Source organism: Ruditapes philippinarum, unplaced genomic scaffold, assembly GCF_026571515.1.
Source record: "Ruditapes philippinarum isolate M1 unplaced genomic scaffold, ASM2657151v2 ctg4370_1_1_1_1, whole genome shotgun sequence".
In the NCBI taxonomy this organism is placed as follows: Eukaryota; Metazoa; Mollusca; class Bivalvia; order Venerida; family Veneridae; genus Ruditapes; species Ruditapes philippinarum.
In genome coordinates, this window is record NW_026852791.1 from 4,298 (window position 1) to 76,386 (window position 72,089).

The 72,089-nt window shown below is 32.2% G+C and overlaps 5 protein-coding genes across 6 annotated transcripts in view; 4 read left to right on the plus strand and 1 right to left on the minus strand.

The window, feature by feature from the left end:
- Nucleotides 1-5,050: 5,050 nt before the first annotated feature.
- On the minus strand, nucleotides 5,051-6,770 carry LOC132724367 (oncoprotein-induced transcript 3 protein-like). Its single transcript, XM_060709219.1, has 3 exons — nucleotides 6,429-6,770; nucleotides 5,664-5,879; nucleotides 5,051-5,226 (listed from the first exon to the last, which is right to left on the minus strand). Exons 1-3 carry the CDS (start codon nucleotides 6,490-6,492, stop codon nucleotides 5,051-5,053), a joined length of 456 nt encoding a protein of 151 aa, XP_060565202.1. The 5' UTR covers nucleotides 6,493-6,770.
- A 2,287-nt stretch (nucleotides 6,771-9,057) lies between these two features.
- On the plus strand, nucleotides 9,058-17,652 carry LOC132724335 (cartilage intermediate layer protein 1-like). The gene is made up of 10 exons (XM_060709178.1): nucleotides 9,058-9,202; nucleotides 9,717-10,256; nucleotides 10,686-10,865; nucleotides 11,008-11,178; nucleotides 12,231-12,545; nucleotides 13,291-13,399; nucleotides 13,764-13,915; nucleotides 14,260-16,007; nucleotides 16,551-16,798; nucleotides 17,095-17,652. Exons 1-10 carry the CDS (start codon nucleotides 9,133-9,135, stop codon nucleotides 17,330-17,332), a joined length of 3,771 nt encoding a protein of 1,256 aa, XP_060565161.1. The 5' UTR covers nucleotides 9,058-9,132; the 3' UTR covers nucleotides 17,333-17,652.
- Nucleotides 17,653-20,599: 2,947 nt separating this feature from the next.
- LOC132724323 (uncharacterized) lies at nucleotides 20,600-23,539 on the plus strand. The gene is made up of 4 exons (XM_060709167.1): nucleotides 20,600-20,708; nucleotides 21,412-22,076; nucleotides 22,637-22,872; nucleotides 23,269-23,539. Exons 1-4 carry the CDS (start codon nucleotides 20,660-20,662, stop codon nucleotides 23,522-23,524), a joined length of 1,206 nt encoding a protein of 401 aa, XP_060565150.1. The 5' UTR covers nucleotides 20,600-20,659; the 3' UTR covers nucleotides 23,525-23,539.
- Nucleotides 23,540-27,050: 3,511 nt separating this feature from the next.
- Nucleotides 27,051-52,897, plus strand: LOC132724345 (uncharacterized). The gene is made up of 8 exons (XM_060709185.1): nucleotides 27,051-27,159; nucleotides 45,506-45,596; nucleotides 46,055-46,158; nucleotides 46,421-46,617; nucleotides 47,315-47,443; nucleotides 49,459-49,540; nucleotides 50,055-50,193; nucleotides 51,145-52,897. Exons 1-8 carry the CDS (start codon nucleotides 27,076-27,078, stop codon nucleotides 51,993-51,995), a joined length of 1,677 nt encoding a protein of 558 aa, XP_060565168.1. The 5' UTR covers nucleotides 27,051-27,075; the 3' UTR covers nucleotides 51,996-52,897.
- A 6,040-nt stretch (nucleotides 52,898-58,937) lies between these two features.
- LOC132724358 (transmembrane protein 180-like) overlaps nucleotides 58,938-72,089 on the plus strand; it is a 20,200-nt gene continuing 7,048 nt past the window's right edge. Inside the window, exons 1-2 of one of the 2 annotated variants that reach the window (XM_060709205.1) lie at nucleotides 58,938-59,027; nucleotides 67,572-68,438. In XM_060709205.1, coding sequence (XP_060565188.1) covers nucleotides 67,756-68,438 — 683 coding nt within the window. In that variant the 5' untranslated portion in view covers nucleotides 58,938-59,027; nucleotides 67,572-67,755. Of the gene's footprint in view, nucleotides 59,028-67,043; nucleotides 67,141-67,571; nucleotides 68,439-72,089 lie in introns of those variants that run through there. The other variant, XM_060709196.1, reaches the window with a different exon arrangement.

Here is a 72,089-nt window from a genome sequence, read left to right on the forward strand (position 1 = left end):
AAAATTATTTTTGGCTCATCTTAAGACATGCATTTCTAAAAGCAAAACCTAATCATAGTATGAATGAAACATTTTCTTAGAACAATAAAACACCGAATACTGATTTTAAACCTTTTTCTGCATGCCCCCGAGACTTTTAAGCGTGTACCTAAGCCTTTTCTTGAGGATTGATTAGGCCGTCGTTCCTTGTCAGTAAAAATAAGTCATTCTGTGATCTTGTGTGATGAAAATTTACAAGAATTATAAAAAAGGAATTACATTTATCATTTTAAAACTATAACTTAATATTTAAAACACTAATCTATACAAATGCTTAAAAGGTCTGATCGAATTTTTAAGGTGGTAAGTAGTCAATAGTAAAACGTCCTGTAACATAGAGAAAATCTGAATCAGCAAAATAAAGCCGAAAACGTCAAAAAATTGAAAATTAATGCAGACTCGAGTTTGATTGCGCCTTTTGAAGCCGGTAGTGGTGATTTTGCCCAAGCTACGTCCACGGACGCTCAAAAGCCCTTATTCAACATTTTGTCATGAAAATAATTAACAAGCCGCAGATGTCTTTTATAACGGCGTTAAAAAACATTTTAAGCTAATTAATGAACACATTCTGTTTTTTTCTGAAAATCGGCGTAAAGTCCCCGGATATTGGCGTTTTTCCTCTTAAGAGAAAATAAAATTGCCAATCACTATATAAAATGGAATTTTTTTTAAATGGGGGATCAGAGGTAAAGAAGCCCATATCACGAACAAACCTCAAAAGACAAAATTAAAAAGTAAAGGCAACAATCCTAAAGAGAAATTTTAATAGTATTTTTAAGTAGGAAATTCTGGAATGCCGCCCAATAAAAATATATATCAAACAACGAGAACTAAAATTACCATAAAAAACCCAACATTAATGTCGTGCAGCCGATTTTTCCCAGGATCCCGGAAATATAAACTTGGTTAGTGAACGTTGGGACCATTTTACGGATCCCACAACGACACCAACTATTGGTGTGACAATAAATATGGAAAAAAAAAACCGAAATCGCCCAAAGTGATAAATTGAAAATATTCAAGGCTCGTTTGATGGAGCCTGTTTAAAAAGACAGTAGGTGGTAATTTCAAATTTACCGTCTACGACCCGTTGCATCGTCAAGAATATTCAAACATTGGCCCTTTGGGATAAAAAATAATTATTTTGGTAATAATAAAAACCGAAACCTATGACAAAACCATGCTTTGTTTGATAGAAAGAAATTTAACACATACAATTATTTGTGCAAAGAAAAGCATACCTGATTTTGAAAGTACAAATCCATTTTTTTAATCGCTATTTCTTCCGCGTCCCTAATGACATTTCAGCTTTCATTTAAGCCCACTCATTACTGTATTTTGAGAACACTTTGCAATTTAAAAACTGATTCAGTAAAACTACGGTAAATGAACACATTAAGACAATTATTTTTGGATCCGGGTTGTTCAAATTTCACCATATTAAAAAAACTCTGATATCGTAAAGTGATAAAAGGAATGGATATATTTACCTAAATATGGATAAATAAAAAAAAGCATAAGCAATAATTTTAAATATATTTGAGAGGTTAGTCCATGGTTAACTGCAGCCCCTAATCTATGCCATTAAAAACACTAAACCATGAAAGGTAATAAAAATCATTGCGTTTGAACAAGGGTTTTCTGGGTAAAATATGATGAAACAAGATTAACAAGGAAAAAGGCGGCGTTTTCAAATTCTTATTATTGAATATCAATACATATGATAAAATAACAATCAAAAACGTAATAGAACTGAGTATTCGAATATGATACGTGATTGGTCAAAAGGAGATAATAAACCTTTATACCTACTTTTTAAGGCACAACAAAAAAGCTTTCGAAGTCGGAATAAGGACCCATCATGTACCTTAAAAGAGTTAATTTTGAAAGTAATTTACCTACATACAATGTTTCCACTAGCCCAAAATATTTAAATTTTTGAGCCCAAAATTAATGTACAGTAATTGAGACAATAATTTAAAAGAAGGTAAAGCCCTTAAAAGGCTAGATTGGGCCCCCCTCTAGCAAAGGGCTGCTTACAAGACGTTTTCGTACTAGCGGGCTCACGCAACAATAGTACACCATCCTTTTCGAACGCCCTTACTTTGGTAGGGCCACCTCCCCTCGGCTTTTAGTCAGGAACCCAACGGAGTTTAACTTCATGCAAGCTAAGTCGTGGCGCCGCCTTAATACGTAATTCCGCAGCTGTAGAAAACATGAGTCACAACTTCACTAATAGACTACTTACTTCAAACACAATACATATATTGATATAATCTCTTTCATATTCCATAACTTGAAATCCATTTTTAAAATCATTTAACATAAATTGCATTCTTTAATTGTGGGTGTCAACCTCCTTATGAAAAGATCAGTTTCTGACATTTACATGAGGATACTAATTAAAGCCCTTTTCATATTAATTCATTATTTTCAATTGAGATCATCTGTTCTAGGAATAAGAACGTTTTTCAATATTTATAAGCTCAATTGCTGACTTCTAAATTTTCTGACGTTCACCACAAACAGAAAAATTTTTAAAAGCCTGTTATATTAATCAGTATCATATTGATGTGTGACTTAAATGTTTAATTACAATTATTACTGCACATAGCAAATTTTTACATCCTGATTACTTTTACACTATGGGAATAATATATGTTTGCGTTAATTATTTTATTTTCAAAAAAATGTCATTCCCGTTTTTCCTGTTGTGGAGAAATCCCTTCTTCCGGCTCAACGTTTTTGGTCCTGCAAGAAATAACCGAAGTAACCATATATTTCGGATAATCAATGATATATACTATCTTTAACGTTTTACCTATTATCCAATTTAAAACAATTAAAACGTTAGCCGTTTCTATAAATAATTAAATAGTAAATAATAATAAATTAATAATAAAATTATAATAAAACTAATAAATATAAAGACAATTTTCCATCGACAATAATTATTAAATTATACTCACAGAAATTTGGAAACATATATAATTTATTATAAATCACTAATAACAAATAATAAATAATTATTATTAATTATAATATAAGTAATTTCTTAGAAAACCCTCTGGCAAATAGGTGATCAATAAAACAATAACCCTCTGGCAGCGAAAGGGTAATACTTTATTGTTTAGGGCGCTAATAAGCCTGCCTGTTATTCACACACCCCCACCTTATTTTCCATAAAAATCTTAACTTCCGCTCCGCGTTCCCGGCTTATTTATATGTTTTTCGCGAACGTGTTAAACAGCGGAGGCGCGGAGCGAAAACACTCTTTTTAAGCAGAGGTGCGATACGAGTTTTACTGTAATGTATTAAAACGGCGGGGGCGCGGAGAGATACATGCTAATTAGCGGAACGCAAAGGACGAAAAGTCGAGATTTTAAACTAACTAAACCGGTGGCGTGATGTGCGAAAATTAGGCTTTTTCGGCTGGGCCGTGGGACAGATTTTAATAAAAATAAAACAATCGCCCTGCGTGGGCGTGGAGCGAAATTTTGAAACATACAACGGCGAACCCGAAGCAAATGCCAATATTGCCCCGCGGGGCGCGGAGCGAGATGTAAGAAATAAAATGACAGCGACACGGAAGCAAAAACACGCTTACTTAGCTTAGTTTAAAATGAATATAGTAAACGGGCGGGGGCCCTTCATTTTACTTGTTAATTTCTCGACTATTTGCTTGGCGGTCGTGGGCCGAGAGAAAAAATAATGAATATGGATACACTCCGAAAGAAAGACGGCACATTTATGCCGATAAGAAATTTGAAAAAAGTTTTTGGGGGAAAAGAATAACATACCACATTTGCTTCTTTTATTTTAAAGGATATATAGTATATTTAGAAATAAGAAATGTATAATATATATACCATTCCTTACCTAAACTTTGCTTTGTACAATAATTACAACATTTACTGTTTCCTAATACTGTATTCGTGTTCATTTTTAAGTAAAAACTTCCAAAAATTAAGGGATGACCGCGAACCAAAAATTATTTTAAAACTATTTTATTCAATGATATATGCTGTCAGTAATGTCCTTAAACTAAAATCTTGATATACAATAACAAGGAGAACAAAGGTCCATTTAACATTTTTAAAATGCCATAAATTATCTCAAAGGGGTTTCAAAATTTACAAACTACTACTTAAATTGGTTTGGCTTTGTATCATTATCATTAAGAGATACCAAATTAATTCAACTCAGTCAAGTGAGTTGTATTGTACGACAGAGAAAATATCAATTTAACGAAATTAATAAAGCTTGTTTTTATATTTAGTGGTTAAATTTCACACCTTGTATATATGAGTATTCGTATGATTGTGGTGCTTGCGCGTGACCACGTGTGGTATGGGGTCAAATAAAGTGTTTGCAAAAAGGCAATAATGCAAAAAATTATTTTTGTTTAAAAGTAACCCTTTTGGTTTGGAAAATGAAAGTTAATAAAATTTCTTTCAAAGACGGGTACAAACGGCCCGAATTTAAAAATTCCTGGGGAATTTTACCCCCCACTAAAAACCACCCTTTCCCCTTGGGCAGAAATTTTTGATATGGTTGTAAAAAACGTTGGGTGTTTGGGTTTTTTTAAAAACAGTTGAGTGGGGGAAACTGTAAAAGTATCTTTCAGGACTGTCTAAAAATAAGTGATTTGGGAAATTGGGAAAAAAATCAAGGGATGATAATTTGAAAAAGTATTTTAAAAACATAGTTTTTTCGGTTTTCCTAATTTTTAAAAAGGGGTAGCATAAAATGCAAAACAGTTAAAAAAGGGGTTTTTTTTGTTAGTTTAAAGGGGGTTTAAGTTATTTTCCCCCAAAAAAAGGGGGGGGAAAACATTTCAATCAATTTTATTTAAAATTTAAATTGGGGTGGTTTTTAGAGTTCCACCTTTAAATTTTTTATGGAAATTTATACCTATATTAATTTGTTCTAAAAAATCCCTTTTAAAAATTTCAACGTATTTTAAAAAGCCCAAATTTTTAAAAAAAACAACTTAAATTTAAAGCAGTTATCATGTGGCGGGAAAGGGTGGCTGAGGTAGTTGGCGGACAAAGGTTGTTAAGTTATAAACAACATAACCGTTGCAATTTTTTACTTGCAATCTATTCAGTCTATCACAGCAATCATCATTACCCCGTATACATATATCTACCTCCGTTGTTCCGTTGTAATAGCTTGGAATTAAACCTTAAAGTACACAGCATTTTAGCACATAAATAAATTGATGTATAAAATTGATGTATGACAAAGATTCCGAAACATAAAAGGTTTCTTAATATTCGTTTGATCCTTTTGAAAATATTATACTGTTTAGTGAAACTGTTAAGGGTTGAGGCGGGTGTTTATGTATTATTTTCGTAATTTCTGATGTACAAACCTAAGAATAACGAGCATACAATTTTTACCATAAAATATTTTTTATTGTTCTTACGTGGTCCTCGTTATACTATAAACTTTATCTTTTGGTCACATTCTTTATGAACTTAACTTTAAAGTCTAAAATGATTTATTACTTTGACATTGAGAAGATATTCTAGAAACCTTTGATGACACTGAATAACTTATTAGATTTAAGTTTCATTATATATTTGTCTTTTCTATGACACGTGATTTTAAATTTATACCTTGCATCCAGGCCTGTTGATCAGTTCCACATTCTCTACCAGACGGACATCTAGTTGCCATTAGACCTTCGTCAGACCCGGTAAATCTTGTCCATCCTGGATTAATTACGTCACAGATAGTGCTATCTGCAGGTTTAAGTACATGCCCCAATGTCATTGAGGTATCGTTTATCGATTGGTAGAAATAGCATGGGTCTTGCAGACTCCCTACTCTGTCTGTTTATTATAAAGACATGGACTTAATTGTTTTGCAACCATTATGAGTTTTACTGCATTACAAGTGATTCCGATTTCTGGATTGAATTGTAATTTGTCTTGGATAAATTGATATTTTTGTTGGTGTTTAGAAAATGTTCAATAATAATAATAATAATGATAATGATAATAATAATAATAATTATTATTATTATTATTATAATTATATTAATAATGATAAAACAAAAATAAAAAAAACATCTAGACCCCACTGTTTATACTAACAAATAAGTGCAGGTGTTAACTTCTTCATTTATTAGACCTCCATTATTGTGCCTTATATTTCTAGACGTAAGTAGTAATAATGGATCTACTGATGCCATACCACTTTCATTAAATTATTATATCAAAATATCTTTTCGTTTTTTTATTATGGTGAAAAAATACAATTTCATGCAGTTAGATCATCAAAATGTCAATGCGTTTTCCGTTCGAATCATCATCTTCAGTAAAGTAAAGCTTTCAATTCAATTTATTTTAAACATGTATTTCAAAAGATAAAGCACTTACTATTCACCAGTATCCAATCAACAATCATTGTGAACACTACGCCATTCAATCGAAGTACGCTCATTTCCGAAACAAACAATATTCAAGTCATAAGAAAATAAGATAGTGAAATGAGAGATGGTTGTTATAATTATTACTAATATATGAACATCATCATTAGCAACCAAACAGTTGATGAATTTCTAAATAAAAAAATATTGTCTTAAGTTGTGAAGTTTGTTGATTAGTAAAGTATTAAAGATCTATATTTGAAATAACACTATAAACAATCTTATAGACCATATATTTTTAATTCAAGATCATTCTAGAGATCGAAGAAGAAATAATTTTCCTTATCTTATAAATAATGTTTGATTTACTTCATGGGACAATATTTTAAGCGGTATGGCGTTTATTTGCTTATCCCTACATTCTCAAGTAAAACTTAGGACTGCATTTTACATGATCGTAATTCATACCCTAAATAAATCATGACTAAATATATAGGCCTACTCAAAGAACAGTCTTAATAGTTTATGCTTATCATGTGTCAGTCATTGTATTGTAATAATAATAATAATAATAATAATAATAGTAATAATAATAATAATAACTGAAATAATAATTATGACACTGAATAAACTGTAGTCACTTGCAGTCTTGCACACATATTTTTTTTTAAGTTTAAATGACATTATTAAACTAAATCAGCAAAGCTTAACATTGATGATTTATAAACTCAAGTCAATACATGATCCTCAGAAATTCCAAAAATGTATAAATAATAATAATAACAACGACAACAACAAAGACTTTATTTAACGAGATAACTCATTTGAACAACATATGAGCCGCGCCATGACAAAACCAACATAATGGATTTGCGACCAGCATGGATCCAGACCAGCCTGCGCATCCGCGCAGTCTGATCAGGATCCATGCTGTTCGCTTACAAACCCTTTAACAAGTAGAGAAACTGATAGCGAACAGCATGGATCCTGATCAGACTGCGCGGAAGCGCAGGCTGGTCTGGATCCATGCTGGTCGTCAATCCACTATGTTGGTTTTGTCATGACACGGCTCATATCAATCTTCAACGAGGCTCCAACAAGGAACAATATAAATTTAACATATTCAAACTATTAAAATAAATGCTTATGCATACATGAGATAGTCAATATGTATACATCGATGTGTGATACTATCTCAAGTTTAAGGAGGACTTAGCAGACTTGGTATAATCAGGAAGGCCTTTCCAAATACAATATCCAGAATAAACAAAAGACTAACGAAATTGTTCAGTATTCGGTCTAGGTGTGTAAAGACTAAAATCAGATGATGAACGCAAATTGCGAGTATGAACATCTGACTATAAAATGATATTATTCAATAAATAGGAAAGTGTCTGATTATAAACTAGTATTATCTTAAATATATTACACATGCTAATAGCTATTTGAAAAACAACCCTCTACTAAAAAGTCATCCAGCGGAGTTTAGAAAATAGTTCAGCAGATGGAGTGTCATAATCTTCAATGTAAGGAATCTATTCAACTACCTTATGTTAGGTGGATGGTTCTGATCTGGTACCTTGCTCATGGCTGAAATAAAGGCCGGTTGCAACCGATGTTTCCCACACTTTATGCTTGAAAGTCGCTATGCGACCTTTACACTTGCCTTGTTTAGTATGCATTTTAGTAAGAATTACACGCAACATAACTGATCGCGTCTGCCAACTGTATCCATTGTTCTCAAAAGTGCTCAAATTCTTATGCAACCGGATTTTTATGTAAAACTGTGTTCGCCATATCCAAAATACATTTTAAACGTTTGCTGCATATGAAGAGATAGACAATAAACAAAGCAGGAGCACGCTTAACACGCTACATAATGACAATGATATATTTTTATGTTAATTTATTTAATTTCAAATAGGCTAATAAACTCACAAGGACAACATATATCACATGACAGAGTAATGTATGATATTGATAATGATACGTCTCGTTTTCAATCATAAATATATATACAATGAAGTTTTAAAACCTCATTTCAGTAAGAAGACCGTTTCAACGTTTCATTCATATAGGGGTTATATACATGTATATGATGGACCGATCATCGTGTGGAATGAAGTCAGCATTAATATGTTGATTCTATCAAGATTTATACCGACTTGAAAATATCAGCTTTACTTAAGTGAACAAGGAATTAATCCACAACGGATTTATAACGTAATAAAACACTTTTGAAATAAGGTAGGAACTCTTATGATAAATTTAAGCTATGAGGGATTTAAAATGAAAATATGTGATTTATATACTAGGATTAAACTGACTGTCAATGAGTAAGCAATAATTCATTTGCCGAAATGGCGCATTTGCAAACAGAAGGATATGTACTTAGACTGACAAATTGCTACTATTGAGAGAGCATAAGAAACAAAACGTAAGCACAAGTACAATGAATCATCGAGAAAACCCCATTGAATGTGTCATCATTCTTTTAAGATTTACTTGAATAATTTATATTTCAGTTTTATGGGACCTTATAAGTCCGAAATGGAAAGTGAAGATGCGACATAATGTGTAGATTTATAGCGCAAACAAACATAAATCTAAACACTTGAAGAAAATTTGACACGCAGAAAAAAACTGAATATGTTTCATTGTATGCTATATAAACATTGTAGCTGAACCTGTTCTGCATTATCATCTACGATACAATGGCTATCAAATACGTGATATACATAGTTTTGGCTATTTGCATTACATTGGAAATTTCCAGTTCGAGCGGTGATTATACAGTGTTATATCAGTTTTTACATTCAGTTATTTATCTATTTCTTTTGTTGCGTTTAAGAACAGAACATATTTTATTTTTATTTTTTATCTTTTTATCTTGTTTATTTATACATCGTAATACAAAATATAAACAATTGTTCAATATTATACTAATATAAACCACAAGATCGTTTCTGACAGAACAGACATATCCCTTTCAAATTAATATAGAGGATGAATTACTAATATATAAAGTTGTATCTATTATATCTAAAGTATTTCTATGAGACATCACATTTCTTACTCACGGTGTAGAAAGACGACCTTCCGTTAGCCAGCTTGATGGCTTCTTTACATGGACGACTCTTAATTTCGATCAAATTTGATCTGAACACAAAGTTCCGATGGGAAGGTAATTGAAATTAGTGACTCTTTAATAACTATTTCGCAAAGGTCGGAATAATATTCAATTTTTCTAAGATTTTTAAATCATGTTATGATAGAATCTCCTTTGCTTTGCTTTTAGTTTCAAGAGACGTCGTGCTTTTGTTAGACTCATCTGATGATTACAGATCTAAATACTTTGAACTTGAAAAGCAATTTGCAATAGATGTTATCGAAGGAATCTACAACCAAGATACCAGAATTGGCGTTTATACTTTTGGACGAAAATCTCATGCCCAATTCAATTTAGATCTTTACAGTGACATTGATCAAATGCGATATGCAATAAATCACATGTGGTACAGTACCGGCAATGGTAATCTTGAAGATGCCATTGACTATACAATAGATAATGCATTCAACGAGCTGTCAGGCAATCGAGGATGTGTTCCAAACGTACTTGTTATTTTAACCCATAAAGCTGTTACTGATCCTGGGCGGTTAGCGATAATCGATGAGAAGCTTAGACTTAACATCATTCGAGCATTTGTACTGCAGTTTACAAGCAATGCGAGTGCAGATTTCATACCAATTACAGGCGAATCCTCTCGTATTATCAATGTTCAAGGTTTAGCTCATCTTAACAAAGAATCGTCGACGATCATTCAGAAAATTGGTTCAGGTATGTTCATAAGGCAAATAATACAATATACTGTTAGACATTTGAATAGCTTTCACTGTTAGCAATTAAAGAAAAACGTCAGATTATCGCTAGTTTTTTTAAATGGTAAACTTAGCAAATCGTTAGTCAAGTGTATACAAACATAATTAAAGCTAGTATTAAATACTTACTTATCATCATCTAAATCACCTATATTTGCAGAAACAGACCAAACTGAACTTAGTAATTAGGAAGAAAAGATATATCGAAACTTAAATATTTCAATCATACTTTTGTATTAAAATTAAACTATTAGTTTTTTTTACTAATGTTTCCAAACTTTGAACTTTTGAAAACGTGAAGCTTTCAAAATATTGTTGTTTTTTAAATTTTAGTGATTCTAAAACTTTATTACAGAACTGAATATATATATATTTCTTTTTAAACTAGATTTGCCTCGATCAGGCTGTGGACAATTGACCACTTGGACTGCTTGGTCAGATTGCAGTTCAACCTGCAATTTCGGTCAAAAATTTCGAACCAGGGAATGTGTAAAGGATCACGATAATGATACAGACTGTATCGGACTTCTGTCTGACGAAAATACATGTACTGTAACCACATGCTCAGGTATCTTTATATTTAAGAATGTGAATGGCAATTCGAGAATATTTGATTAATCTACTATAATTTTTATAATAAATGTTTAATCGATTTAATGTATGATTATCATAATAAAATAAAATGCATTGTTATTGTCATTTTCTCATAGTTGATGGTGCGTGGAGCTACTGGGGAAGTTGGGCAGGTTGCTCTAAATCATGCGATACGGGAGTTCAAACCCGATTTAGGACATGTACTATGCCTGAACCATACAGTGGCGGAAAGGTTTGCGAAGGTGTTTCGACAGAATCCAGAAATTGCAATGATTGGCCTTGTCCTGGTTAGATAAACTTATCATATCAACGATTATGATCAAAACGTCTTAAGACAAGAAAAATCATAACAAAAACTTAAACATGGCGTCGATGTTTGTCAATCTTTTCGTTATGGTCCATTTTCTTAGAATCAATGAAAAGATTTTCACTTTAAACACTTAGTATACTGTATACTTGTTAATTGTCTTTAAGATTATTTTGTGTTCTAAATTTTTTTTATGGAAAGTTATTCCCCCTTTTCAACTTATATTGTAAGCCATGTTAAACTTTTTTGTTAAAGTCTATTTACTCAGAAACTACAAAAAATATTTATCACTTCAGTCTTTATATACGTGTTTACTATCAAAATATGAACACATTCAAAAAGGTTACATAATCCTTGAAATCTTGCATAGTTTGCCCCCCTTTTTACATCATTTTTCTTCCACGGTCTATATCTCAAAAACTGTCCAAGATAATAACTTCAAACGTGAAATACTGGTTACATTTTTAAATTGGAATGCATTTTTATAGGGCAAATAAACTTGACGTACTTGTTTACAAGGAAATTTGAAATGCATTTGTTAGGGACAGATAATAATGAAAGCCATATTTACTTAATTATTTTCTCTTCTTTTTGTTTTGGCTTAAACTATCAGCCATTTTCTCACAACAATATCAACATCAAACTTGAAATATTTGTAATCTATTAAGGGCGGGTGAGTCTGCAAAGCACATGATTTACAGAAATATTCCCCATTTTCTATGTTGATTTTTTTAAACTATCCAGCACTGAGAAAAGTGGAGAACGCTGTCCACAGACAAGTTTTGCAATTCCTTTGTTTTATTTCTATTATAATGTTATTTAACTGAATTAATAGATCTTTAAGGGTTTGAGCATGTTAGGCAATGCATTTGCTTAAGGTTAATCGATCCAAATGTTAACTTTTCTTCGTCTTCATATGCATAATATACGCAGAGTCAGGAAATACACCTGTAATACAAAATGATACAATGAAAGTAATGAATTATTTTTGCACACTGAACTGTAGAATACTGTAGTTTTCTGTCATTTCAGATTGTTCTAAGACATGTCCTTCGGGGGGACAATTATCATCTGATTGCCAACTTTGTTTGTGTGCTACTATAACACTATTTGGCCGTATAACAGATGATAACAATTCAACTGTAGAAGGCGCAAATATTTATCTCGGGTCCAGGAGAAACGAACCGATTGCTTCAACAGATAGCTTTGGAAAATATCGTGTCGATGGTGTTTGTATCATGAATGAAGATATCATAATTCAAGGAAAACGTTATGTTGAGCTAAGAGTCCTTCCATTCGAAGTAAATGTAACACATTGGAGAATGGACGCTATCATCGAAAAGAAAGGTAAACGTTATCTAGATGCATGTTTCGAAAATAACAAAAAATAAAATAAAAGAAGAACAAAAACTTATTGTTCTCATTAGATTTTTTATAATTTTTATCATTACTTAAAACATAATTATTTAGATAATAAACTAAAAATATTTGCTAAGCTGCGTTGAAAAGTAGCAAAAATTTCACATTTGATCGAAAAAGAAAGTATTCCTAACCATTAAAAAACTTAATGATGACAATCATAACCAAACTGACGCTCCAATACTTTTCGTTTTGTAGCGTTAAGTAACGGGCGAACACGATTTCACGATAAGACATTTTATACTGTTGCTTATATGATAATATATGTACCCTTGTCTTATTTAAAAAAAGTTGTTTGAAACACAAACAGACATATAAATATCTATCAAGACAGTCAAATCATAATTATACTGTGCCTATAGGCGATTGTCTTGGCTGACCTGTCTTGAAACTTTTTCTTCAACATCATTGAATACATTAATTTGTGCTGATGCTAGCAATAACCTACCGATTAGATAATTGCGAATTGCAAGTATTTCCACTACATGTCATTTTGAATTAAATCTATTATTCATGAAACAGAACTGACGTACATGTTTTGAAAGAATTCAAAACAAAAGCAGATATTTATAAGTGTTCAGAATAGCTAATATCATTTGTTTCAAAAATGTTTCATATTCTTTCACTAATTTATGATTATTAAAATAGTATACGTGTTTTTTTTTTAAATCAGTTACACCTGTTTTCAATTTGCAACCAAAGAACAAGATACGTATGGTCGGTCAAAGTTTTAGCCTTTGCTGTTCTGCGATTGGATATCCACCTCCAACTTCTTATATATGGTAGTAAATTCCAACTTATTCTACTTTTTAACCATACGGATTTTAATGATACCCAATTTTACTGCAGAAAGTAAATTATCGTAATTTTCTGTTATTTGCAGGGTACTTTAAATAATCTCTACTAGGATTAAACATTTACTTTGTAATAAAATATATCCTTATAACACCCGTGTACATTGATTGTATAATGGGAGTAAAATACGAATGAATTCACTCTTTCCGGAGTCATATTTCATATGTAATGTACGTTTGATCAGATTTCTCATTCGGACTAAACGATAACATACTTTTGACGCCCACAATAATATCAGTTTTTTAATATTTTCAATATCACAGCAATAAATTGCTACTTCACAATATATAGGTACAAAAATAGAGCGGAATTGCTAAATCAAGGAAAGAGTGGCTCGCTTATTTTCCAGTCAGCATCTAAAGAGGACTCGGCTGTATACAAATGTTCAACAGAAACGGATGCGGGTGTCTCACAATCGTCAGAAGCCATCGTAGAAGTAAAAGGTCTTATACGTTTAAACACAAAATTATATCAAATAGTTTGTTAATAATGACTGATTATACAAGCATATTGTAGAAACACCTGCGGTTGTTTAAATTCAAAATTTTATGTAAGCTCTTTTTGATCAAAAACTAGAAGAATGGGAGGTAGCTTGTACTTACCACGTCTGACCATGAACAGGTTCAAAGAAACTTAGCCTGCGATATTACATTTTATTTAACATTTAGACGAGTTTTAAAATTTCTTTCTTTTTCCTATTTTAGCGAGCTTTATGTTTTATCACGTTAAGACTTTTTTCATTTGACGTGACAGTTGAAAATATTCGATAACAGCATTTTTATTGTAGCTTTTTCGGCTGACACTTGTGGTCCTCCTTCGTCAAAACTGCTACAACTACCAGCCGGATGTTACGTATCAGGTGACAATAGTCAGAACGATACCCTAGATGTTGGTACGTGCGAAAAATCCGCATGCATGCTGTCATCTCTAAGGGATAATGGTACTTGTTCAGACTGGTGGTTTTATCATTGTTGCGATGTAAAAGACATTGAAATGGTTTCGATAACTTGCGACGGTTTCACATACCAAACCTCCCGTGTAACGTCCTGTGAATGTAACTTATGCGTGCATAAAACAACTGTTTACGGTCGCGTTACAGGAAGAGAAAATAAGACATTTATTCCTCTACAGCTTGGAAACATATATGTCGGTAATGTAGAAATCGGAAGAACAAATATGGCCGGATTTTTTAATTTCGAAGCTCCAAGCGATCAAACAAGATTAGTTGTGACATTTCGTGATACGGTTTTTAAAAAATTCTTAGATGTAACAAAGATTATCGAAATTATCGAAGGAAAAGAAAACCACGTTACAATAGTAGCTCCAATCAAACCGGATCCGGTGCAATTTAACTCTAACATAGGAATGGAATTTCAAGTGGGTGCGTCTGATGACGGCTCTCCAGCATTAGGAAGCATTGGAATTCCAGAAAATGCTCTCATTGATCTAAATGGTGAACCGTTTACCGGAACTGCTAATGCAGTTATGTACTTTGTTGATCCGCGTGATAGGAATAGTCTCGATACTGCCAATGGAGAATTTGTTTCCGAAACCGAAGACGGATCATCTTCACCACTTAATACGTACGGTCTTTTTAATTTAGGTGTTTTTGATGGCTCTGGAAATGAGTTGAGAATAAACAAGAAATTAGGGATTTCATTTGACACATCCGTACTAAATGTTACCCTAGATGAAAACGGTGATCCTGATCTTGCAATATGGGACTACGATACAAACAAAGGTGTTTGGGTTGAAAATGCAAAGTTTTACTTTGAACAGGTTGTGAAAAACGGTAGAAAACTTTTATCTAATTATATACATGCAGACATTGATCTAGATAAAATAAAAACAATTGAGATAACGGAGGAAGTAGTTACTGGAGAGGAACGCGTACAGACGGGATGGACTAATTGGTACAGAAATATTGATGAACGAAGGCCAATATTTGATTATGTTCCTATAAAGGATGAGCAGGTAAAACAAGGGGTCTGTTATGTAAGTGTGTCAGTATATGAAGACCTGTCGTTGAAAGAGCCTTATCCAGGCAGTGCAGAAATAACATTATATACAAGAGAACGTGACCTGTCAAAATACCTCGGGAAATCAAATGCACGTGTCATTAATGGCCACGCCTGTATAGTTACATTCTGCGATAAATTAGTGTATTTGAGTGTAAAAGACGGTCAAGATGTTAATTTATATCCAGGACAGCATGTTTTGCCCTTTGGATATCGTGTAACTGAAAGAGATCGTGAGATAAACTTTGAGTCTATCGACCGGGGCGTTTCATACAGATGTCCTGATCCTTCAATGGATTGCAAAGGGCCAATGTATCAGTACAGGGATCATTCTGATTGTAGAAAAGTAACTTCCAAAAGTAAAACACATCAGTTTAAGTTTGCACCTTTTACGAGATCTCCCAGCATGTCATACACGGTTGGTTCTGATAATATTTATGACAAAATGTTGTCATGGTACCCTGTATCACCTGAAACAATCACATTTCGAGCATGTTTCATGAAGGTATTGGTTAAGGTAAATATAAATCATTATTTCATAAAATGTTTGAAAACAAAATTGTCAGCGTTAACAGTTGTATAAAGATGGAACGCCTTGAATCGAGTGTAACAATAGCAATATTGAAATAGCGCATCTTTTAAATTTCACATTTAAACACAATTCCTTACAAGGCTCATAATGAATCAATACTGTAAAAAGTAAAATGAAAATATTACAATTAAAATGTAAATCAAAGTTAAGGAACATAAAATTTAAAACAAAAGTTTTCGGGGCATTTCAGTCTTTTTCCAAATTGTGTAAACAAAATTAATTTATAATATTTTACATATTTATATCTTTTATTGTTTGCCAAAAACTTTTGGAATAAATAATGAACAACTCCAGTTAAGCTAAACCTGTAACATTTTCAATCATGCCGTGCTTGGCAACCTTTAAGAGCTCCATATGATGTTTGTGGCAATTTGATAATTTTTAATTTAATTAACTTCATTTGATTCCTAAAATTTATAAAATGAATAATTCGGTAATGTAATTTGTTTCATATTGTTTATTAAATAGATCAAGGGAGCATATGATCTTCGTTTGTTAGCCAAAAGTTTGTTACATACGTTTGATGGACAGGAGTTCGGAACACATGATGTTGGTCCAATCACTTCACCAAACGCTAGAAATGATGAAATAAGAGCAGCATGTTTTGAATTTAGATGCCCTGGATTTATTAGAAATGGCAGTCAAGAGATTTTTGATTTGTCGACAGCGATCGAAGTCCATTTAACTACAAAGGAACAAAAGAAATGTTCATTTCGGTATGTTGTTTCTTATCTGTTTTTTTTTTAAATGAAAATAATGAAAATATTAAATTATGTCAGGTTAATCAGAAGAAATATTTGACATATTTGATATTTGACATGCTTAATAATTGTTAGACGTTTTGTTATAGCAAGTCAGCTATAAGTTAAATTCATATAGGTAATGAAAGGGATACTGGATACTAATTATTTAAAAATATTGTAGTGACAGGATCGTCTAATTTTATGATGTATTGGTGTGTGTTTTTGTTTTGGTCTAATTTTTACTTTTTCCTAAAAAATCGTCTTTGCAGGGGTTTAAACAGTAACTTGCAAGGTTTCACTCCAATAAGAAATAGTAAAGGAGACATGGGATTTCGATTCACTGCAGCGCCTGGAAACAACTTTGGTCCATTTTATGGGATATATGTTTATGACAAGTCCTCTGGTGATGTTGAGAAAATTTGTAATTCTGGAACAGATTCCGGCGTGCTTTTGTCAGGATTAATGGACCCAGAAAGAAATGCAGCTGTTGAATTCGACTGTCTATAATTTTGCTATAACTTCGATGTTTGTGTCCTTTAAATCGGGCTTAACAAAGACATTTCTTGATTAAGCTTTTAAAAGAATGTGTGTGTTTTTATTCAATATGATGTGTTTGATAATAATTTGATGCTGAAAGTTGTTTTTTGATTACACAATTCAAAAACAGTATTGATGATCATTTCATGTGACTTAACATTGCAAGTATGATTAATTTAGTTTGATATTGAAAATTATTTTAGTGTACTTCAAATCCCATATGATGGTGTGTATCAGTATATATTAATCAGATGGAATAAACATGAATATATTTAGCCAATTTGACTTATATTTGAACTATATTTATAATCTGACTTGTAGTTTTAAATAATATTGCTTACAAAATGAATAATTCCAAGACTGCTATCTCAGCGTAAACCTATACTAAGGTGTTATTATTATAAATGAAAATATTCTGTAAAAAGTGATATGTTACATTTAAGGTTAATTATGCTGCAAAAACATATATAATGGCTTTCAGGGTGCAACAGTTGCACTTAATAAGACAGAACAGCAGGAAATATAGAGTTTAAACGACCAACAGTGAGAAAAAAAGTAGTACGTGTAATTTCAAACAAGAAACATTCATAAAAAATACTGTTATTCGTACACAGTATTTCTCTAAATGTGACTAAAATTCAAAATATTAATTTCTACATGAAAAGAAATATTGCATAGTGACGTGTCCTATTTGATTGAACAAAGTAGGATTGCAGATTTAACTAATGCCTTATGTCGCCATTTTGAATTTAATCGATAAAGTAGCGATATTAAACATTCTGGCGGGGAAAAACTATGGCGGCATATAACTTCAAATCGTAGGTCGAATGTCTAAGTTTGACACTCAGAAGAATAAAATGTTTAATATAATCAAACATCGATTGCATGTAAGGGGAAACTTTATCAGTCGCAACACGGCACAAACAACACAGAAGTAGTGACGGCTGTAAAAAGTTCATACTTTCATCCTCAAGGGATTGGGCGTTCAGTGTTGGTGTCCCCCTCCGTGTCCAGTCTTCATACATACTGTTTTGGTGACACTTTTGTTTGTGTCCCTTGTTGTTTTCTCGTCTACGGTAAGTATATTCCCTTTTGCCCCTAGTTTTACCTTTTTACCCCCCCCCCCCTTCCCCGAATCTCCTTTCCCCTTTCTTCTGTGCCCCTTTACTTTGTGGGCCTATTAATCAATCATTTATTTCTTTTCTTTTATTTCCGTATCAGTTACTATTAATTATTTTAACAGTCATTTTAGTGATTAGCATGTCCGTGCTCTGCCTTGCGACCTGTCCTGTTTTTGTTTGCGGTCACCCTGGGCGTCTTGCCACTGGTTCTTGTTGCTAGGTCATGTGGGGGATGCGTTCACTGAACGCCGCCTTTTACTGTTGACCTTGCTTATCATATTGTGTCACGTCGGCGTTTGGTTCTTGGGTGTTTTGAGCACTCACCAGCATGCACTGGTGGCAATTCATCTACTTCAAGTATGAACAACTGCAAAACAAATTGTAACACAAAGACCAACTTTTAAAAAAATGTAAATTTTCAACAATATGTTTTTATAAAGCTTATTAAACATATTTATCACCGAAAACACCTTTTCCATCGCAGTTATTTCATGCATGGTTCGGCAACAGTTCAAAATGTCATTCCTGAATCCTGATACAGAGGGACAACAGTTTACTGTTCCACAAACACCCATAAAATAATTATTTATAACCTAATACTTTGCAATCAAACTACAATATAAATTGCATCAACATAGTTCTTAATAACATTTACAACTGTTTTAAATGTTCACAAATGAATCCTTCAGACGAACAAATACCGTACATTTAGCTGACCGAGAAGTGGCGGATGGCGTTAACGGAAATACCTGATGACTTCGACAGGGGTGTAACAGTTAAAAATGTTGACCGGTCAACAGTTCATATCATCATTGCGCATGCACATGATTTCAGCAGTTTAATTAAACAGTTGTAAATAAGGAATAAGTATTTATAGAGAGCATTAGGTAATAATATATTTTGTTGTGGTTAAATCAGCAAAAATACTTAAGATAGTAACATTGCCAATTAAAAATATTTCCAGATTCTAACAATAGCCAAAAATTAGCCGATTTCCAAAATGGTAACACACATACACGACTGGCCCTATCAATGTTTATTTTTCGTAGCACACTACAAATCAAATGATTCTCAGTCGGGTTTCTAAACAAGCTCTATGTAAATGAATCAACTCCTAAACGTTGGAAACTACATTGTATGTATTATGACTTGATGCAAATTAGTAAATGTCCATGTTCCCATCTACTTATAAAAATATTCCATACATTGTCATTCATTTGAATTTCCCTCATCATCCACATATATATCTTTAAACAAATAATAGGCTGTTTCAAGTGCCTTAGAATTCATTTAATCTTGAAATCAATGAAATTTTGCAAGCAAAATGAAGAAATCGTGATTGCAATACTTTGCAACTCTGTTTTGATATAATAAATATATAATTTATTAGCTATGCAGAGCAAACAGTCTGACAATTTGATAAACACTTGATATTACTCGAAGTTTAAGTATAAATTCTGGGTTCTCTCCAGTTACAAGACTCCTTTGATTCTGCTACAAATCAAATCACACATTGTGTGATTTCCCATTTAAAGTTTTTACTTCAAAACTATAAAACGCAGTACTGCTGGTATCACTACACACTTTTTTGACAAATTCTAATTCTGTACCTAAATTTCATTAATAGTAAACTAAATATTACATCGGACATCAGAAATTATTTTAAAGGATCTACATTGAAGTCAAGAAGCGTAAAAGCCTAAAAACATAAAGTTTGAACATCTTATATAGATCAAGTGAAGCACATAAAATGGAGAGAGAAAAAATACACATTTCAAAACAATTCCTATAATTCCCTTTAATGCACCGCAAGTTATTTACCTATCAATTCTTTACATTATTTGCAATAAGTATAAAACTATTTAATTAAGTTTCATTTACTGTCGTCTCTACTGAGTATATTTTGAACTTCATAATTATTCTTGTTTGTTCACTACAGCCAGTACGCAAAAAATGTCATCGCATAGTTCAAACTAAACTTATATTATGAATATACATTCACATTATAGAATCTATGAGACTTTGTCCTGTCATACAGTATATCTTTCTTTTCCAAGGTCATACCGTAAGAAAAATTGCTTTAAAGACATGATCACCTTTTCACCTGACCAGCGATAAGACTGTTGAGTGTTAAAATTATAAGACAGAAATAAACTTCGTAACACACCTCCAAATAATGTTTGCCCAAGTAGTTATATATTTGCAAATGGTTGTACTTTTTGATGGTAAGATAACATTTAATTGTTTGTCTTTATGAAATAAGTTGTGTAAATTTAAGTTATTTTTGGTGAAAATGATGCTTGACTCTGCATTTAAGTAATAATAACACTCAAACAGACATCAAAATACTGTGAAATTACAATAAATTGACCTTTAATGTACTCCAAAATCCTTACAGTGTAATGTAGTTTAATGTAGCGAAGCAAGGGAGGACCACTCCGTAGGAGTTTGGACGTACTCTTTCAAGAGAAAATGCAAGAATGTTGATCCATTATTTAGTGATTGTTTAAAACATTTAGTTAGTGATATAAACTCAGTTGTGTGAGATATAAAGTTTATTCAACGTTTCTATTTTTAAGTTAACGATTAATAGTTATTGCTAGGTAAATGTCTGTAATTTGTTATATAAAGGGTGTTCACAGTATTGATCCGATGTACGTGATGGTGTTGCAGCATTTTAAAACAAAAACCCTTACTTCTATATGCCTTCATTACTTATTTATTTTACTAGTTTACAGAGTGTATCCAAATCAAAGAACATGATTGCCTTGATATTTAACTAATTTAAAATTATCTCGAAGATGAAATATTTACAGAAAGCAACAGCAATAGAATAGTGAAGTGCAAATAGCAGACTTGGTTCCATCATGAAAATAGTTATTAAACTACATGTTTATTCTAGTTATATTTATTTACTTTTACTTTTAGGTGTTTCAGCAGCCATCAATCCACTCTATAGGCAACAACGGGAAACGAGGAATTTCACAATAGGAATTGAAGAAGTTTCTGTCAAAAAGATCATACCAATTGAAAACGATTATGACCAATGCTACATCCATATAACTGTTCATAACTCTTCCTCATTTCGATACGGCCTCCAAGGTGCTGTGGTAACAGTTGTGTCAAGGAGACAAGATTCAGTTGACAACTTCAACTACACCGGATATTCAACTGGTCTGACCGATTCTAATGGCCGGGCCTGTATATTAGTCCATTGTCGAGCAGAAGCAGTGATCTTTGTTGAGAAAAATAATATTAGAGTATTTGCCCTTAACGAAACACTGCAAAAGTCACGGTTGCCAATGTACTTTGCCTTTGATTTGAAATTCAACAATGAATTTATTTTTACTTATACATATCCGTGGGGAATAGTCGATGGACGCAATGGGCCTGTGTTTTACTCAAATGAAAAGAACGAATGCATCAATACACATTCTAATAATTACCACTTTGTGTTCTCCTACTTATCTATTCCGGATTTCCTTAACGACACAGTTGCTCCTATCACCTCAAATGACTTCTTCAATGGACATGTATGGTACTATGGAACAGAGAACGACAGGAAAACATGTTATCTGAAAGTGAAGACAAAGGTAAATTATAGAGTAAAGGCGAAATACACTTTGAATCTTTCATTCTCCCTTCATGGGTTTACACAACTGTCTTAAATCATATTGTGTAGATAAATTATAGCTGAAATTGACAATTATGACAATGAACATAATATCTAAAGTGAATAAAGCTTTAAAGTTATTTTTTCTAATTCCATGATACATGGATGAAAGAAATATATTTGTATATTTTCTGAGGAATGGCGCATACACGACATCATTGCTAAGCGATTAAAATCCTAGTTAAAATAGCAACATATTACTTTGTTCCGGAACATTTTATTCTGTTTATGTACAATATTCACATGTGTTAAATAACACAGACAGTCTGAGTCACAATTCTTTCGAGAGTCATCCATATGATTATGAAAACAACATAATTTCACTGTTTATAAATTTCATAGAAATATTTTATAAGATATAGCTTGATACCGTTTAAATTTTATTGTCGTGTATTTACCGCTATAGTTTCTTAAACAAGGTTTGGAGCATCTTCTTCAGAACTAATAGGTTTAATATGCAGTTTGTATTTCAATTTGCAGACATTTTCATCCGCTTTGAGTATAGTCACATCAAGTTATTTGAACACAGAAAATGGACAACGCCTGGGGACGTTCTATACAGGTCCGCAATACGACATCAACAAAGCTGAAACTAGTGAACGGGCTGCATGTATTGAATTCCGATGTCCTGCTGTATTTTATATTAATTTCACAGACATGGACACATTTATCAGAGGTGAAATTAAAAGCGGTCCGCAAAATGGATGCTGTTTAAGGTACAGAGGCATTTTCATTTTTTTATCATGGGATCATATAATGAATGTAATCTATAAAAAAAAAGTTAAGACATCATTAGATTTCAACACTTTGTTTTCTAATAACTTGAAAGCAACGCCAGCGTTACGATAATTTGTGCAAACAGTGAAATGTAAAGAGAACCGTTTTACACAGTAGGGACAGCATCGGGTTTGTAATCCAGGGGTCCTTAGGCAAGGCGATCTTTCTCTGTGTTCATTGAACTCAGTCAGTGGAGAAGTCATCAGACCTCTTATCATGACAGATTTATAATAACTAATTAATTATCCAGAGAGGTTGTTAGGTGGACTTTTCTCCTTTCTCACGAGGAATTCAATCCTTCAAAATATCATTGTTGTTACTTTTTTATTTTGAAGGTCACAGAACACAAACTTGTTTCAAACTACACCATTTGGGTTTTCCTCTGCTATCCCGTTAAACCCTCATCAAAGCTATGGTCCTAATGAAGGAATCTATATGTCGGTTGACAGCCGAAGTGCAAGGGCAAGATGCTTTACTGGACACGACTTCCTTGGCTCCGAATACGTGATGGACATTAACAAAGGTTTTGCCTTTGAGTATGATTGTATCCCAAATGCAATTTGCGAACCATTACATGTCCTCGGAAAATAAAACCAGAGATTTTGAGTGCATTTTTTTTTCTTCTCAGAAATTGTCAAGCAAAATGTTCTTGTGTTGTGAAAGTATTACACGTTTGCGGCAACTCATCCTATAACAATTTACAATTTACAATGTACTCTTCAGAAAGCATCAAAAAATGATACTCGATGGAAGTGGGTCAGCTCAAATTGACAGGGTAACTATATGTATCACAAAACAGCGCCGTTTCTATACATTATGAACGAATCTCATGCAGCCCTCGACTTCGTTTCTTTCACTGTCTGTTGACTGACTTATCCATCTGAATAATTTTAGAAGGTCTGAAGTAATGAGTACTATTTCTGAACAGGTTAGTTAACACAAGAAACAAGGGATGTCTTGTGGAAAAAAATGTTCTTACTCGTACAATGTGGTTATACATATTGATCAATTATTCATAATTACTGTTACTAACTGTTCTGCTTATGACTCTACCATTAGTGCTAAATTTCAGATAATTACAATATGATGACCAAAATCATCATGTATTCGCTATGTTTACAAAGATAAAATTTCCAATACTAACTTTATTATACCTGTAAATAAGAACGAAATATAAATAAACATTATCAATCAACAATATAATTACAAATGATACCTTAAAATGGAAAGTCAATACTGTAATTAAAGCATTTTTAATGTCCGTACACAAAAATCGAAGGTGAATTATTGCTAGTATTTTTGTTTTAATTAACGACAGCAATTATGCTCGTTTGCATTTCCAAAGACGCACTTTGGCCGCCTTTTATTTCATTACGAATTAGTCACAATCGATCAGACGTTCTCGTTTGCTTTTAAATTCATTACCTAGCTGTCGGAACCGGAAGTGATTTGCAAGATCTAGGCCGATAGAAACACTTCAGAGATTATTCGTAATCATTATCCGAAGATTGACGTAAAAGGCTGAGAAGTTGCGATTGGTGCAAGGCAAGCCTAGCTCAGTTTTTGGTATTTTGATATTAAAATTCCTTTTACTTTAAATGGACTGTTCCAAAGTCAACCAGGATAAATCCTTTTCACAAATTTAGCAGGTTAAATGTGAACGTAGAAATTTCAACATTAAAAGTGTTGGTAACAATACTGACATGCGTTTTGTACAGAAAAGTATCTGAGTATTTAAGTTAATTTTAAGCATATACTTCTGATTAGAGGCCTCCAAGTCGTACGTATACACCAACACAATTCCCCCGAGTAATTTCGTGAGAAAGTAACACAACTCCTACAACTTTTGTAAACTTTGTCTATGTGTGATTTAGAAGAAAAAATGACTGTCTCGAAATATACAATGATTGATTTTTATTTAGGTTAAAACACACATATACACAATAAATACACTAACATATGTTTATAATAAAAGTAAATAGATAAAATTGTGTAAAAGTACTTTAGGTAGTTTGTCACAAAAAACTATATCGTAAGAAGTTCATTTTATGTCACTGGAAGTTCATTTGAAAGCACCACTTTTACAACTTAAACAAAACCAAAGGTGTAACAGGTTACTTTGTAATCAAATGCATGTACAGAGTAGGCGCCGCCTAGTTTGTAATAACCTCGAATTGGCCAATGGGGCCCTTGGACATTAATGTATACTTACTAGAATCTGGAGCTTGTATATTTTTAGTCCTAGCTAGAATATACAATGCAATTAAACTTAAACAAACATAAATAATAACAAACAAAATTTGAATGAAGATATTAGTATACTGAAATAATTATATGCCTATTGAATGATTAATTTGAAATTCATATACAATATATGTCAATCTACATACATTTAACTGTAAACTTTAGTTAAACTTTAAGGACAATTTAACGAAACCAGACATTTTTGTTTAAACTTTGCATGATTAAACAGAATGACAGCTGAAACAAACTTATGAAAAAAATAAGGGTCATCCATCATTCTTGTAGTTAACTGTCCCTGAAAGTGTTTTTTTTTTTTGCTTTTAGTCATTTTCAAAGGGAGGTAAATCGAAATGCGATTTCGATACATTATTTAACTTTAAGATAGTTTATTGCTATTTCATCTTCAGTCATTTTGAAAAGATTAAAACAAACAAATCAGCCATGTAACTATATATGCTTCATTAGGTAAATATACCATATGGGCATAACGGCAAGAAAATTCATATCACTCCGAAAAGGGAACAGAAATAAAGATTATAAGTATGCGAAGAGGTGATGTATGTATCCGTCATCTAATATATTACACAGTTGTTATGCCGAGTGGTAGAAGAGAAGAGTTCGCTAACCTTCTTGTCAAGGATCACGCATTTCAATCGTTCAAGACCAGTAACAGTACTGCTATAATTTCAAACATGTATATACCTTTCGTTAATCTAAAACATTTTTAAAATGCCTCAAGTTCAACACATTGAAACTACAAGGTAAACAGTTGAAACAGAAACGGGACAATTTATTTCACCGATGTTATACGTAGCCGATCGAGCATCGCATAACCAAATATCAAAATCAGTTTTTTTCGACATACCATTGTAAAATTACTGTCCATTTGTTTGATTTCAATATTTTTTATTTAAAAACAATGCTTTTCATTTCCATTTAATCTACAAAGGGGCAGAACTTTTGGACCAAAGAAATAACTTTTTATCAAGGAATATTTTTTTTATCTCGTCCATCTCTAGGAGATATATACCTCCGCACTAACTTCCATGGGGTAAATTTTTCTCATCAAATATTGCAAAATATGAGACTTCATTACATTTTGATCAAGTGCACCGTTTTCGGGAATTATGCCTTCAAATTCGATGTGAGTTTCTTCCCCTATATGGACGATTATCATCAAAGCAAAGAACTGGTATCTTTATAACTGGATTGCAAAAATCATATACGGCTCTTGCAGATACCCCATTGTGCCACTTAATGCATATAGCATATCTTTTCATGATTTAAGAAATTGCCCTTGTGCAGAAAAAAAACAAGAACAAAAAACAACTCTTATAAATCTTCTATAGAATAGCGCACTAAAAGGTTGGCAACACTGTGCCATCTCTTTCACATCTGTAAAAAATTTGTAAGAAAAACAGACAGTGAAGTATTTTGTTATGCTGAAAAAGTTCCTGAAGTAGTATATAATATTGCTGAACATCTTTTTCAATGCTGGACAACTGGTCCATTACAAATGATTTGGTTTGTTGTTTTAGATAATACAATGTGCACTGTGCTTATATATCATTTCTTAAGATTAGTGTCCTGTTGGTCTATTAACTGCAGTTTTAAATACATTGTATGCAGTACAATCACATGTAATTGATACATACATTCAAAACAATCCTTAAGGCGTCGAAATTGGTCGCCCGAGGACATAAATTATTAAAATCTGCATTAAATTCAACTGTGCAATGGAAATCACGATTTATTCCGTTTCATAAAAAAATCTTTGCACATTTTTGTCATTAAATACATCAATGGCCTAATAAAAATTACAGCCTCCGGCTTTTAGCCATGACATTGTGGTACGTGTTTTGAACGGATTTTAGCATACCTAACTAGAGGTGTTCCGAATGAAAACGGATATGGCGGTTAATATTTCGGGAACTGTTTTAGCTTCCCTTTACTATGACAATTCGTCGAGTATCGGAGATCAGGTATCATATGTGCACTTTAGAATATAAATCAACAAATATTCCAACACAATCGTGAAAATGATTGTATGGAAAATATTAGTTTCAATGAATTTTGAAGATTTTATTTAGGCACTTTTTCAGCGGGTTTCCTTTTTAAAGATAAAATTAAAACTAAATTGTGTCATGATTAAGAAGTTAAAGAACACTGAACTCATTTTTAGATGAAAAGATCTGTAAGCGGTCGGTTTAGAGTTTCAGGACTTTTTCCCTTTTATAACAGGGCTTTTTGCCTTCTCCCCTAGTCCAGCAGGGACATCATCCCTGGATTTAGGGTCCTACTAAACACTGCTAAGCAGGGTTGTCATTAACATTTTTTGCAGAAGGTTTGTTTTGAACTTGAGACGGTCATTTCTGTCTTTATCGTGCATAACAAAGAGTGTTTTCTTAATTTTGAGGCGGCCCATAATGCATTTGAGACAGGCATTTTGGCCTCCTGCCGCCTCTTAATGACAACCCTGGCTAAGGACTGCTAAGGACTGCTAAGGACCGCTAAGGACTGCTAAGGAGCCACAAAGGACTACTAAAGAGGCACAAAGGACCTTAAAATACCTCCTAGGCCATTCTTACATTACATGGTATTATTTTTAGTGAAAAAAAAATATAATTTTAAGAAAAAATATGATTTTGGTGAAAATTTTATGAGTTGTCGGACCGCTAAGGACTGCTCAGATACACAAAAGACTGCTAAGGAGGCACAAAGGACCTTAAAATACCTCCTAGGGCATTCTTATAATCCAAGGTAGTATGTTTAGTGACAAAAAATGTATTATTTTAAGAAAAAATATCATTTTAGTGATAAAATTTATGTTTTTGAAGAGTTGTCGGACCGCTAAGGACTGCTCAGGTGCACTAACAACTGCTAAGGAGGCACAAAGGACCTTAAATTACTTCCTAGGGCATTTTTATATTATATAGTAGTAAGTTAATAGATAAAAAATGTATTTTTGTAAGAAAAAAATATAATTTTGGTGATAGAATTTATGTTTTTGATGAGTTGCGGACCCCTAAGGACTGCTCAGGTGCGAAAAGGACTGCTAGGGACCTTAAAATATTTCCTAAGGAGGCACAAATGACCTTAAAATACCTGTAAGGGCATTCTTATAATACATGGTAGTATGTTTAGTGATAAAAATGTATAATTTTAAGGATAAATATCATTATAGTGATAAAATTTATGTTTTTGAAGAGTTGTCGGACCGTTAAGGAATGCTCAGGTGCACTAACAACTGCTAGGGAGGCACAAAGGACCTTCAAATCCCTCCTAGAACATTTTTATCATATATGGTAGTAAGTGAATAGACAAAAATGTATTATTGTAAGAAAAAAATATAATTTTGGTGATAGAATTTATGCTTTCGATGAGTTGCCGGACCGCTAAGGACTGCTCAGGTGCGTAAAGGACTGTTAGGCAGGCACAAAGACCTATAAATATTTCCGAGGGAGGCACAGAGGACCTTAAAATAACTGTTGGGGCATTCTTATAATTCATGGTAGTATGTTTAGTGACAAAAAATGTATAATTTTAAGAAAAAATATCATTATAGTGATAAAATTCATGTTTTTGAAGAGTTGCCCGACCGCTAAGGACTGCTCAGGTGCACTAACAACTGCTAGGGAGGCACAAAGGACCTTCAAATCCCTCCTAGAACATTCTTATAATATATGGTAGTAAGTTAATAGACAAAAGTGTATTATTGTAAGAAAAAAATATAATTTTGGTGATAGAATTTATGCTTTCGATGAGTTGCAGGACCGCTAAGGACTGCTCAGGTGCGAAAAGGACTGCTAGGCAGGCACAAAGACCTATAAATATTTCCTAGGGAGGCACAAAGGACCTTAAAATAACTGTTGGGGCATTCTTATAATTCATGGTAGTATGTTTAGTGACAAAAAATGTATAATTTTATGAAAAAATATCATTATAGTGATAAAATTCATGTTTTTGAAGCGTTGTCGGACCGCTAAGGACGGCTCAGATACACAAAAGACTGCTAAGGAGGCACAAAGGACCTTAAAATACCTCCTAGGGCATTCTTATAATACAAGGTAGTATGCTTAGTGACAAAAATGTATTATTGTAAGAAAAAAATATAATTTTGGTATGCTTTCGATGAGTTGCTGGACCGCTAGCGGCTGCTCAGGTGCGAAAAGGACTGCTAGGCAGGCACAAAGACCTATAAATATTTTCCTAGGAGGCACAGAGGACCTTAAAATAACTGTTAGGGCATTCTTATAATTCATGGTAGTATGTTTAGTGACAAAAAATGTATAATTGTAAGAAAAAATATCATTATAGTGATAAAATTCATGTTTTTGAAGAGTTGCCCGACCGCTAAGGACTGCTCAGATGCACTCACAACTGCTAGGGAGGCACAAAGGACCTTCAAATCCCTCCTAGAACATTCTTATAATATATGGTAGTAAGTTAATAGACAAAAGTGTATTATTGTAAGAAAAAAATATAATTTTGGTGATAGAATTTATGCTTTCGATGAGTTGCAGGACCGCTAAGGACTGCTCAGGTGCGAAAAGGACTGCTAGGCAGGCACAAAGACCTATAAATATTTCCTAGGGAGGCACAAAGGACCTTAAAATAACTGTTGGGGCATTTTTATAATTCATGGTAGTATGTTTAGTGACAAAAAATGTATAATTTTATGAAAAAATATCATTATAGTGATAAAATTCATGTTTTTGAAGCGTTGTCGGACCGCTAAGGACTGCTCAGATACACAAAAGACTGCTAAGGAGGCACAAAGGACCTTAAAATACCTCCTAGGGCATTCTTATAATACAAGGTAGTATGCTTAGTGACAAAAATGTATTATTGTAAGAAAAAAATATAATTTTGGTATGCTTTCGATGAGTTGCTGGACCGCTAGCGGCTGCTCAGGTGCGAAAAGGACTGCTAGGCAGGCACAAAGACCTATAAATATTTCCTAGGGAGGCACAGAGGACCTTAAAATAACTGTTGGGGCATTCTTATAATTCATGGTAGTATGTTTAGTGACAAAAAATGTATAATTGTAAGAAAAAATATCATTATAGTGATAAAATTCATGTTTTTGAAGAGTTGCCCGACCGCTAAGGACTGCTCAGATGCACTCACAACTGCTAGGGAGGCACAAAGGACCTTCAAATCCCTCCTAGAACATTCTTATAATATATGGTAGTAAGTTAATAGACAAAAGTGTATTATTGTAAGAAAAAAAATATAATTTTGGTGATAGAATTTATGCTTTCGATGAGTTGCAGGACCGCTAAGGACTGCTCAGGTGCGAAAAGGACTGCTAGGCAGGCACAAAGACCTATAAATATTTCCTAGGGAGGCACAAAGGACCTTAAAATAACTGTTGGGGCATTCTTATAATTCATGGTAGTATGTTTAGTGACAAAAAATGTATAATTTTATGAAAAAATATCATTATAGTGATAAAATTCATGTTTTTGAAGCGTTGTCGGACCGCTAAGGACTGCTCAGATACACAAAAGACTGCTAAGGAGGCACAAAGGACCTTAAAATACCTCCTAGGGCATTCTTATAATACAAGGTAGTATGTTTAGTGACAAAAATGTATTATTTTATGAAAAAATATCATTATAGTGATAAAATTCATGTTTTTGAAGAGTTGTCGGACCGCTAAGGAATGCTCAGATGCACTAACAACTGCTAGGGAGGCACAAAGGACCTTCAAATCCCTCCTAGAACATTCTTATAATATATGGTAGTAAGTTAATAGACAAAAATGTATTATTGTAAGAAAAAAATATAATTTTGGTGATAGAATTTATGCTTTCGATGAGTTGCAGGACCGCTAAGGACTGCTCAGGTGCGAAAAGGACTGCTAGGCAGGCACAAAGACCTATAAATATTTCCTAGGGAGGCACAAAGGACCTTAAAATAACTGTTGGGGCATTCTTATAATTCATGGTAGTATGTTTAGTGACAAAAAATGTATAATTTTATGAAAAAATATCATTATAGTGATAAAATTCATGTTTTTGAAGCGTTGTCGGACCGCTAAGGACTGCTCAGATACACAAAAGACTGCTAAGGAGGCACAAAGGACCTTAAAATACCTCCTAGGGCATTCTTATAATACAAGGTAGTATGTTTAGTGACAAAAATGTATTATTTTATGAAAAAATATCATTATAGTGATAAAATTCATGTTTTTGAAGAGTTGTCGGACCGCTAAGGAATGCTCAGATGCACTAACAACTGCTAGGGAGGCACAAAGGACCTTCAAATCCCTCCTAGAACATTCTTATAATATATGGTAGTAAGTTAATAGACAAAAGTGTATTATTGTAAGAAAAAAATATAATTTTGGTGATAGAATTTATGCTTTCGATGAGTTGCAGGACCGCTAAGGACTGCTAGGCAGGCACAAAGACCTATAAATATTTCCTAGGGAGGCACAAAGGACCTTAAAATAACTGTTGGGGCATTTTTATAATTCATGGTAGTATGTTTAGTGACAAAAAATGTATAATTTTATGAAAAAATATCATTATAGTGATAAAATTCATGTTTTTGAAGCGTTGTCGGACCGCTAAGGACTGCTCAGATACACAAAAGACTGCTAAGGAGGCACAAAGGACCTTAAAATACCTCTTAGGGCATTCTTATAATACAAGGCAGGGTTCGACACTAACTGTTTTTACCAGGGATCCCATAGGAATCCCTGAGATTTAATTCAGGGATTCCTCCTAAATGTCAGGGATTCCTCAGATCAAAATAGTAAAATATGAAGGCGAAGAATAGCAAGGGAGTGCAGCAATTCGATTTCAAATTCTTTTTATTTTTGAGACTACATACAGGATATATTGTCTTGTTGCAGATGCAAAAATGAAGTTTATGAGCCCTTTGGAAATATTGCTGTTTAAATATTTAAGCGTTTCAAAGTGTTAACTTTACCAGTATATATATATTTGGACTGCTAAGAAAAAATTAAAACATAATATATTTTTACATGAACATGGAAACAGAATAACATTAAGCTCACTGAAAAAGAGTTGGATTTGAAAATAGCTATTTTGCTAAAACCTGTTTTCTCCCTGGAGTTGATAATTGTGAACCAGTTTCTGTATCTAAATGAAGGTATAATGCAAGTGACTTGACAAGGGACTTGTGGTTTGAATTTTTGAAGTTAAGTAGGAACTGGGGAAACATTTTCCCAGATAGCCTAGGGTTCACTGAAATAGAGCCCACTTATCATCTGTAGATCTTTAAAAAATTACAGGTAATGATTAGGCTCCATATTCCAGAAAGGTCTGGTATGGATAACTTTAGAAAATTATTTACTTTCATGTCATTTTTAAAGAAATTCTTAATTATGATCACTTTAAAAAAATATTTGATTTCATCTTACATTTTTTGTGTTTAAAAGGAAAAATCCCATAGATTGTTGTAAATTAAATATTTTGATAATTTTTTACTTAAGCTAATAAAAATATCAAGAAAAAGTTTTGTTTGCATTACAAGTACGGTACCTTTAAATGATTTCATTTTTAAAAATAATAAGTTGCTCCAAGTCCATGACAGGATGTGCAATATCCAAATTTTTGTTCTCAATTTTTACACTGAAATGTCCGATCCCTTTCCTCCCTATGTATTGATTTTTTTTGAAAGTTTTGACACCTGTCACATCAAAGGCACTAACCGCATACAGAGTCATGTAGTTCACAACACTGATTGGCTCAAAGCACTGTCAGATGAAATATACGTCATTTGCTGTATATTTCGTCATTTGCTGTATGTTTCACCTAAGGATTTTTCTATTTCTTGTCGGTAAATATTGCGTGACCCGGTGACCTTGATTGACCTTAGACTTTAGTTAGACAATGTTTTTTTAGCATTGAAGGCTGTGAGTTTCAAAAAGGATTTTAAACTTAAAAGTATGGATTCTTTTTATTTTGTTTATTAATTATTCTTTTGCTGTAGTTTACTGTAGGGAAAAAAATACACCAGTTATCTTTTTTTCACAATTTTGACGAAAATTTACAATGATCACAAGTGCCGAATTTTGGCAATAAAAAAACCAAACAACAAACACTGGATAACTTTGTAGCTACCGCCGGCATTGCCGATCAACACAAATTTGAAGTACACATCGCTTGTGTAATAATTATACGATAATTACATTTCTTTTTTGAATTTTCACAACTCTATTTTATGAAGTCAATGCATGATATAAAATTATTCAAGAATGTTTCTTTTGCCAAAACAATTTTTTCACTAAAACATATCGCAAATGAGTTGATAGCAGTCACTGCACAAAGAAAAACTAGCGTACATAATTCAAGAGTGTAATTTTTACCGGCGGGGTTTTTCATTTCTTTCTTGAACCACTTTTCTTGAATATTTGTGATTCAATGATATTAATTCAGAAAATTTCAAAAATTTACACAGCAATTTTTCAGGGATCCCAACCGAATCCCCAGCTAGGAATCACAGGGATTCCTCCCGACTTTTTGGGATCCTCGGAATCCCGGGACCCCGTTAATGTCGAACCCTGCAAGGTAGTATGTTTAGTGACAAAAATGTATTATTGTAAGAAAAAAATATAATTTTGGTATGCTTTCGATGAGTTGCTGGACCGCTAACGGCTGCTCAGGTGCGAAAAGGACTGCTAGGCAGGCACAAAGACCTATAAATATTTCCTAGGGAGGCACAGAGGACCTTAAAATAACTGTTGGGGCATTCTTATAATTCATGGTAGTATGTTTAGTGACAAAAAATGTATAATTGTAAGAAAAAATATCATTATAGTGATAAAATTCATGTTTTTGAAGAGTTGCCCGACCGCTAAGGACTGCTCAGATGCACTCACAACTGCTAGGGAGGCACAAAGGACCTTCAAATCCCTCCTAGAACATTCTTATAATATATGGTAGTAAGTTAATAGACAAAAATGTATTATTGTAAGAAAAAAATATAATTTTGGTGATAGAATTTATGCTTTCGATGAGTTGCAGGACCGCTAAGGACTGCTCAGGTGCGAAAAGGACTGCTAGGCAGGCACAAAGACCTTAAAATGCCTTCTTGGGGGCAGAAAGGACTGCTAGTGAGGCACAAAGGACATTTAAATACCTCCTAGCATCCTATTGATTGAATTGTATTTCGAAGCTTAACGAAAAATTAGTAATATGTATTTTGTGACATAAGTGATAATTTTTATCAGTTCAAGATTCCCAATAGGTTATAAGTACTAAGATATTAGGAAAAACATTGATTTTGATAGTATTGAATATATATTTGTATTTAACAGATTATTTGTCACATCATGATAAATTATCAAACTAATAAGAGTCAATCAATTGATAAATAATACAAAATAAAAATACTGTATTTGAAGAGTGATTAGTTACAGATGTACCCATAGATCTGCATCCAGGCCACACCACGAGGAGGTACTCTTCCCATGGCCCAAATTAATTTTTATTTACTTAAATGCAACATTTATTTCAAAAATAAAGATATCCGAAACCTACTTAAGGTACATGACCCTAACAGACTATAAGAAAATGGAAAATTAACAACATACATTGTAGGTCTGATATATACATTAAAAGACACCTGTAGAAGGTGAGATTATAGAATGTCCCTTTTTCAGAAATAATCTACAATTATTTATCTTCATATTATGAAACATGGTTTTCCATTTATTGTTGGTAAGAAACAAATGGGACCATTCCGCTAACATTTCACCTAAGCAAAACTAGTGTTTTTCTGAAATTTTTTAGATATGTATAAAAAAATTACTGTATCCCACTTTCCGTTACAACATGTTTGACCTTTTTACTACTGAAAAAGCCTCATTAAAAAAACAAATCTCTAAAAACTACCAAATGAGACTCTAAATTTGTCCCTAAATTATTCTAATTCTTGTAAAATATAAAATATTTTACTTTTTAAAACTTTGGAAATATCATGTACTATATATATGATTCAGTATTATTTAGGCAATGAATACCTATATTAATTAAATAATCAAAATAAACACTTGTTCCCAAAAAGGAGATGAGAAACACAAATTATGTGTTATTATATATTCTAACACGACCAGTATTTTTCCCTATTGAACAAAGAAGAACCGAACGTGTGTTATTATGCAATAAAATCACTGGTGACATTCTATATTTAGACTTATGACGTAATCATTATACATGTGACGTAACCATTAAAAATGTGATGCGCCTAAAATAAGTACAGAAACAAATCAGGTGCAATATAGCTAAAATATCAGGTACGGCAGCATATATTTGTTGATGTCGTGTTAGAATCAAAATAATATTTGTCCAAATAGGTGGTTTTATAATACCTCGTGATATAATTCCTCGCATCTGAACTCCAAACAGTGATGTTATTGAGCGATAAAATCACTATTTGGGATGTATTATTTCTTAATTATATAATGCTAAAAGAAATAAAAGAAAAAAAAGTTGACCCTTCTGGGGTTCGAAAGGAAAGAATTTGATAAATTTTTCATTCGGTTTGGTGACATTAAATATCCAAGTGATTATCTTCCAGACCTTATTCATCTTAAAGATAGAAACAATGACAATAAAGGGATGATAAAATATCTTTGCAGACTTCAGAGAGTATTCTGCAGTGTGAAATTGTGAAAAACAATAATGTGATATATGATTGTATTTAGTACGCAATATATTTACATCAATAAATTGTTGAAATATCCGACTTGTCTACCTTACTTTGTTCACACTCAAATCCAAATATATTATATATCATGTCAAAGCTTCAAAATTTCAAAGCTTTTTAATTTAACATATTTAATTTTACCCATTAAATATGGTGCTATATCAGTCAAATATATTTCATATTTTTTAAAAATAAATATTAAAGTGGGCAGTATCAAAACTCATATTTATTTAAGGGACTTCTTGAAAAATCTGATAAATACAAAACAACTTTTTGCTGAAATTTGTTTTGAAAACTAGTATAGGAAATGGTCTAACTAAGAAAATTAATCCGAACACCAATATCGGTCATTAAGGCTGAACAAATGTTTTTAGAGTTACCTATTGTGCACCCTGTACATATACATATATATATATATTCACAACTGTCCCATTACACCCAAGAAATAATACAATTTGCCATGTTTGCAACCAGTATAAATATTTTTTTTGCTATTTAGCTAACACACTATCTGAGTGACAAAAATCATTGTTACTTCATTCAGTTATAAAATATATAACATGCTCATATTCAAACATAAATCACATATAATTTAATTAATGAGCCGCGTCACGACAAAACCATCATAATGGGTTTCCGACCAGCATGGATCCGGACCAAACTGTGCAGCCACGCAGTTTCATCAGGATCCATGTTGTGCGCTTACAAACCCTATAGCAAGTAGAGAAACTGATAACGAACAGCATGGATCCTGATCAGACTGCACGGATTCGCAGGCTGGTCTGGATCCATGCCGGTCACTAACGCACTATGTTGGTTTTGTCATGACGCGGCTCAAATGAAATTTTGAGACACAATGACTATGTCTTGTGAAAACAATAGTAAATTTCATCTCAAAACAAATTAATTACAGGGGTTTAAAAACCTATAAAGGTAGGCATAAAACAGAATTTCTACTTCCAGTTCATTTATCAAAAAAAACCCAGGAGATCTGTATCAAGTATCTATCGTAAAATTCCTATTAAACAAGGCAGTTTTTCCTTAATACAAAAACACTGTAAATACATTTAGTGTTAGCAAGTGTTGGTAATAACATTACAAAGTGTTACAGGTTTTAAAGTTCATATTATACGTATTAATGTTTACTATAAAATAAAATGGATTTTGAATGATTTGAATAAAATTATGGATTTAATTATTATTAGTTCAGCAATGATGAGTAAATTGTTTTCCTTATCATCCAGGCCTTTATTAGGGGAGGGGCATTTATTAGGAATGTTACGGTATCTACCTACCAATAACACTACATCATGATCAGCTAAAGGAATATTTTGTTTCAATAAAGGGTGGAATTTTAAACTTTGGGGGAGAAATGTCAAGGAGGAAACGGTAGGAAAGAAATTGAATAGTCTGTCATCAAACAATATTTAAATGGTTGTACATAATATCCACATACCTCTCTGAGCCTATACAGGGCATTGTTATAACTGTAAGAATCTCTGTCCTCGACACTAATACAGATACGACACATGTAGGTTAATCCTGATAAATACTTTAAGTCAGCTTCATTCAGTCCTTCACATTTGACATGCACCCATTTTTCACAAGAATCACATTGAACAGAGCCAACATCACAGCTTAAACAACAAACAGCACAAGGCCATTTTTTCAGTATAGCCTTTTTCCTTATTTGTGAAGGCATAATGAAAATTACTTTCTAAATCAAAAAAAAAAGTATCTACGACTCTAGAAAAAAATGAACAGGTTTCCTGTTTCCAGTTAAAAGTAATAAAGTTATAATATCCACTTATTTCAGAAGAATTTTAACACACACTAAAAATGTTTTAAGTTAGATTAACATGAAAGTGAATCCAACAATAAGATTTAACAATAACCAGCACTATGATAAATTTATAACAATAGAACTAGATTGAATGATTGCAAAATTATCTATTTTTTTATTTATAGATTTTGAAAATTAAGTGTTTATTTACAAAAGCAATTAAAATTCACATTAAATTTAGTAATTATTATTGATTGGCCACTTTAAAGGAAATGGGAGTTTATGCAAATTAACAGATTATCACTGATTGGCTGCAGTCTTTATGGGTGTGTATTTTGTAAATTAATTAGAGGACATGACTATCTTGATTGGCTGCTTGTTTTAGTTGTCACAATAATTTATTCATCCACAGTAATTAGTATGCAAATGTTCATTGCCCCACCTGATAGTGGAGCTGTCACCTGTGATGATAGTTTGAAGGTGTTGATATGTGAAGGGTGTTGACAATAAACAACTGGTTTCTTTAATTTGGAATTGACCCCTATATACATTACTGATAATCCATTTATTGACAATTCATATGTCACTGTCTTGAAAATGGTAAAATAAATCCAGATTCTTTTTAAATTGAAAAAAATGACTTCAAATCAATCCAAATCAAAGTTTATGAAATTATCACCATAATAAAACAACAAATACAAATCATTGAAGTTTAAATACAGAAGTTTACATAGTTCAAGATTATGCCTTGACATAACATGCAATACAGGTTTATCAAATAATGACAGTGTTTGTTTTCATTGTAATATAATTAGTGCATAGATTCTTTCAATTCAACCATATCAATTCACTAATATTCAACAAGTGAATATTCTGTTATATGTGAAAACAATTTTCAATGGATGTCTATATCAAGTTTCCCTATCCTTATTTATTCAAATGTGAGGAAGAAAGCAAATGTGTTCTGAGTACACAGAAATTTAATATTTTTTTATTTATTTGATCATTTATTACATCTGATTTCCTTTGAACTTAAAATTGTTCTTCTTCAATCCTTCATAATATAATTTCATTCACTACAGTGATTTTCTTTATACATTTGATGACCACTTAACATAAGAGCATTTACTTAAAGACCTAGTCAATTTTCACATCCTATACAGTCCTGTTACTCATCCAAAACATTATAATCAACACCAAAATACATAAAAATAGAAAGATCACCAAACAAAATTAAATAGAATTACTATACTCTAATAATTATTAATTTAAGGTCTTTTGTGCCTCCCTAGCAGTTCTTTGCGCACCTGAGCAGTCCTTAGCGGTCCGGCAAATCATTGAAAGCATAAATTCTATCACCAAAATTAAATTTTTCTTAAAATTATACATTTTTTCTCACTAAATATACTACCATATATTATAAGAATGCCCTAGGAAGTAATTTAAGGTCCTTTGGGCCTCGCTTTTAGTCTTTTGTGTACCTGATCAGTCCTAAGCGGTCTGGCAACTCATCGAAAACATAAAATCTATCACCAAAATTATATTTTTCCTTAAAATAATACATTTTTTTTATCTATTTATTACTACAATATAATATAAAAATGCCCTAGGAAGTAACTTAAGGTCCTTTGTGACTCCCTAGCAGTTCTTTGCGCACCTGAGCAGTCCTTAGCGGTCCAGCAACTCATCGAAAACATAAAATCTATCACCAAAATTATATTTTTTCTTAAAATTATACATTTTTTCTCACTAAATATGCTACCATATATTATAAGAATGCCCTAGGAAGTAATTTAAGGTCCTTTGTGCCTCCCTAGCAGTTCTTTGCGCATCTGAGCAGTCCTTAGCGGTCCGGCAAATCATTGAAAGCATAAATTCTATCACCAAAATTAAATTTTTCTTAAAATTATACATTTTTTCTCACTAAATATACTACCATATATTATAAGAATGCCCTAGGAAGTAATTTAAGGTCCTTTGGGCCTCGCTTATAGTCTTTTGTGTACCTGAGCAGTCCTAAGCAGTCTGGCAACTCATCGAAAACATAAAATCTATCACCAAAATTATATTTTTCTTAAAATTATACAATTTTTTCTCACTAAATATACTACCATATATTATAAGAATGCCCTAGGAAGTAATTTAAGGTCCTTTGTGCCTCCCTAGCAGTTCTTTGCGCATCTGAGCAGTCCTTAGCGGTCCGGCAAATCATTGAAAGCATAAATTCTATCACCAAAATTAAATTTTTCTTAAAATTATACATTTTTTCTCACTAAATATACTACCATATATTATAAGAATGCCCTAGGAAGTAATTTAAGGTCCTTTGGGCCTCGCTTATAGTCTTTTGTGTACCTGAGCAGTCCTAAGAGGTCTGGCAACTCATCGAAAACATAAAATCTATCACCAAAATTATATTTTTCTTAAAATTATACATTTTTTCTTACTTAACATACTACCATATATTATGAGAATGCCCTAGGAATCAGATTTAGGTCCTTTGTGCCTCCCTAGCAGTTCTTTGCGCACCTGAGCAGTCCTTAGCGGTCCGACAACGCTTCAAAAACATGAATTTTATCACTATAATAATATTTTTTCTTAAAATAATACATTTTTTCTCACTAAACATACTACCATATATTATAAGAATGCCCTAGGAGATATTCAAATGTCCTTTGTGTCTCCCTAGCAGTCCTTTGTGCCCCTTAGAGGTATTTTAAGATTCTTTGTACCTCCCAATCAGTCCTTAGCGGTCCTGCAATTCATCGAAAACATAAATTCTATCACCAAAATTATATTTTTCCTTAAAATAATACATTTTTTTATCTATTTATTACTACAATATAATATAAAAATGCCCTAGGAAGTAATTTAAGGTCCTTTGTGCCTCCCTAGCAGTTCTTTGCGCACCTGAGCAGTCCTTAGCGGTCCAGCAACTCATCAAAAACATAAAATCTATCACCCAAATTATATTTTTTCTTAAAATAAAACATTTTTTCTCACTAAATATACTACCATATATTATAAGAATGCCCTAGGAAGTAATTTAAGGTCCTTTGGGCCTCGCTTATAGTCTTTTGTGTACCTGAGCAGTCCTTAGCGGTCCAGCAACTCTTCGAAAACATAAAATCTATCACCAAAATTATAATTTTTCTTAAAATAATACATTTTTCCTCACTAAACATACTACCATATATTATAAGAATGCCCTAGGAGATATTCAAATGTCCTTTGTGTCTCCCTAGCAGTCCTTAAAGCTTTGTGCTCCTAAGAGGTATTTTAAGATTCCTTGTACCTCCCTATCAGTCCCTAGCGGTCCTGCAATTCATCGAAAACATAAATTCTATCGCCAGAATTATATTTTTCCTTAAAATAATACATTTATTTATCTATTTATTACTACAATATAATATAAAAATGCCCTAGGAAGTAACTTAAGGTCCTTTGTGCCTCCTTAGCAGTTCTTTGCGCACCTGAGCAGTCCTTAGCGGTCCAGCAACTCATCGAAAACATAAAATCTATTACCAAAATTATATTTTTTCTTAAAATTATACATTTTTTCTCACTAAATATACTACCATATATTATAAGAATGCCCTAGGAAGTAATTTAAGGTCCTTTGGGCCTCGCTTATAGTCTTTTGTGTACCTGAGCAGTCCTAAGCAGTCTGGCAACTCATCGAAAACATAAAATCTATCACCAAAATTATATTTTTTCTTAAAATTATACAATTTTTTCTCACTAAATATACTACCATATATTATAAGAATGCCCTAGGAAGTAATTTAAGGTCCTTTGTGCCTCCCTAGCAGTTCTTTGCGCACCTGAGCAGTCCTTAGCGGTCCAGCAACTCATCGAAAACATAAAATCTATTACCAAAATTATATTTTTTCTTAAAATTATACATTTTTTCTCACTAAATATACTACCATATATTATAAGAATGCCCTAGGAAGTAATTTAAGGTCCTTTGGGCCTCGCTTATAGTCTTTTGTGTACCTGATCAGTCCTTAGCAGTCTGGCAACTCATCGAAAACATAAATTCTATCACCAAAATTATATTTTTTCTTAAAATTATACATTTTTTCTTACTAAACATAATACCATATATTATAAGAATGCCCTAGGAGATATTCAAATGTACTTTGTGTCTCCCTAGCAGTCCTTTGTGCCCCTAGGAGGTATTTTAAGATTCTTTGTACCTCCCTAGCAGTCCTTAGCAGTCCTGCAATTCATCGAAAACATAAATTCTATCACCAAAATTATATTTTTCCTTAAAATTAATAATACATTTTTTTATCTATTAACTTACTACAATATAATATAAAAATGCCCTAGGAAGTAATTTAAGGTCCTTTGTGCCTCCCTAGCAGTTGTTAGTGCACCTGAGCAGTCCTTAGCGGTCCGGCAAATCATTGAAAGCATACATTCTATCACCAAAATTATATTTTTTCTTAAAATTATACATTTTTTCTTACTAAACATAATACCATATATTATAAGAATGCCCTAGGAGATATTCAAATGTACTTTGTGCCTCCCTAGCAGTCCTTTGTGCCCCTATGAGGTATTTTAAGATTCTTTGTACCTCCCTAGCAGTCCTTAGCGGTCCTCCAATTCATCGAAAACATAAATTCTATCACCAAAATTATATTTCTTCTTAAAATACTACATTTTTTATCTATTAACTTACTACAATATAATATAAAAATGCCCTAGGAAGTAATTTAAGGTCCTTTGTGCCTCCCTAGCAGTTGTTAGTGCACCTGAGCAGTCCTTAGCGGTCCGGCAAATCATTGAAAGCATACATTCTATCACCAAAATTATATTTTTTCTTAAAATTATACATTTTTTCTTACTAAACATAATACCATATATTATTAGAATGCCCTAGGAGATATTCAAATGTACTTTGTGCCTCCCTAGCAGTCCTTTGTGCCCCTATGAGGTATTTTAAGATTCTTTGTACCTCCCTAGCAGTCCTTAGCGGTCCTCCAATTCATTGAAAACATAAATTCTATCACCAAAATTATATTTCTCCTTAAAATAATACATTTTTTACCTATTAACTTACTACAATATAATATAAAAATGCCCTAGGAAGTAATTTAAGGTCCTTTGTGCCTCTCTAGCAGTTGTTAGTGCACCTGAGCAGTCCTTAGCGGTCCGGCAAATCATTGAAAGCATACATTCTATCACCAAAATTATATTTTTTCTTAAAATTATACATTTTTTGTCACTAAACATACTACCATATATTATTAGAATGCCCTAGGAGGTATTTAAATGTCCTTTTTGCCTCCCTTGCAGTCCTTTGTGCCCCTAGGAGGTATTTTAAGATTCTTTGTACTTCCCTAGCAGTCCTAAGGGGTCCTGCAACTCATCAAAAACATAAATTCTATCACCAAAATTATATTTTTTTCTTACAATAATACATTTTTGTCTATTAACTTACTACCATATATTATAAGAATGTTCTAGGAGGGATTTGAAGGTCCTTTGTGCCTTCATAGCAGTTGTTAGTGCACCTGAGCATTCCTTAGCAGTCCGACAACTCTTACAAAACATGAATTTTATCACTATTATGATATTTATCCTTAAAATTATACATTTTTATCACTAAACATACTACCATGAATTATAAAAATGCCCCAACAGTTATTTTAAGGTCATTTGTGCCTCCTTAGGAAATATTTGAGGTCCCTAGCAGTCCTTTTCGCACCTGAGCAGTCCTTAGGGGTCCCGCAACTCATCAAAAACATAAATTCTATCACCAAAATTATATTTTTTTCTTACAAAAATACATTTTTTATCTATTAACTTACTACTATATAATATAAAAATGCCCTAGGAAGTAATTTAAGGTCCTTTGTGCCTCCCTAGCAGTTGTTAGTGCACCTGAGCAGTCCTTAGCGGTCCGACAACTCTTCAAAAACATAAATTTTATCACTAAAATGATATTTTTTCTTAAAATAATACATTTTTTGTCACTAAACATACTACCTTGTATTATAAGAATGCCCTAGGAGGTATTTTAAGGTCCTTTGTGCCTCCTTAGCAGTCTATTGTGTATCTGAGCAGTCCTTAGCGGTCCGACAACTCATAAAATTTTCACCAAAATCATATTTTTTCTTAAAATTATATATTTTTTTTCACTAAAAATAATACCATGTTATGTAAGAATGGCCTAGGAGGTATTTTAAGGTTCTTTGTGCCTCTTTAGTAGTCCTTTGTGGCTCCTTAGCAGTCCTTAGCGGTCCTTAGCAGTCCTTAGCATTGTTTAGTAGGACCGCTGGATTTAGGCTCCTTCACAATCCAATTTTTTTTTTATTTTCACAGGAAAAAAATTCAAAATTCCTTGCAGATTTCGCAAATGATCATACTTTGATTTTAGATACTAGATTGTTTTTGTTTTACTTTAATATGAAATTAGGTGCTACCTATGGCGCGGAAAGATCTTATGAATTATGATTTTAGCATAACAAAATGTTACATGTTTAGTGTACATGTAAACCAGATCTTTCTTGCAGGTTTTTTGTACCATAAACAAAACGAATAATTTGGTGGTGTTCAACCTATCATTTGAGCGATCGGAATATTCCGAAAATATCCGAACGTAAAGGGGGACCACTGCGCATGCGTCGGCGTTCGGAAAATCCCGTCCGCCATTTTTGTTAATCTCTAATCACAGTTTTGGTTTTAACGTTATTTTTAATGTGCTGATTTATCAAAAAGGATATGTTCAAGTAACTTTTTATATTTATAATCGTTACTATAATTCTTATAAATGAAATGTAGGTTTATTTTATGATTTTGTACATAATTCTTTCACCGGAAGTGTTACTTAGCAGACGCTAGCAATAGTCTGAATTATGGAGACGCTCATTAAAAGCGCACTGATATCTATATTTAGCACAAAAGGATTTCAAAATGGCGGCGCCCATTAACTAAGGATTTTTTCACAGCTCATTAGGTATAGGATATATATTTTTTGAAATTTTCATTTAGTTTTAATTTGATTTCATTTCAATTGATAGGCATCATACATGTTATCTAAGAGCGCTACAGCCCTCGCGGGGCCTTTGGCCCCGCTCGGACTTTCCGCGTATAAATCAAATAGGATATGGTTAAATGTGAAGAAACTCAGTGTTGACCAATTTGAATCAGTGAGTTAAAATATTTAAATTAAAACAATCTTCCCTTTCATTTGTTCCATAATTATTTTTTCACAATTGTCTTATTCAACACGCTATTTTTTTCACAAAATGACCAGGCCCCTTCACAGTTTTGGCAAGAAAAGCCCTGTTAAAGTATTTTTTGCTGAAGACAGACCTGTAGGGAAAGTCCACCAATAATGGTGCCAGGAATCAAGATCAAAAACTTGTATTCAACTATTTTATTTAGAACTGTAAAATAAATAAAAAAAAGTAAATAAAAATGAACCCTTGAAGTTGAGTATTGAAATCGTGTTGTGTCAAAAAAGATGTTCAAAACATATGACATGCCATTGCCGGTACTCAGAGCGGTTCCCACAAATAAAGTCAATTATATCATACAAGCTCTCGCGTAACTCCTAAGTGTCATGGTAGACATCAGCCGGTTAACTGATGTTTTGCAGTACGATATGAGAATTAATTGAAAGTATTAATTAATATTTGAATAATTAAGATAGTCTAGACCAATGTTGAAATGATATAGTCTAGAACAATGTTGAAAAACTGGTTTTCTGTTTTATTATTTTTTAGACTGGTTATCTGTTATTTTATTTTTCAGACTGGTTTTCTGTTATTTTATTTTTCAGACTGGTTTTCTGTTATTTTATTTTTTTCAGCCTGGTTATTTGTTATTTTATTTTTCAGACTGGTTTTCTTATTGGAGAAGTAGTACATCATATACATGATACAATCAGTGACTCGCAAATAAATAACAGAGAAGTGAAGACCAAAACATGTAAGCTGTTTAATAGTGTCAATCTCTTGTTAGTTAATTAATTTTAAATGTATGCACTGCTTGGTCTTTTCTTTAAAACAAAACACCTGCAGGTGAGTGTCAAACACTCGAACTAAGTTTTATGAATGTGTAATTATATCACTTAATCAGCATCCATGTAACAAAATCAACACAGGTGTCTAATAGCTGTAGTCCAGTTAACCCACTGTGCAACATTTGGTATACATGCAATTTATCCAAAACACATGTCCATTGAAAGGGTCTGTTAGCTGGAATTAAGTACAATGTCTTTGATTTTTAATCAATGAGAGAAATCTGCAAAATATGTAAGAATAGTTATCACATTCCTCAGTGTTGATCTATTTTGTTTAAAAAATGATACATTTAGTATTGTACATATTGATGGTTGTCTGGTTCTATAAATAGAAATATTATTGATTGATGATTTTCTGTTTTAGATGTATTTGAGTGTTTAAGATGTCCCAAAGACCAGCTGTTTTATAATGGTAAAGGAGATATACAAGTGGAAAAGGTCAAAGACCTCCTACGTGATAAACACAAGGTAATTGTTTTATAGATATTTTGATAGTTACCACATTTTAATTATCAATAAAAGGACTACAGTGTTCATCCTTTCCGGTTAAAATTATTTTTTGAAGAAAATTAATTTTTGACATGTCTTAATTTGAAATTAGATAAAGTAGATGTCAGGTTTGCATCTATTTTCCAAATTTGTATAGAAGCATATTTTTTCAAGGGTGTACTGTCTGTCGTACAATATATTTTTATGCATGCATGATATACTTATAATTTTACACTTTCAGAAAGTTGTTGGTTGGTACTGTTTTAGAAGGAATTCGACTATCCGACCATCATTTAGGGAGAGACTGTTGCACTATAATCTGACTCGGACATTTGTCCAAGATGGGGACAAGTTCTTGTTTTTATTGTGCTCTGCCAAGACCAGTACGAACAGGTCAACACACACGTTTGATCACAGTTTTCTACATGTTGATAATGAGTAGGTGGTATTTTTATTTCCTGTATCAAAGAATTATTATGTAGGAATGCTATGTGTTAGAGAAAAGATTTCACAATACTTCATATCTAATATATTCTAGTGCTTTCAGATCCTTGTGTTAAGCATTGGTATTAATTCTGAAAAACCCATTGGGTATAAGAACTGATGCAATGTTTATTGTTCCTTAGGAATTCAGTCTGACACTTCCTAAATCAAGTACAGGAATTTGATGATGTATGTAGTTTACTTTGATATCTTGCCCTCCCCCCATTCCCTCCAAATACACCAGGTACCTCAATAGAGAGAGCAATAGGCTAGTAAACCAGGGGTCACCAGTTTGGTCCATGGGAGAGGAGAAATTTTTTCAATAGCATTTGATCTCAGACATAGAGTCTAATGCTCATTTGAATGTCACTGTTGTTTCAGAAGTCATGTGGGATTTATAGTTGGTCACTTGCGAAGAAAATGGTAACAAGACGTTATATATAAGCCAGTTAGTGGTTTTGACCGCCAAGATTAAAAAAAAAATGTGTTAAAACCAGAAAAATAAATAAACACACCAAAAACATAGTGTGCTTGTACTAAAACTCTTCAGTTGATATGTTTATGTTAAAAACACAGCAGTTTTGTCAAATAATTTTTTCTTTGCAAGTTGTATTACTTAATGTGTATACATGTATGTGTCTGATTTTTTCAGTGTATTCAAGAAAGTGCCTGTAGAGATTACAAATCTAGGTGATACAACACATACCGAGTATAGGAGTGAGGCCAGTCATACTGTAGATAGCACACATGGTGCCTTTAGTCGCATTGTACAGTCACATGAGTATGTAGTTTTAAATTTGCCCCCTTTGGGGTTATATAGTTGCCCCCTTTTGTCCTTCAATGGTTCCTTAAGTTGGTATTTGATAATCGTGTGCTTTTTTACAATTTCTCCTCGCAACCTCATTTGTTGAGTAATATCTTCTATATTTGGTAGACAGATACCTTAGTCAGTGGGGTTCATTAGGGGTCAAGATTGCTGATGCTATAGATAGAATTTACACTTTTGCTCATGAAGCCTTCATTCATTGACCAATGTGTCTCCTATTTGGTAGGTATCTTGGGTAGTCCTCCAGCTTTGGTTGGAATGAGTTGTCAAAGTCACCAGTGATAATAAACAATTTTATACACTTTTGCTCATAATTTTTATAGCCTTTATTTGGTGACTCATGTGTTCTATATTTGGTAGAAACATACCTTTGTTGGTTCTGTAACTTTGATTAGACAAGTCCCGGGCTATATGACTAACTTGTTTACAAATAAAAGCCTTGTATTTGCCTAAAAATGATTGAGTTCAAAAATTAATCTTAACATTGTTTTTAACCAGGTTTTCCGAAGGAAAAAACTGGTTATTAGATTGAGGTATGTCGGCGGGCGGGCGGTCGGGCGGGCGGGCGGACGGGCGGGCGGGTGGGCGGGCGTAAACAATTTCTTCTGTGCGCAACTCCTCCTACATTTCTCAACGGATTTTGACCAAACTTTCACAGAAGCTTTGTCATCAAGTGCCCTGGCGCATATTGTCGGGGTTTTGCGATTAGATAATATTTGACCTAATTATGGCCCTTTGTTTTTTTTCCTTATATAAAATATATAGTGAACAATTTATTCTGTGAGCAACTCCTCCTACATTTCTCAACGGATTTTGACCAAACTTTCTCAGAAGCTTTGTCATCAAGTGCCCTGACACATATTGCCAGGGTTTTGCAATTGGTATATATTTGACCTAATTATGGCCCTTTGTTTTTTTTCTTATATAGAATATATAGTGAACAATTTCTTCTGTGCGCAACTCCTCCTACATTTCTCAACGGATTTTGACCAAACTTTCTTAGAAGCTTTGTTATCAAGTGCCTGGCACATATTGTCGGGGTTTTGTGATTGGATAATATTTGACCGAATTATGGCCCTTTGTATATTTTTTCCTTATACAGAATATATAGAGAACAATTTCTTCTGTGCTCAACTCCTCCTACATTTCTCAACGGATTTTGACCAAACTTTCTTAGAAGCTTTGTTTTCTAGTGCCTGGCACATATTGTCGGGGTTTTGTGATTGGATAATATTTGACCGAATTATGGCCCTTTGTATATTTTTCCTTATACAGAATATATAGTGAACAATTTCTACAGTGCGCAACTTCTCCTACATTTCTCAATGGATTTTGACCAAACTTTCACAGAAGCTTTGTCATCAAGTGCCCTGGCGCTCACTAAATTCCCATGTTTCATCCAAGACATCATTCAAGTATTTTTTTAAAATTGTGAACATACTTTTCTTGATATCGCACAAAACACCACACGCCAATATTGTTGACAAAAGAAAATGACAAGAGACGCAAAAATGCAAAAATTAAGCAAAAATAAAGTACTGTTTACCTTTCTAAAACATTTGGGGAAAAAAGGCGAATAGACAACATAAAATTTCTCAATCATTTTTTTTTGAGGAATATTAAAAAAGCCATAATTCTTCCTAAAAGTTCAATTAAAAACAAATGCCCCTTCATGACAAAGCTTCTGTGAAATATTTTGCTGAAAACCTGGTTGCATCGCATTGCGATGTTCCTTGTTTTTTTTCGAGTTCTAAAGTTTAAATTTGAAATTTCAAAAGTTATTTCTATTGTAGTTATCATGGTGTCCAGTAATTGATAAATGCATTATTATTTCTACCTGAGGTTAAAAAAGAAATCAAGAAATCTTTTTGAGTCACTGTTTTATGATGTAACGAATCAAGTGCAAATCAAAATATACTTGTTATGGACATGACCTATCTTAGTTTGATGTGGTGTTTTGGTATTTTCAGGGGTGAATTTCTCAATACATTTGGACAGATGGAGGTAAAGAAGGTGCAGATGCTCAATGGTGCTATAAGGAGACAACTAGATGTAAGAGATAGTTTAACCTTTATGTATGTATATAGTGTATGTTTAATGAGGGTCCATCAGCCCCGTTAGGCACAAAAAGCAGCTTTCGCTGTCAAGTATGGACCTCAGACATGTCACCAGTCATTCCCTTCAACAGTATCAATTCTAGGAGGGGGGATTGGGTGATTCACTAATACTTTTGAGAATTATTTTTTCAGAGGCAGGCAGGAAATTTTACATAGAGAAAGAACAAATAAGATCAACAAATGTAATTCATTCTAACTTTCCGATGAAAATCCCCGTTTTTCGAATCCTAGAATAGACACTACTTAAAGAGTTAATTTTGAAGCACAAAGTGGTGATGATTTACCTTCATGCAATTTCCACAGAGTATTAGCCAAAGATATGAATTTTGAACTAAAGTAGGTCACTTGTAGTAGCTGTAGTTTCAGTTCTTTCAGATAATCATATTTAAAAGAAGTACGTTGTTATCAACTTGTTACAGATATTGATATTTTTAGTTTTACCTTTTCAGAGTATATCCCAAACAGTGATAGATAGTGAGGCAAAATGTAGTGACCTTGAACAGGAGGTCGCTATGTACAGAAAGAGAGCAAAGTTAAAACTTCTAGAACAACAACAACAGGCTTTACAGCAGCAAAAAGGGTCAAAAGGTTGGTTCAAAATAAGTTTTATAGGAGTATATTAATTTTTAGCTCGACTATGCGATAAGAATAAGTAGAGCTATCCTAGTCACCCAATCATCGGCGTCGACGTAACCACTTATGTTAAAGTTTTTGTAACACTCAAATATTTTCAAAGTCCATTGACATATGGCTTTGAAACTTTGCACACATGTTCACCATCATAACCCCAACCTTTAGACAGGAGGAGGTAACTCTATCAAGTCTTTTGACAGAATTATGCCCCTTTTTGACTTAAAATTTACTTTTAAAGTTTGCATACCACCTCAGATATTTTCATATTCCTTTGATATCTGGCTTTGAAACAAGTTGAAATTTTATACACTTCTTTGAGAGCATAATAGGAATCTCTCCAAGGCCTATAACCGTCAAATGTTTTAAAGAAAAATTTGGCCCTTTTGATAACTTAAAAAATTCTACATTATCAAGGCTCTTTTACTATCAAGCACTGAGAATAGTCGAGCGTGCTGTCCTACCAACAGCTCTTGTATAAAAATCTAAATATTATAACTGTATATTGTATGACAATTTGATTATTTGGTCAATAGTCAGTACTTATTTTGTATAGAGTTAAATGATTTTGATATGAAGATTCTTTCGCTCTATTATTATACATAACAACTACCTTGTAAAAATGTAGAGACTTCTGGCCGCATGGGTCTGAACTGGGGTGGGGGTGTGGGGTCTCAACGATGGGCAGGTTGTTTAAATCTTCAGTTAGAAACTACACACTCCTTGTTTAGTTCTGGTTGATTTCAGGAACAGATTCAATAGTGTGACTATAAGCTAATAGCTTCCTACATGAAATAAAATAAATTCTATATAAAATGTAGAGGATATAGTATATATTTAAACCTTATATTCATGATTTCATTTATGGATTTAACACTCTGCGTATATAATTGTTGTTCTTATATTCAGTGAGCAAAGGTCCATCAGTAGATGACATTTTATCAATGGATCAAGTAGATGACCTTCCTTCTGAAATATTAGTGGGTCAAGGTCAAAAAGAAAGAACTAAAGGTGAAAGGTCAAAAGGTGATGTGGAATTGAAATCTAGCACAGGTATGAAACAGCAAGACATGGAGACAGAATCAAACTTACTCGACAGATATAGTGATATGAACGAAAAGAAAACGCATCCAGTGAAATTGACTGCTCCTGCACAAATGCATTCGCGTTCGTCATCGTTACCTGTAGACACGTCAAACATCAACTCTAGTCAGTTAAACACTGCGCATACAAGGAGTAAATCTGGAGATGCCAGTGAAGAAAAATCGAAACCTGTTAAAAATGACACCAAAGGAAACAATAGTGAAGATCCTTTTGACTTTGTAGGAAGCATGCTAGCTGAATCAAAGAAAGATACACAAAAATCACATAATTTAGGACAATTAAAGAAAAAAGATACCAGTGTTGATATGGAGACAGAAGAACCGATACCTAGTAAATTTGCAGATCAAAGACAAACAAGACATAAAGATGCAGCTGTTTCTGCAGCTAAATCATTTAATCCGAGTACGCGATTAACTAGAGGTCAGAAGTTAAAAGGTCAAGAACAAGTGACGGAAAGTGTTGTAGGTAAAGGTCAAATTTCAAACAATTTATTGCATGAAAATACAGAGGAGGGTGATGGACTTAAGTTTGAAAAGTCTAAAAATCACGGAAATTTGAAAACTTGCGGACAGGAAGTCACAGAGATTATGACAGACGAGGACTCGACATCACAAGATAATTATGAAATGGACGTGTCAGCCTCTCCAGTCTATTGAGTATATTGGCTTTTTTCCGTCTAGTCATTCTTTTTCATATTCTAACGCCACATTCATCCTTTTACTAGACTCTTTTTCTCCACAATTCTGCAAGAAGAGAAAGTTTATTTTTGTCATGTGTGGAAAATATCCAACTTAATTAAAGGAGGTTGCTCATCATTCAGCTGCATTTCTAAAAAATGAATGTTGTAAAGTAAAGGATGTGGGATTTTTGCATGAAATAGGGTCCGGTAATCTGATTATCTAGGTCTTGTCCCAATAGGCTAAATATTAAAAAACAATCAAATCTTGAAAATTTCCAAAAATTGATAAGATTTCCCACAACTTGAGTGTCAGGACATGTAATGGTTTTTCATGAAAGAACTCAAATAATGAAAGGTTTATTATCAGAAAAAGCGAATGTCTAAACCAAGTTTATTAAATTTTCAAGATTTTTATTTGGTTACCATCACTTCCAAGTTTAATTGGCAATGAATGATTGTTGCAAAAAAAAAATGAATACTTGTAATTTTCCACAAAGAAACTTTGAAATAAATATTTCTAGACATAATTAGACCAAACACAAATTCTATATTGTATGATTCAACTTTATATTCATAATTTTCCACCTGAATTGTTTTGTGATTTTTATATGTACCACCTTATATTTATGAAGGTTTATTAACTTATTACCACTGAATATAAATTCTTGACATAAATATTTGTTCTATTTTTGCCACAAAATATTTCACTAAGAACAATTATTGGAATCCCCTAATATTAGTGGGTTTATTTTGTGGTAATCTTTAGTTTGTCATAGACTATAATGACAACATATTAGGATTGTGTTAACACACTGTATGTTGTGTAAATGATGTATTATGTGTTTTAAACAGTTCATGTTTCATATTTTCACATATAATTCATGATAAATGTGATTTGACCCTGTGTAACTTTTATGCCACTACATTGATCAATCAATTTATTGAAATATGTCCTTGAGTCCTATATGACCTTGAAAGTCTGACCTTGACTTTCAAGGTCAAATTATCGAAATTAGAAACTTTTGGTTTTACATTGCTCTGTAATAACAGATAAGGGACTCTGCATTTCTGTATAATGAATACATCTTGTTTGTATATTTTTATTGGAAATCATATTATGTAATTCTTCTCCAGTAAGTTATTTTTTGTTAAAAATTGTTTTGTTATTTTGTGAGAAAATTTAGAATTATTTTACCTCATTTGTCTATTTATTATATGTAGTTTTACTACCCACCATTTTGTTTTTGCATGTATTTTTTCCAGATATCAACAGTATTTCAACAATACTTGTATGTGTGTATTATTATTTACCATATTTGAAGTTATTAATTTTTGACAGTAGAAATACAAAGAACAAGATCTGTATTCAATACTTTGTATTGATCAAGTCGTTTTGTAATCATGTCAAAGTGACGTACTACTAGTGTGTTTAATGAATTGTATATATGAGCCACGTCACGACAAAACCAACAAAGTGCGTTTGCAACCAGCATGGATCCAGACCAGGCTGCGCATCCGCGCAGTCTGATCAGGATCCATGCTGTTCGCTATCAGTTTCTCTACTTGCTAAAGGGTTTGTAAGCAAACAGCATGGATCTTGATCAGACTGCTCGAATGCGCTGGCTGGTCTGGATCCAAGCTGGTCGCAAAAGCAGCACGTTGGTTTTGTCATGGAGCGGCTTATATTTCATACATGAATGTTTCTTTTATCTTAGTCTGAATCATAGTTTTTTCCATAATTATTTTGAACCATATTTTCCCCCCAAAAATGGATGGGACCGATTTTACTAATTTAAAATCCGGAATTAGTTCATGCACATCTTGCATGTTTTGTATTCATACGCCTGCTTTAACAACATATCGATTAACCGTAGACTATCAATGGAAAAATAGAACATTGTATTTTATACTGATTTATTTTATGCATTTCTACTAAGGTATGATATTAAAGGAAAATTACTTGAATAATACATTATATTTTGTACTGAGTGAACTATTTTACGCATTTTACTCAAGGTATATTTTTACTAATATGTAAGGTATATAACTTATAAGAAAAGAAAAAATTCATGATTCTGATATTCTGAAGGTATGTGATATAAGGAAAAATACACGACAGGAAAATATTTTGATGGGGTGCTCTCATTAATTACATGAATTTGTATATCAACCAGCCTGTACACTCTAATGGTTATAAAATTGTATTGTGGCAGTACAACTTTCCACAATCAAATCAAGCCATACAACCAATCAGAATAGAACATTCATGTGTTATTACCTACATATATTTTCGTAGGTAGTCACTTAATTAACCTATCTAGTGTTTAAGATTTATTGCTATAGATACTCAACTCTTTCCTTCAATAAATTGATAACCTTATTATTGGAATGCATAGAGTTCACCATGAAATTTCAGTTTCATGATTACTGTTCTGTCCGGCCCTGATTAAAGTAATATGGATTCATGCCCCTTACAGTAAATGTACAAGTTATAGACAGGATTGATGCATGCTTGATCATTGTTTTCCTTAGTTATCATAACCTCATTATTACTCAAGCATAAAATTTTGTCTGTTAATAATGACATGTAAATACAATGAATAGAATTATGAATCGTGACTGTTTCAGAACATCTGTCTTCATCTATTTATACAGTTTCATATTGCATCTTGCATCATTTAATATCAATTGTCAACTATATTTGTACAGATCATCTACTACACCCCATCTCCCACCCACCAAGACCCGCCCGCCCCTTTAGCAGTTATGACAGTTGTAACTGCAAAACTGTGTGAAGGAAACTGGTTTAATCCTTGCCATACTGAAACCAAAAGTGGTAACCCTTTGCCCCCAGTATAGAGTCAGGCTGGCTTGCACATTTGTAACCTCTATGCTATTGGCAGATCAATTTTTGTACTTTGAAAATGAAATCCCTACTTTTCTTAAAATAAGAAAATGGACAGTTCAAAGTTCATACCTAGGTAATCTTATTATACAAATTGAGCAGGTCAAGTCTTTAAAGCTGGATAATAAGGTGGTAAGATAAAATTTTGCATGTTGTACATATAATATCCCTTCAGATAAATTCTTTGCTCTTACATATTATATTAGTTGACAGATTTCTGTTTGAATCCTGTATAAAACATTCAAGAAGCATGTTCACGTCAAGCTTATGCCAATTCATTTGGCTCCATAAATTCTTGGAAACTCATATTATGACGTTATTGATTTGTTGAAAACTAGTTGTTGTGGTAAAATATTGTTTTGCATTTGTGTTGATCATTGTTAAGATCATTTATCATTAAGGCATTATTCATTCATTTATTAAACATCAATCAGTACACTAATTATTTACGAAAAAATAAAAATAGTTATAACTGATCAGTGACCATCAACCGAACACTTTTTTCCTGAAATTTCGTCTCCAAGTTAGAGAGCTAGTTTGTTTATTTCTGATTATGTTGACACTTGTATTTATGATCTGTGGACTGGGGTATTGGCATTCTTTTCACCAAAGTTTTTTTTTATTACTTTTAAAGAAATTTATAAATCAATTTAATAAAGTTAATTATAGAAGAAACATGTTTTGTTGTTAATAAAAAAAACTTACTGAATATTGGCTACTACTGAACAAAGGAAATGACAATCTGGAAATTTTTGGGCCGTCTCGGTTTTGGTGGTCCGTGACCAGTTTGTATTATGTTATTCATGCCATTACTGTATACTTTTTAACTTTGTAAAAATAGGGAAGAATTTTTTATTTGGGTTGTGTTCTTTATTCTGAATATTCTTTGACATATAATTATATGAATTTTATCTTTCTTTTCATTTTGAAGAACATTGAAATCCACAATATTATTTGCCATTGAAACAGCTGTGTACATGTAACATTGATCAAAAACCACAAAAACTGATGTCCGGCAATATCTTTATTATTTCACTGGCTGTTTTCTTGACACTTGTATTCATTTATTGCTTTTGAAATATCTTGATATTTTGACAAATTTGAAACCCACCATGCTCTTTTGTTTCCTGCATGGTCGAGGGGTTAGAGTCTATGACTTCTAATCCAGTCACCTCTCTGGCTTGGGTTCGATCCCCAGGAGATGCTTTGGTAGTTTAGCACGGAGGAAGTTTGTTTAGAACTAGTGTAACTTTCCAGGAACGATGGTTAGGAAACTACCCGCCTATATGACTGAAATACTGTTGGGAAAAGTCGTAAAATGAAACAAACAAATAAAATTGTTTCTGGATCTATAGTCATTCAAACTTTGGGACTGAGAACACATCATCAGATACCCACGGCTGTACCATCAATCATGGGTATCCGAGGATGATTTTTAAAATCATATAAAAATATTCAAGAATGTGTTACACCAACTTTATTTAATACATATAACAATGAACCATAATTATGTGGCATGATAAAATTTTAGATTTCAAAAATTACAAAATTTAGTCGAAGCTATTATAATACAGTAGGTAAAGAACGATGATTGTTTAAAAAAGTTTCTATGTCACTACTTTAAGCTGAAAAATGTTGATGGATGGGATTTAGATTATTGCAGGTTAAAAGTTAGCCTGTCATTGATTTTTTTGTTGCACTCCATCAGACTACTCTTATTTTATCTGATTGTATGAATATAAATACTCATTAGGTAGAAATATATATATACATGTATTATTTTTGGGAGCCTTAGTAAAATGCCTTGCTTAACTTACCAGTACTGATTGTCATATAGAGCATCAACTGAACATATTAGAAAGATAACTATTAATGGCATAATAATATAATGCCAAAGTGGTTGTCTCCCTTATGATAATGTCAATGCTAAGGGTTATCTAGGTTAAGCTACAGATCTAGCATAATACCATGTCAGTCTCTGTGGGTATGATACATCAACCTACAGGTTATTTTTCTGTTTTAGAACAAATTAAAATACAATGTACATGTAAGCATGTCAACCAAGGAATTTGTTTTGTTTTTAGTTGAAAACAGATATGATTATGTTAATTTGTGTAAGGAATTTAACAACTATTAAATTTACTTAAGTCATGAATATTGACTCAAATTAGCCAGTACCTACAATTATTTGCTCCACAACACTATGAGTTTGAGTCCTGCCAATGGACTTCCAGTTTTTTTGCTTTTCAATGAAAAACATGTAGATGTTGTAAAACAAAATATTTAGCAAAAAGGTTTGATATAAGCTAGAGTTTAGCTAGTAGATATATATGATTAATTGAAAATGTTTATGTTTGTTTAGAGATTTAAGTTATATCCATTACAGCCTGTAATACATTTTTATACATGTAATGTTGTCTGTTTTATTTGTACCCTGATAGTTTTGTCCAAAATCTTAAGTTCATCAATGCTCTCAAAATTTTCTATTATCACATTATGAATTTCCTTCTTAAATACCTATAAAGACCTAGGCAATTACTGATAATGATGCTAAATGGAGGGTTTTCAAATAAAGGTCAAGGTTATAATTGAATAATTCAACATACAAGTTTTGTCATAATGATTCTTTTGTCCAGGTATAAATGAAATCCTTAAATAAATAACAAAGATATATGAGACTCAACTTAATTTTTATTTAAAGGTCAAGGTCAAAATTTTCTTTTCTTAACAAAATTTCCAATATTTCCCCTATTTCTCTTTCAAAATTTCCTAATAGTACATTTCTTTAAAGCCTACAGATTCATGCTAATTTTCACGAAAATTTGAAAATGTATTAAAAGTATAATTTTGTAAAGTTACCAAAAGAATGCAATTTACACATTATCAATGGCACTTACAACCCATGTAAGTTACCAAAAAGAGGTCAAAATATACATAAACAGCCCTTACTGCGTTAGTAACGCAGTAGAAATATAGTTATAAATGCTGAAAAATAGGTCATTAATCGCACATAACAGGTAAACTATTACTAGAATTTCGAATCTTTTTACTTTTCCTAAAAACTTAATAAATTTTTCTCAGGTTTGATTTTATTGAAATATTTTTGCTCATCTGGAACGTGCAGCTTTAAATTTCTTATTACACTTAAAATTTCTTATTTTCACACAATTTCTCGAAAAACAACTTATTTCTCACAAAATTCCCAGCAATGTTCCTACTTTTGCAAATATAATTACATTTTGTACAATGAATCAGTCCTGTCTAAACTTTCCCTTGAAACATTGAGAGAAAACAGCATTCAACAACAACAAAAATTTCTACAGCAGAAGACTGAAAATAACATCTAATGAAAAAAGTCGAACATTCAACTGTGAAAACAACACTTGAATACTGAAATATTATCGGTGAGTAATGTCTTCCAAACAAAGGACATCCAAAACTTGTATACCATGAGGACATGGGTGTTATCTAATGGATAAATCCCAGTATTAACACTGGTAAGCGAAAAATGAAATAAATTTTTGATGATAAAATTTTTATTACAGGTAAGGAATGGACAAAAACATTCCATTTAATATGTTGATTTTTGACAGACCTATTTGTTTTAGGAAGTGGTCAACTATTACTGAAAATTAACTTTAAATTTGGACATGAAATTTCATGGTTTTGTCAAGAAGAACATTTTCGTGAACTTAAATTAGTGGATTGTTTAATTTTTCTTAAAGGTAAAATGTAAATCAATATGATGCAAAATATTTTTAAAGCAAATCAAATGAAATTGGATTTTAAATTTGTGGATTGACCTATCCAGGAATAGCCCCACAAATGATTTTGCAGTAAACCCTAAGTCTTATTTAGGCCAATAGTTCAGAGGTCAAGGAAGAAACAGTTAAATTATGATTTATTTTGATGAATAATTTCCAAGTTAAGTGAACTCTTTTTTCAAAAAAGAAAAAAAAAAATCGATCCGCATATTGGAAATCAAGACTGCCAATACAGTAGGATCATTTGTCCGAGTAGATTTTGAGACAAACACGTAAACTTCCGGGTGATATTATTTTTATAACTTTTTATATTTTCCCACCTATTTATCAGATACCAAAGGTATGAGATTGTTTATAAACTTATTTTCATACATGTGTGAAGTATGCCAGACATAATGTGTTTGTTGTTTCATGTTAATACACTAGCTGATCAAATTTCAAAAGACCATCCCCAAATAAAATTTATAGACTAAAAAAAAATTGAAGTGGCTAGCCGTACGGCTAGCCAAAAGTTCTAGCCGTACGTGACTCACGTACGACTAGCAAGGACACACTGTATTGGCTAGCCGTACGGCACTTTTCAAAATTATATGGAAGTCGAAAATGCACATGTTATTTAATGACTTTAAGTGAGGATTTAAACCGTCTTCATATGTTTACTTTTTAGAGATTAATCGCCTTGTTGGCTATAGTAAAAAAGTACGAATACATGTATCGATGTCATCTCAAGACGTTGAGAAAAAATAGCGTTTTGTTGCAGTTAAATAACATCAGTTGAAATAGTTTACAAAATTTTGATGATAATCCTTTTTTTGTTTCATTAAGTTTAATTTTCGACACCTTTAAAATGAAACAAAAAAAACAACGAAAATTATTGTTGTTGGGCTCTGATAATTGCGTCAATTAACGACGGTACTGTATAGAAGTTTGTTAATATAAGGAAAGTTTGCATGTTCCATGAAACGCATTTTAAAATTCTATTGTCAGTCCCTGGGTAGGCTTTAATAATAGCTAATTAATTGATTGTGCTTTAATGTTCGATATTTATCTACTGTATTTGTAAATTATACACTTATTTTTGCTTTTCAACGTTTTTTTGTTTTTGTTTTTTTTAATGTTTATTCCACTCCGATCATAATTTATTCGATCCATGTGCTTAATTAATACAAATTCATCTTTCATACAAATAAAACAACAAATCATAATCATGAGGCACAAAATAACATATGCATGTTCGACTTCTATATAATTTTGAAAAGTGCTAGACAAGACAGTGAGTCCTGGCTAGTCGTATGTGACTCACGTACGGCTAGAACTTTTGGCTAGCCGTACAGGCCCGTACGGCTAGCCACTTCCAAAAAAAATAGTATAGGCTACTAAATAATTTTTAGCCCTTAATTTTTATCTCTTATAACATTTCTGTGGGTATTGTAAATGACGTGTTTTTTAATCAATACTTTGACACTCACAGAGAAAAAGATCAGTTAATTAAATGGGCCAAACTGTTCACGCTTAATTAATAGACTAGAAAAATTACATGAAAATTGCAGACTTCAATACACCCATTGACAGTCTCTTTATGAACTACGTAAATGACTATGTATATTAAGTGAAAAAACACGAATTGTTTCCGTTATCTTCGAGTAAAATCAATATCACTAATGCTTAAACTATGCAAATTTAGCTGTTTTTAAACCACTAGCTTGGGTCGATTTAATGTCCGATTTTAAAATTTATTACACCAATGAAAAGCTTGTGATCTTAGCTTCTTCTCAGTATATATTTCAACACATTGTTTGACACTGAAAGTATTAAGATTTACGGTTAAACCTTACACAAGTCAGACCATTTTAAATACGTTTAATACAGTGAGATACGCAATCGGTTATCTTTACTCGCAATCCTACTGATAAGAATAGCCTGTCGTCTGCTAGTTCGGAACTGTCAATCCATGTATTGTTTGATTGTTGAAAAAGTGCAACATCCCTCATGCTCCATAGCACTGGCTTGAGACAGGTACTCAATTTTCAACACTTTAAAGTTCTGGAGTCAATGATAAAAATGTTGCACTTTCCATTGGTTAGGTGTCTTTTTACTGAGATGAGATCTCTTGAGATGAGAACTCTTCCCTCGCTCTTGAAATTCTCGTGATTTCTGTTGCATGCTGCGAGTCAGTGCTACAGAATTAAATTACTTTTTTACTTAAATTATTGAACTACTGCTAAGTAAAGGTGGTAAGATGGTCTAGGTGGTTGAACTGATAATAAAGACCAGAAAAATATAATACTAAAGTGAAGTACTGGGCAACTGTTTTTCTTGTTAATTCCATTAAGGGCAGTTTCAACTTGAGCTTCTGATTGTCATAACAGTGATTTTTTTCCAATTTTCAAAACAACCTGTGGCTTTCTGAAGGGGAAAACATAGCGCGATAAAATAGAAAAGGGGGAAATCAAATTCCAACAACTAAAAATGGAATTTACTCTCACATTTTATAAAATTTTCAATTTCAATTCAATTTAACATGCATGGTACATAGCACAGGCTGTAGGGACAGCTTTCTGTCTTCTAGCTGATATAATAAGTCTGATGCTGTTAAGTCATGGTTCTGGTGAAATAGTGCACAGGGCATTTCAGGGAAAAATATTAGCTTTTTTAGGGGAAAATATATCTATTTTTAGCTAGGGGAAACAGCCTTTATTTGGCTGTAAAATACAGGGGAAAAAATCACTGCATATATTAAAGTATATTGCTTTATGTTTGCAGTTCTGCATTATAATTAGGTAAGTATGTATGGCAAGGATGAAGATCAGTAATAAACAGGTCAATACTTGCGAGTTAGCAAATAATTTGGAAATTTTACTCATAACTACAAGATTTTAAGCAAGAGGGGATAAAAAATGGACTATGAATTAGTTTTTGACACACAATACAAGATGTAATACAAGCTTAATTATCAAAGTTTAATTTAGCACCTAAAACTCACTAATTTTAAAGATGAAATTTACCATTTTTGAGAAGTGTTTTTTTAGTATTTGCAAATGTTTTCCAATGAACACTGTGACAGTTATCACAAGAACTCCTTGGCAAGTTATCAAAAGAACTCCATCCTTTGTGTAACAGTTCCTCCCCCGTGAATATGTCTTTGTTTTTGACTGTCTAATTCATGTCAGTTTCGTCGTCAGCAATGATGATTATGTCCAAATTTTCACAATTCATTTGCTAAAACCAAGCATATGTATATACTGGTATACTTATGTTTTGTGAAAATCATATATCATCCAAAAAAAGCCTACCTACCTCCTTGCAACCCAGGGTCGGCTACAGCAAACAGATAAAAATTTAACAGATAAATTAAAATTTTTTAAGTGTGGCCTTGGGATCATGGTGTTATGCATGCTTGTATTAGACATTTAATACAAATAGATCTACCGGGTACTACAAACTTAAACAGAAAATTTGCTTTTTCAGTTATTTTTGTCACTGACATTTGAAAATGGAGTTAATTCGAAATAACCAAGAAAACTGGGAAAAAAAGTGTCTTCTCTTAATATAAGGCAAAATAGAGACGTATATTCACTAACAGAAATAAATAAATTTTAGCTTGTATTGATATTTGAAAGTGTGTGTAGAAATGGTATCGGATGATGAATATTGATGATATATCAATATTGCGATATTCAATGACAGTCCTAGGAGTAACCCTCAAGTCGCTCTTCGTGTCTTACTTAAATCTGCAACTTCTGTTTGCTGTGTATTTTCTCCCATACACTTCTTAATTTTCCTCTAAAATAGGATGCTCTCCTTATGTAGTTTTCTTTAACTTATGGAAACATGCATGGCTTGATTGATCAGTTTGATCAGGGACTTTCAAATAGAAAGTAATAATTTAGCTGTACCACTTCCCAAACACAAAAGAAACAAATGAGCGGCGTCATGACAAAACCACGCAGTCTGAACAGGATCCATGCTGTTCGCTATCAGTTTCTCTACTTGTAATGAGTTGGTAAGTGAACAGCATGGATCCTGATCAGACTGCGCGGATGTGCAGGCTGGTCTGGATCCATGCTGGTTGCAAACCCATTATGTTGGTTTTGTCGTGACGCGGCTCATTTAATGATCATGGCTTTTATTATGTCCAATAAATAACATTTTGAATACAAAAATAAGACTCCAAAAAAATAAAGCTTTGAGAAGTAAAAAAGGATTAATTTGCATTTTCAGTGCTTAATTGGACTCTAAAATGACCTACTGTATAATGATAATTTTTGTTCACGGTAGTATGTTTAATAAACAAAACAAAATAGCAAAGCAAATGAATATTAGAGATAATTAAAAGGTTACTTGTAGGGTTGTAAATTACAGATGTACTCATTATACACCTTGTTTTAAAGTTTAAAGGTGGTCTTACTGTTGTAAAATGTCTTGTTAACATTCAGTGTATTATGATAAAGACAAGATATCAAATTATTAACACTGAGTAGATGATGGTAGTGACTGGCCACACAGCTTTCCTTCATTGTCAGAGGTGCTTAAAGTTTGTTAGGCTGATTATGAATGTATGAGTATAGGTTCCCTGAATTCCCTGAATGAATGAGGTTATTTTTCAAGCATACTACAGTGTTAATTTCAGTTTAGAATATTTTCAATTAAGGCTGCCTATGATTGAGTACTTTAGGTTGTTAAGAACAAATTTCTTTACCCTTATTGCTGTGGGTTCGAATCAGGCCAAGGATTCTTGCATGTGAGGAAGGTTATAATCCAGCTAGCTTGTGGAATGGTGGTGGTTTTACTTAGGGGCGTGTGTCTGTCTGAAATATTTCATGGATGGGGTACCTGAGGTCTTTCTCCACCAGTTAAGCTGGACAGTCACCAATAATGACCTTCACAGTGTTGGTATAATTAAACTAAAAATATAAGAATTAATTAAATAATTTTATTTTTTAACTAGAATGATACGTTTTTTGTCTTTTCTGCATAACCATACTAAAAATGAATTTTTATTACTTTTATTGTTGCATGTTAAAAAAAAAAGAAAATGCAATTATGTTTATTATACAGCTGAATTTAATGCAAAAACAATGATATAAAAGCTATGTAATTATGTGAACATGTGTGTCAGTGATTGATGGACAGTCTCCCTTTGTTTGCGATGTGTCCTCTACGGTATATAACATATTACGTGTGTAATGAGTAGAAATTTAATTGTTTATTTTAGTATGAAGAATTTTTGTTTTACATGCTAATTTCCATTGCAGGGTTGTCATTAAGAGGCGGCAGGAGGCCAAAATGCCTGTCTCAAATGCATTATGGGCCGCCTCAAAATTAAGAAAACACTCTTTGTTATGCATGATAAAGTGACCGCCTCAAGTTCAAAACAAACCTTCTGCAAAAAATGTTAATGACAACCCTGCATTGCCCTATATAATAAGTATATCAGCATATAACATTTTTGACTGGAATGAGTGGGAAATAGGGATATTACATGATATGATAATAGTTGAGATTTACATTATACTTTGGGTGAGTGTAAATCTAATTATAGTCGTTTTCAACAAAATTGATCATAACATAATTATGATAACCAACAATTTTAGCAAGAAGAATTTTTGGATAAATTAGCAAAGACAGGATAAATTTGTCTGATAGGTGTACATTGATGAAGTATTAAAGTAAATTAATTTTGAATTACAAGCTGGAATAAAATTTGGATAAAAATGGAAAATTATTTTAGAATATATGTAAATTTTGTAAAATTTATTTTTAGTTTAAACATATTTTATTGCATCAAATACATGTTAAATATTATACAAAATGATGACCATATAACAAAAAGCAAATGGGTTGTGTAACAAGTTCTGAGTGACATTAATTAATTTATTGCTGATATGTGACAAAATTGTGTATGTATAATTGATTAACAATTTAAAAAGAAAAATAAGTAGGTTGCTGTGGGTCTTAAATGGAAATTTTACAAGTGTTGTATTCAGATAAGGAATGTCAAGTTGTGTACCAAATATGGAATGTATACTGGTTTCATTATCATGACTAGTTTGAATGTACATTCAATTGTTACAACAACAGGACATACTTATTGTTGATAGGTCAACCTAAAATGCTGTATTTATATAGTTTAAATAAATAGAGGATATTCAAGTTTTTTCTATAAATACATGATTTATTTTCATCGAGTGGTATGAAAATAAATATTTCATGAGTGGCGGTAAAAATATGTTTCACTGCAGTGAAAAATAAATTTTTACAGTGAAAATACGGAAAATGAAAATACGCATTTTATTTCATCAATATTTCTCAATATTTCATTTATAAGTATATAATAAATTAAATTATTTTTAAGACAATGTATATATCTCAAATAGTGTTAAACTTAATTTATATTTCTTGATGCACGCACATATAAAAAAAACGTTTCTATATAAACTTTCTCGCATAAAATTAGGATCAATATGTGGCTAAGTGGTTCATGTTGCTGAGTCCCCTGCCTCTCATTGCCAAGAGTTTGAGTCTTGCCAGAGATCTTTGATTCTTTCATTTGTTGAAGCTGTCCAGCTTGTTTATGGATGGTCATTATGGTTTCTACTATGCTGCCAGCTAATGTGCCAGAAATGTTATGAACAAAGACTGTGAGGTACCATTCTGTCATGTGATAAAGTCAGACAGTGACCTTGACGGTGAAAGTGTTACCTAAGAATTCAAACCAACCTGCAACCCACAAAGTTGAAGATGAATCTTTTTAAAGACCCCTTTATGAATTTATTATCTTAATTATTTTAATTTTCCTGTTATGTAGCTGTAGTAGATTCAAATTGAGATAAGATTTAATACATTTATTAAACAAGTGCATAGATGTGACAAAATTTGAAGAAGTAATTGCCTTTGGGGCAGTTTTGAATATTTATTTGTCAATAAAGTGTGTTTATTATAATACGGTAATGTGTTGAAGAATGACAGGTTTCACTATATGTATTTATTAGGAACATTACGGTAATATGTACAAGACTGACAGGTCTCAATTGTTATGTCTAACTATATGTATTTATTAGGAACATTACGGTAATATATACAAGACTGACAGATCTCAATTGTTAGTATGTATTATTAGAAACATTACGGTAATATATACAAGACTGACAGGTCTCAATTGTTAGTATGTATTTATTACAAACATTATGGTAATATATACAAGACTGACAGGTCTCAATTGTTAGTATGTATTTTTAGAAACATTACGGTAATATATACAGTATGTATTTATTAGAAACATTATGGTAATATATACAAGACTGACAGGTCTCAATTGTTAGTATGTATTTATTAGAAACATTATGGTAATATATACAAGACTGACAGGTCTCAATTGTTAGTATGTATTTATTAGAAACATTACGGTAATATGTAAAAAAGACTGACAGGTCTCAATTGTTAGTATGTATTTATTAGAAACATTATGGTAATATATATAAGACTGACAGGTCTCAAATGTTGGTATGTATTTATTAGAAACATTACGGTAATATATACAGTATGTATTTATTAGAAACATTATGGTAATATATACAAGACTGACGGGTCTCAATTGTTAGTATGTATTTATTAGAAACATTACGGTAATATATACAAGACTGACAGGTCTCAATTGTTAGTTTGTATTTATTAGAAACATTACCGTAATATGTAAAATGACTGACAGGTCTCAATTGTTAGTACAAGTCATATTTATTAGGAACATTACAGTCCATATACAAGAATGACAGATCTCAATTGTTAGTACATGTATGCATTTATTAGGAATATAACGGTAATGTGTACAAGACTCTCAGGTCTCAATTGTTATTATGTATTTATTAGGATTATTATGGTAGTACATATTTATAAGGAGTTTTACGGTAATGTGTACATGACTGGCAGATCTCAGTTGCTAGTATGCATTTATTGGAAACATTACGGTAATATGTACAAGACTGACAGGTCTCAATTGTTATCAGTGGCGATATGATTGATGGAAACTTTAAAGTTTAACATCATTAAATGACAGATGTCTCTTTCATGTAATAAACGTTTGTGTATGTGATAGAAATACAAAATATGAAGCTTGATTATAATAATGATATCATTATGATGTCATAATTAACGTGGCTTTTAGTATTGAAAAACTGGTTGCTTCGATATATAATTTTTTTTTACTCTTTTGAACATATGGTAGGTTCATTTCATACGTGATATACAACATGTTTTTGAATAATAGTGCATTAATCAATATGTTTTTTTATGATATTTATCTAAACAATATGTTAGAATATAAAATGATGAAATCTGTTGTCTGATAAAAAAATTTGCACGGTTGATAATGAATAATGCTGGACAAATAGCGGAATAAATGTTTCAATAGGGATGAAATGTTGCATTATAATACTTAATACTAAGAGACAATTATAGTATGTGTTAAAGTAGTTTTAGTGTTTGAAATTATTTTTTTGTCCAATAGGATTGCAGTATTTCAAATAAATCACATTTAAATAACATGTTTACTTTGGTAAATTGGCAAACTGTTAATCTGAGTCTAGTAAATCGACTTTTTATAAAAATTATTTGAAACAGTCATATATTTTGATAGTCACACTTATAATGAAAAGTGTCATCTATGAGCATTAAGCTTCAAATAATAGAAGGGAGATCTTGCATCAAGTTTCTCCTTTATATGATATTTCAAGCACTTGTAGCAAACCTATTTATGCTATTTTGTATGTATTTTTTATATTGACATTGAAATTTTAGTTTATTACAGTACCCTTCAGCAGACTTTAATAAAAGAATAGGACTCGTATTAAATAAAATGAAATAAATGTAAATTTTCTTATATTTTCAGATGATAATGAGTAAAGGAAGGCAGACTTTGAAGGATTTAATAAAGTGCTGAGCAATGAGATTTTCTTGTACAAGAAATGAAATCATGGATATTAACATACAAGTATAATTTTTAAAAGATAATAAATATGAGGTTTCATTGAAATCAGTATAAGATACTGGTAGTCGCCAAATAAAAATCAAAAATGAAATTACACCAAAGTATACCCGTTGACATAGCTTATGGCTCCCTGTCACTGTTCACGACCATAGTCCATAACATTTTCCTGCTGTACCATGTGGATATGTTTGTTTCTGTGTACAAGATCGATAAAGCCTCGTTCTGGATCGGGGAAATGGTTTTCCTGGTCTGGAACTCATTAAACGACCCGCTGTTTGGATGGATAAGTGATAAAAAGTATTTGTCGTCAGGAAAAAGTCACGATTTTTCAGTAACTAGTATAGTTCTTCAAAGATTAGACGCACTATTGTGGACGGGGCCTTTTTTCGCTGTGTCTTTTATGTCGTTCTGGGTACAATGGGCATACCCAGGATTACAGTTTGTAATATGTCTGTGTCTTTATGACAGTTTTCTGACAATGATCGATCTTCATCATTCCGCATTATTGGCAGATATTGCGATATCTGGCGACACAAGAACAAGACTGAATTCACGAGCATCGCTTTTTAGTATCCTCGGTTCAGGCTCAGTGTTTCTGTCTTATGCTGTGTGGAATAAGGATAATTTACGATCATTCCGTGTATTCTGTGCAATTCTAACATTACTGTCGTTACTAGGCTTTTATGTGATGACAAGGGTGCTGAAACAAGTGTTCCAGAAAAACGTGGAAAACCTGGATAAACATGTAGCTGACAACTCATTAGTCAGGTAACAATGGACAACGTCCTTCGTAGACATTTTATATATTTATTACATGTAAATTTTCTTGATATTATGTAATATATAGAAGATATTGAATCTAAGAGTAGTATTATGCGCTGAATTATGGGTTCTACTGAAGGTGGATTGAATCTCAACACAATGTTCCGTTTTATATATTTTAATGTTAATATTTCTTAGTGGAATTCCACAAATAATATATAACATATACACAGGTTATCCTTATGTTTACAAATAGATATTAAAAAATAGTAACAAATAGTTCTAGTGGAGAGCCACAACATTATCACTTGGAAATCCAAAATCTAACTGTTCGATTTCTCTATCTTTACAATATTTCTAAAAATGGTTTCGTTTTAAACAGACCAATAAAATTTTAACATTTTTGTGTCTTAAATAACAAAATGACCAATCAGGTTTCAATACAAAATAAGGTAACATAGCAACATAGAATTTATAACAACAATCATCACCTGGACATTTTATCAGTAATAAGGTTTAACAACTTATTAAGTACAGACGGCTAAATTGACATTATCCCCTAAATATAATAAAACTTTTAGCACAGTTGATTGGACAAAGAGGAAAAGCCATATTTAATCTTCCGGTTACATAATTATTAATTTGACATCTGTTATTAAAACATATAATATTTGTAACTTAACATATTTGAAATTTCACACATTGTTCTGAAAATTTGACCTTTTAGAAAATGATTATATTTATAAATCTTTGTGTTTAAAAGAAAATCATCATGCATATTTATTCATTTTTTTTTAAAGAATTTTATCATTTTTCTGCTGCACAACACTTCTCCCTCCTTTAAGATTATTTCACTCCTGTGAAATGAAACATAACTATGTATGTAACAAAAATAAATATTATTAAAAGAATACTGTTTAGGTAAGATATTCAGTCACAGAAATACATTGTGAACGTAAAGCACCGATTTTGCTAAAAAGCATAAGTACCATCCACTTATAATATATCCTATTTACTGTTTTATTATAAACAATACATTTTTAATAACGTCTACTTCTGTTATACTGCCCCCTCTGTCCTTGCTGTCTTCCATGATTATATTGGCCTCCTCTCCATTCATGTCCGAACCCGGTTTCGCACGCATTTGAAAGATCTTGATTTCTGTTCCCTCTTTTTCGACATAGATATTTTGTTTTGTCTTTCAACTGGGCAATTTCATCTTTCAAGGTGTGGTTTTCATCTTTCAAGTCATCTATTTGATCGTTCTTTCTTGATTCCATCATCATAATTTCATAGGCTTTCTGGTTGTGCTTCAATCTCAGTTGTTCATAGTCATCATTTAGTTTTTTAAATTCTAATATCAGTTTGTCCATTTTCTCTAGTTTTGACAAGTCAGCCCTTAATTTTTCTTTTAGCGAGTTGTTTTCTTGCAACAATGCTTCTTGAAAATTACATATTTGTGATTTCTTGAGGGAAATCTCATTCTGCAGGTTTTCATTAAAGTTTTTAAGTCTTTGATTTTTCAAAATTAGAGCCACATTTTCTGATTTTAAACCGTGAATTGTTTTATTCATTGAATCATTTAAAGATTGTATCTTCTGAAATTCTGCTTTAGAAACGTTACTAACAGAGTTGTTTGTTAAAATATACTTAAAGAAGGCATCGTCTTCGTTATAGAATGGTAACATGTTTTCTGCTGTCTTACGTCTGTTAAAAGTTGTCATACGTTCTTGATCCCGTTGTTTAGATAGACTTGACTTGACTGCTTGATTTCGGCAAACTCGTGCAAAATGTCCAATTCTCTTGCATTTGTTGCATCTTGCCATTTCTGCACAACACTTCTCCTTTCTGTTATAATGATTAAGTCCACATTGTCCACATGATTTTTCACTTCTGAATGGTATTCCATATGTGAAACTCATTGTTGTTCTTCTTGGGGAAGTTGAATTCGTAGTCTCGCTTGCTAAATTGAGAGGTTGGGAAAGACACTGATTCCCACCAAGTATTATGCGCTGAATTATGGGTTCTACTGAAGGTGGATTGAATCTCAACACAATGTTCCGTTTTATATATTTTAATGTTAATCTTTCTTAGTGGAATTCCACAAATAATATATAACATATACACAGGTTATCCTTATGTTTACAAATAGATATTAAAAAATAGTAACAAATAGTTCTAGTGGAGAGCCACAACGTTATCACTTGGAAATCCAAAATCTAACTGTTCGATTTCTCTATCTTTACAATATTTCTAAAAATGGTTTCGTTTTAAACTGACCAATAAAATTTTAACATTTTTGTGTCTTAAATAACAAAATGACCAATCAGGTTTCAATACAAAATAAGGTAACATAGCAACATAGAATTTATAAACAATCATCACCTGGACATTTTATCAGTAATAAGGTTTAACAACTTATTAAGTACAGACGGCTAAATTGACATTATCACCTAAATATAATAAAACTTTCAGCACCATTGATTGGACAAGGAGGAAAAGCCACATTTATTCTTCCGGTTACATAATTATTAATTTGACATCTGTTATTAAAACATATAATATTTGTAACTTAACATATTTGAAATTTCACACATTGTTCTGAAAATTTGACCTTTTAGAAAATGATTATATTTATAAATCTTTGTGTTTAAAAGAAAATCATCATGCATATTTATTCATTTTTTTTAAAGAATTTTGTCATTTTTCTGCTGCACAACAGTAGGTTCAATACTGAATTTATTGAGCAAGTTGAAAAAAATTATATCATGCAAGCCTCTGACAAGCATAATACATTTTGAATTACATTATTCAACTTGTTAAATGAATTTAGTAATGAAGTTTTATGAATATATTCTATTTATCACATATCCAAAATAAAAGTGATTTCAGTAAAAGTCGATCACTTTTTCATAGATGCACTTATAGTGTGACGCTGACACTTAGCGATTGTTTACGCTCTGTTTGTATAATGCAAATGATGTCGCATCAAAATATATGCATGGCCATGCAAATTACCATATCGACGGAGTTGCAAAAGCAGCATGGGTATGTGATTAAGAGGTATACAAAACAGTTCTTGTGGAAAACATTTAATATTGTAAATGGGTGTAAAAGAAATTAACTAAAAATATATATGAGTATATTTTAATATGTAAATAACAAGAAGTCTTTTCATTGATAAAATGCTTGTTTATACATGTATATATAATACAATAGTGAATAATTTATAAACATTTGCAATTTCGATTGGCTTAATTGAAAGAATGGTTGGTGAACTGACATCAAAGCAATACATGTACTATGCTCAAATTTTACATTAGAAAATATTGATAATTGCTACATTGTCTCTTTGTAATTATAAATAAACATGTTTTGACTTCAAACATAGTAGATATGTTATGTTTAAAATTCTACTCACTAATTAGGTGGTCACAATAAGAATATATAGATTCGTAAAACAACTGGCATTTGTTTTTTTTAAAGAAAACACCAACTTTACTTTACCTATAATATGGAATTTCCAATACATAGTTTATTCATTCTTTTATTAAAATTAGATATATTCTGTAAGTGTTATTATAGATTTTAATAATTTTCTGTGAATGTAATATTTTACTCAAGGATGAGCATAGTATATCTGTAAAAAAATGAAAT

Coding starts and splice junctions, on each gene's coding strand:
- LOC132724367 (XM_060709219.1), bottom strand. CDS start 6,492: ATGAGCGTACTTCGATTGAATGGCGTAGTGTTCACAATGATTGTTGAT. Junction 5,880..6,428: donor TGATTGGATACTGGTGAATA/GTAAGTGCTTTA, acceptor TATAATAAACAG/ACAGAGTAGGGAGTCTGCAA. Junction 5,227..5,663: donor TCAACAGGCCTGGATGCAAG/GTATAAATTTAA, acceptor GTGTACTTTAAG/GTTTAATTCCAAGCTATTAC.
- LOC132724335 (XM_060709178.1), top strand. CDS start 9,133: ATGGCTATCAAATACGTGATATACATAGTTTTGGCTATTTGCATTACA. Junction 12,546..13,290: donor CGCTATCATCGAAAAGAAAG/GTAAACGTTATC, acceptor TTTTTAAATCAG/TTACACCTGTTTTCAATTTG. Junction 16,008..16,550: donor TCATGAAGGTATTGGTTAAG/GTAAATATAAAT, acceptor TTTATTAAATAG/ATCAAGGGAGCATATGATCT.
- LOC132724323 (XM_060709167.1), top strand. CDS start 20,660: ATGTTTGCCCAAGTAGTTATATATTTGCAAATGGTTGTACTTTTTGAT. Junction 20,709..21,411: donor AATGGTTGTACTTTTTGATG/GTAAGATAACAT, acceptor TTTTACTTTTAG/GTGTTTCAGCAGCCATCAAT. Junction 22,873..23,268: donor CAAAATGGATGCTGTTTAAG/GTACAGAGGCAT, acceptor TTTATTTTGAAG/GTCACAGAACACAAACTTGT.
- LOC132724345 (XM_060709185.1), top strand. CDS start 27,076: ATGAAAACGGATATGGCGGTTAATATTTCGGGAACTGTTTTAGCTTCC. Junction 46,159..46,420: donor TCCTACGTGATAAACACAAG/GTAATTGTTTTA, acceptor TTACACTTTCAG/AAAGTTGTTGGTTGGTACTG. Junction 49,541..50,054: donor CTATAAGGAGACAACTAGAT/GTAAGAGATAGT, acceptor TTACCTTTTCAG/AGTATATCCCAAACAGTGAT.